This window comes from Lactuca serriola, chromosome 2 (genome assembly GCF_051521515.1).
Source record: "Lactuca serriola cultivar US96UC23 chromosome 2, Lser_US96UC23_V15, whole genome shotgun sequence".
NCBI lineage: Eukaryota > Viridiplantae > Streptophyta > Magnoliopsida > Asterales > Asteraceae > Lactuca > Lactuca serriola.
Genome location: NC_136409.1, coordinates 226264885 through 226336973, shown reverse-complemented (window position 1 = coordinate 226336973; position 72089 = coordinate 226264885).

Genomic DNA, 72089 nt, shown 5'->3' with positions numbered 1-72089 from the left:
GACGATAAGGGAGGCCATAATAAAATATTAAGGCCTTTAAATAGGGTGTAAAACCCTGAAAATTGGTGTTTCATTTCTGCCAACCTACTCGTCAAGTTGAGGCCTCTCAACTTGTCGAGTAGGTTTCTTAACCCGCGTCCCAAATTATTCCTACTCGACGAGTCTGGGGCTCCCAACTCGTCAAGTTCCTCAATGAAAGTGAATAAATTATGATTCTAAATACGTACCAGAAACCAGGCATTACAAACTCAGAATTCAAGAAGCAGACATTTCAAAGACGAGATTTAGGACTCGGTACGGTCACTACGAGTTTCTGGTTATGCCATGCGGACTGACCAACACACCAACCATATTCATGGACCTTATGAATCGGGTGTGTAAACCCTACTTGGATAATTTTGTGATTGGTTTCATCTACGGCATAATGATATATTCACGAACCAAGGAAGAAAATGGACAACACTTGCAATTAATTTTGGAACTGTTAAGAAAGGAGAAACTTTATGCAAAGTTCTATAAATGCAAGTTCTCGATTAACGAAGTGCATTTCCTCGTTCATGTGGTCAGTAGTAAAGGGATTCATGTTGATCCCGTAAAGATCAAAGCGGTTAAGGATTGAAAAGCACCAACGACGCCAACCGAAGTACGTCAATTCCTAGGGCTTGCATGCTATTATCGGAGATTCAATGATAATTTCTCCAAAAATGACAAGCCTCTCACCGCTCTAACCCATAAGGACAAGAAATTTGATTAGGGAGACAGACAGGAGTCCGCTTCCAAAAACTGAAACAATTGTTGTGCAGTAGGGATAAGCAGTTTATCCCAAATCCTGATCCCGTACCGGTACCGAACCATATCGAATTTAAAAATATGGGATGGTACTCGGTACTCCAAATACATGAAATTCGGGAATCAGTACTACCAGTACTGGTACCATTGTTGGTATCGGTACCGGTGATGTTAATTCGGTTTTTGTACTTAGGATTGACTTTCGATCAAATTCAGTTTTTGGGAAGTCAGGAACGGTACGGGTCGATACCGGTTCCGTCGCACGCTCATCCCTATTGTGCAGTTCACCAATTTTGTATCTGATAGGTTTTATGCAAAAAAAATAAAATAAACTTAAAGTCCATAAGTTCACATGCAACCTAAGGATCTATGTTTTCACTGTTGGATCTATAACTATGAACACCAAATAAGAAACCATAAGAACCCTAGGTAATTTTCAAAAAACACAAATCAGGCTTTAGGATTACATACTTTAATTGTTATTGTAGTAAAAAACAATGATTCCTTCTTGTACATCTCTTGGAAGCTAGCAGCAAAATGTCGTGCCTCTAATGGAATCACACCCAAGCTAGCAAGAATGTAACACTCATAAAATGTTGAAAATTTTAAAACTTTTACATAAATCCAAAAACCATCATTTATTACATATTGTTTTGAAAATGAGTTTCACATCATAGTTTTTCCTAGAAATCATAACACAAAAACATGAGGAGGTGCACGATCAAGCCTTCGCCTTCCCGTGATAATCTGAAGTACCTACAACATAACCAAAACCTGCATGACCAAATCTTAGTGAGTCTTCCCCAAAATACCACCACATAAACATAATGAATAACAACATGCATAATGAGCCTTCAGCCTGACTGGACCGCCTCACAGGGCCTTCAACCTATCTGGACCGCTTCCGAGCCTTTAGCATGAATGGACCGCCTCGCAGGGCCTACAACCTATCCGGACCACTCGCCCGACCTTCGGGCTGACTGGACCGACTCACATGCCTTTAGTCTATCCGTACCGCCCTGGGTCTGTTGGCCTACAACACAAAGTAGGATCGCCTCAACCCAACCACACACACACATCTCGACAAATATATATATATATATATATATATATATATATATATATATATATATATATATATATAAACACATAACCAGTCTACGGACAAATAGGTAGATCTTACAGATCACTAAGAATGGCATCATCCTACTATCTAGATATATATCGAACAAATCATAGCAGCATAGAAACATTCTACTAGGATAAACATCCAACAAGGGCCGGAATTGGTGCCTTTGACCCATAAGTATAGTGAGGAAAACTCACCTCACACTGATGAATCAAACAGAACCTCCGGCTACGAGCTCACGAAAACCTCGAACTATCATAATAAATAAACATCCAATTAATAATTGGATTATCACCTCAAATCTCTTAACTCATAATTATCCATTAGTTCTTCCTTAACTGGGCCAAAGCCTAATCCAATCTTGATCCAAAAAAGGTCCAAATATACAAGGCCCATAATTGGCCCAATTTTCCAAATTGGGTCCATCTCCCTAATAGACCTCATCCTAAGGTCCAATTCCCTCAACTCAGAAAGTCCAACAAGGGCCCAAGACATGCTAGCCCAAAGATGGCCCAAAATCGCAGCCTAACTCGCAAAATCCCATTAAAAGACATACATTGGGCATACTCCAAGGCTACGTGAGCCTCACATTGACTGGAAATGGGGGCGTTAACTGCGTAAGCGGGGCGTACCCTTGTAGAGTTCAAAACTCTAATAAGTTCTTAATGGCTTAAGCACTTGAGCCCTAATTCCAGATCCATCGACCAAATGTATCTCAGAACCATAAAGTCTTAAACTTTAAGACTTTGGATGTCCAAAAAGTCCTTAATTCATGGTATTAAACCATTAAGACTGATGGGTTTTGGTCCTAAGAACATCCTATGTGCTCATACAAACCCTAATGCTTGGATCTAGGTTTCTCTATTGTACATGCAAGTTATCCAAGACTATAAGCCCTAATTCTAGCATACAAGTAATCATATTAACATAAGAATAGGTTTAAGATATTACCTTGATTGTTATGTAGTAATAACAATCCCAAATCTCCTTGTATTGACTTTAGAAAGCCTAGAGTCACAAATGTCACTCCTCTAATGGTTCACAAACACCATAAGCAAGAGGATGAAGAGGAGAGAGGATGGAGGCTGCCCTAAAACGTGTGAAACCCTAGAATGAAGCTTCCCCACGTTTTTGGGTCATAAGGGTCTTATATATAGTGAGGCTATTAGGGCTATCTAACAAGGAAACCCTAATTTGGATGCTTAAGCCCTAAGCAACCCATGGATCCCTTTCCTTAAGGCCTTGGACGATTTCGTTATAGGTTTCCCCATAGAATTCGTCCACTCCTTAATATAAGGCAATCCATGGCCCAAATTGCAATTATCTTATAATTACAATTCCAGTCCCTTAAGTTTAATTAATCTCTTTTAGTCACAAAACTAATTACCAATTAATTATTGACTAATATTAATTAAACAATATGATTTCTCCTTTAATATATTATTCCCATAATATATTAATAAATCATATTTAATCCTTTCTCTCCATAATTCATCCTATCAAGTTGCTTTGGTGAAGGCAACCCAAAAGGACCATGCACCATCGGGTCAAGTTATGGACTTAGACACTAATCCAACAGTCTCCCACTTGGATAAGTCTAATAACTATTATGCGTATGACTTCAGATCCTGATCTACAATCGTAGCTTTCCAAAGCCGCTGTCAACTCTGATCCTATCAGATATGCGTGTCCTTTAGATAAGGGATCATATATTCCTCCATTCTAGATATCGTATGAGACATGATTTCAAATCATTCTCTTTGTACTATATCTCGATTCCCGATTTATGACGACTGACTAATTGAACAAATCAAATTAGCCCTAGCCTGCCCGAGCATTTACGTTTGTCATCACTAAATCATCGAGGGGCCCAAAGATATCGCTTTTATCCTACTTTGGATAAAAGGAACAAATAAACTTTGATACAATGCTTGCTTGCACTCACTCACTGAATCACACACAACAATATGTTTTATAACACCAAGTTACTAGTGAGTTTACATATTATCAATGTGTAAACGATTTGCAAGATACAACTCACACATCTCGGTTTCAAGAATATAAGATGTTATCGTCTCACCAATCACTCGTGATACAATTCATGGAGTGATCCAAGTGAGCGTGGGTTTAATCCAATGCTCAAATTCATATTCATAAGCACTCATGAACGTTGCAGCAAACATTTGCTTATGTCTAATGCTCTTTAGACAATCCACACACCAATTCACAAAAGTCTTCATTCATACCTACTTCCAACATATGAACGACTGTGGCCCGTTTGAATAATTTGACTGTTCCAAACCGATTAAATTATTCAGGAAGTCAAAACATGCAAAGTGAAACACAAGAATAATACTAATCCCATATGGCCTCAAACCTTTGAGCATAAATAAAACACCTTTTATTTATCACCATATCGATTACTCATTATTTGTCGTTTCGGGTAATCAACTTCTTACTTGAATTATTACACTTGTCCCATGCTCCTAGCATGCACACAATGTTTACCTATGGTTCTTACTTTGTGAAATAGATCACATTGAACACATTTCCAATCATTCTCATTTCACAACTCCAAATCCTTTTTCCATAAGTGAAATAATATTAAATTCTTGCTACTTATAGAATATGCTAGATTCTAACATTTTATGCAATGATCCTTTCGTAATATCACTGCACCAAAGTCACAAAGACTATTGCCAATGATATTACAAAGTTCTCTATCGGAAATTGTTACAATACAAATCCTATGATGTCTCTCACTCAAAGTACTTTCCTTTGGACATCCTTTTTCATAAAAGTTTCTAATCTAGTCATAGATTTTCAGTATTCAATTCCCAATATGGACATGTTTCCATATTTTCCATATGACAACTCATTCTTGATAGAATCTTATCTATTCATAATAATGTCGATATGGTCCATCCAATATGGAAACATTTCCATATTTTCCAATACTATACTTCCAACTACTCACAAGCGACCAATCCTCGGCGAACTTTGGATTGTCCTTTGATAGTTGTTTAATTATCTTAGTCAAAACCGATTCTTGTCCTTTTTCCCTCTAAATGCGCTAGACATTTGGAAAAATTTAGAATGGTCAAATATTATAGCCTATGCAATCGATCCTATACCCGAAGCGTACGGGACACAATTCATAAAGATTTGATACTTCATCAATCTTTTGCCATGATATTTTATTTGCTATGTTCTCAAAATTCGAATTGTGAAGAGGAATGCCGTAATCATAATCGAAATTTTAAGAACACACTATGTACATTTGACTAAATTTATTAACATTCCGCAACCTAAGCCTTTAGATTTGAAATGAAGCATAATATTCTCTCCCTTAATTATAGCAAAACAACTTTACAACACTTACGACTTTGCAAGGTATAACTCTTGTTTTTCTATAATTAATATTGCTAACTTGCAATACTTGTCATAATAATCATACAATCATAACATTTATGCTCCCATTATCATGATGATTATTATAAACATAACACTTATGCTCCCACTAGCTTTGACATGTATTCAGAAACAGCTTAACTTTCAAAGAAACAATGCTTATTGAATTTCTTAAGTTCATGTTTCTAATACTTAGTGCTTTGATAGTCTTTTATCAAGGCTTCTTGAACTTATACACCTTTGCCTTAGATATTTCATATGTGTGTGTAAACAAATGCCAAACCTCACAATTCAAATTATGGAAAGGGATACCGTAACCATAATCGAATTCGAGAATGCAATTTTACAATCACTATCTTCTTAAAATCTTTCTTAGTGAAAGCATTTCCTCACAATCATTTTCATGAAGGAGGAAATCTTATGACACTTAGATTTAAACGGTGTATTTGTTCCTATCCATGTGAATTTGTCAAAACCAAAGTTTACGACAAATTCAGACTCATATGGATTGAACTTTCTTGATCTCGATTTCTTGCCTTTTGGTAGCACAGCTGCCCACCATGTCTTCCAAGTAGTTAAGCAGCTCACATTTTCTTATCAATGTACTTTCCATTGATCAAGGTCCTTGCCTTTTATGCATTCAAATGAGAACTCATAGGACTCACATGCATAATTAACTCAATTGGAACGACACAGAAATAAAATAATGTCAACACGATAGGTTGTAAACCTCAACTCGTGTCCTAGTGATGATCGATAAGGTTTATTTGAATTGTTCTTGAAACCTTTCAAGACAATTAAGACTCCCACTTACTCCTTGACATATAGGATTCTCTTGTCAATAACCATTTCTTGACAAACAAATATTCAAGAGTTAGCGTAGTTTTTATCAAAACATTTCATAAATTGGTCTTAGTTGGTCTTTGTCTTATCCAAGACATCACAACTTTCCATATTTGATGAATGCTATAAACCTTCTTAATACTTATCACTCAATGTCGCAATCTTAACTCTAATACTTGTTTTGGAATGAAGTATGATTGACTTCTTGATTTAACCATTTCTTCAATTCTTGATTCCTCTTCTTAGACATACAATTGTACTAAGACTCACTTAGAGGATCAATTGAGATATGGTTCTTAATCACTAAGACCTATCATAAAACATAAAAGGTACTCTCCCATCTTCTTAGAATGGAGAAACTTTTATCTTTCTGCCTACTTGATTCTTCTTATTCGTTCTGCTATTGATTTAAACTTTTTCAATCAATTCAGAATCACACTTAATCTTATAAGTATAATCATATTTACTAAACCTTTACTAAATCATGACGAATATCTTTATTATTCTTGTGGTGGACTTGATCAGCACACAACTTTGTGTACCCGATCTCCTAGTCCTTCACTTGACACTTTGTCAATGAATTAGTCTAATTTCCAAAATATGAAATTTCTCATTCATCGTGCAACCAAGTTGCATGATTCCAAGTTTCTGTCCAATTGAAACTTGGGCGATGAGAAACTCTCCCTATTTGGTAAATTCTCGACTTTCCATAAATAACATAATAAGAACCAAATCCATTATTGCTAATATTCAAACATCAATTTTTTCATATACGCCATTGCAAGGATAAATAAATAATATAAAATCAAATTTTATTTATTGCGGAAAAATTTGTCCTTACAATGCAATTCATTGAAAAACTATGTTAATACATCTTTCTTAGCAATCTAATTCTAACTCTAAGTAGTAGCTCAAGAATCTAATCTTCGAGAAATGCGATCGAAATCCATTCCTTCACGGTTAGATTCTGCTCACTTCTTCCTTTAAGCTTCCTTTCTTTTCTTCGATCCTACAAAACATCAATTGTAATCTTATCACATTATGTATTAAGAATCTAGAATAGAAGCTTAAAAGAGTTAGTTAATGGATTTTACCTATATTAGAGCCATACGTTTCAACTCTCCCATCTCTTAGATCTCTTAGGTAAATGGGGCAGATTCGTCTCCAATGCCCTTTCTCTTGGCAATAAAAGCAAATTGACTCTTTTGGAACATGACATGGAACTACTTTAGACATTGCCTTTCTCTTATGATCAAACCTTTCGATCATAGCATGTCTTTCGTTTCCATTGTCTATATCCATAGAGGTCTTGAAGGCAGATTCACCAATCAACTTTTCTTTTCTATTGTGCCAAACCATTGCTGATTCAGCAGCAATAAGCATATAGGTGAGATCTATAAGGGTCACGTCGCGGTTCATCATATAGTACTCTCTTATGAACTCACTATATGAGTTAGGAAGTGAGCGAAGAACCTAATCAACAGCCATTTCCTCACAGACAACGGATCCCAACATTCTTAACCTATCAATGTGTGACTTCATCCCTAGGACGTGTGCACACACCGACTTTCCTTCTTTATGTTTACTTGCCAAAAGGGCTTGAGTGATCTTGAACTTTTCAAGCCTTCGAACTTGTGGGTTAGGGAGAACAATTGGAGGAGGTGGAGGATGTGAAGCATGATTTCTTGTTCCTCGATCAAATCGTGGAATATCATCTTCATGTGGAAAGCTTGTTCCACGGGATTTGGGAAGACCATAGTTGTCGAACTTCGACATCTACAAAACGGGAGAAAACAAATTCAAGTTAGTTGATTGATTGAGTCCTTAGTAAATCACCAAAATGAGATACTAAGGCTAGGACCCAACACAATATTCTACAACTCGGGAGAGGGATGCCGTAACCCAAATTGCAGAACATTTGAAGGTAAGTGAATGACGATTCACTGATTTCCACCATGAAAAACGAGAAAGAAATTTAAGTTTTAAATCTATGAAAACTCCTAGATCCTTTGAGATTCATTGAACATTTCAATGGCATGTTTAAATCTCGATATGCCCCTCTTGTTTGTGACTGGGATGCCGAGGATCACAAAGCGGGTGTGAATAACCATGCAAACTACATGGTGCCCCCACATGTTACAGTCACCTATTCGATGTGCCGGTAAACCACACACGCTCCATCGAACTATGACAAACATTGAGTCACCCTTTGCTACCTTTGCTTAGAACCATTTAGTGTGCCGGTAAACCACACACGCTCCACTAACGTCTTCGCAAGGGCACAAAGTGTAATTTCATGGAATTGCATCAATTCACTTTTGCCTAAGTAACTAAGATTGGGAATTTTATGAAAACATTTAGTTACTTTTGTAATTCATTATACTTATAATGGAAGGTTTTCGTCCTATCCTACCCGTTCGGCTAACGACCCTCCACTAGTCAAGAGTGCGGTGGGTAAGAGTGGATACCCATTCAATCGCCATTTTATAGGCAATTTCCTTAAACACCCCTTATAGACCAACTTCGTGAATGATGCCTACTAACGGTAAGACTGACTTTTACTCATACATATATATAATGTTAGACTTTTAATGTTATATATATAGTATAGGGTGTATTTTACACTTTTAAAATATTAGGTGGTCAAATTTAACAATTATACTTTTAATTCAATTAAATTTTGAACCAAAAACTTTATGGATTTACTAAATCTCTTTTAATTATACACCTTAATTAATTAATAAAACCATAAGGGTGTGATTTGAACTTTTTCAAAACAATACTAGGGTTTTAGAATTTAACATTCCTAATTAAACTTTTAATCAACTTTTAAATTCCAAAACTTGAGGGCAAGTTTTGAAACATTTCAAAACATTAGGGTTTAGAATTTAAATATACATCAAAATTAAACAATTAATCAAAATTTAAGTTCCAAAACTTGAGGGCAAGTTTTGAAACCTTTTTCAAAACATTAGGGTTTTAACTATTTAAATTTCAAAACAACAAAACTTTTGAGTTCAAATTTAAACTATAAAACCTAAAGGGGAAAATATGAAACTTTTCATAACACAAGGATCAAATAACAAATAATCTAAATTAACAAGTAATCACATAATTATCCATATTTGATTTATTTAATGATTTCTTGCAAAACAATTTATCAATTTAATCAAAATAATTAATCAATTATCACATAGGGAAACTAATATTTTATTAATTGATAAATATCTTCAATTAGATCAAGAATATAGTCAAATATATCATAAAATTGGATTTATATTGATCTAATATGATAAGGCAACTATCCTTAAGCAAAAACAGCAAGAAATCCCGGTTTTCCCTCCTTCTGACGAGCCGACTCGCCGAGTCTGGCGTGGACTCGTCGAGTCAGCATGGACTCGGCGAGTCCAGCCTCCAGAACCACAAAAATCGAATTTTTCAACCATATAATGCATCAATACAATAGAAACCAGTCTAGGCTCTGATACCACTGATGGGTTTTGGTCCTAAGAACATCCTATGTGCTCATACAAACCTTAATGCTTGGATCTAGGTTTCTCTATTGTACATGCAAGTTATCCAAGACTATAAACCCTAATTCTAGCATACAAGTAATCATATTAACATAAGAATAGGTTTAAGATATTACCTTGATTGTTATGTAGTAATAACAATCCCAAATCTCCTTGTATTGACTTTAGAAAGCCTAGAGTCACAAAAGTCACTCCTCTAATGGTTCACTGATGTGCACAAAAGTACCCATTAATTTTAATATTTATAACCTAACAAACTTAGACTATCTATGCACTTATAGGCAGTGTACCTAGTCAGATTACAGTATAGCTTAGGTAAGTCGGGTGTCGATCACAGGGAACGGTGGATTAATTTATTATATTTGATTATAGGTTACATGTTAAACGAAAATAATAAAATGGTTTAATAAATCAATTAACAACTCTCGATAAACTAACAGGAAAGCAAATCTCTTCAGGTACTTTGGTTTAGATAAATTACACCTTAAAACATAGACAATTGCATACACAAATTCATTTATTCAATGTTCACCGATTCCTAAAATGATTAGATTCGCGTTCACTATAACTAATCCTTTAGCAAACAAGTCAATTCAAACAGTGATCAGTTGATTAAACTAACATGCTTCCTAGTGTTTAGTTCGTATCAAGCAAGACTTGTAAATATAGTTAATCAATGTAGACATTTAATCAACCTCTTGTTGATGGTCATCAAACAATGCTCACACATTAACTTACTTATTCTCAAATTAATCCTAGTTTCACATTCGTTATTTCTAGTCTTATAATCTCGATGGTCATCAAAAATCATAAGAGACAAGCAAACCAAGCAGATGTTCAAGCAACTCAATTCACTTAACAACTAACAGAAAATAATCATTAACACATGAGGATCTTTTAACAAGCTTGGCAAGATAAATTAAACACAAATAAACTATTTAATATAGCAATTAGTCTAATAATCAAAGCTTCATTCAATCATAAACACAAAGTAAAAGGTTTTTACACCTAAATCAGAAACTAAATACAGAAAAGTACCACCATAGAATGCTAAACATGGTCACGTCAGCAAACCATATGATAATCAACATGTATCCGCTCTCCAATCCTTCCGATTTCCGCTTCCGTTAGCTTAACGGCCTTCCGGCCGCCTTCTAGACCCTCAAAACGGCTTAACAGAAGTTAATTATCGACTAAATTAGGTTAGAAGTCGAATCCCCCTCTCTGGTTAGCTATAAATCGACATTTATAATCTTTATGACCGACCTAAGTACGCTGGGCGTACTTAGAATTACGCAGCGCGTACTCAAGATAATCACGCGATCAAGTATATCTGTTGCAAGCAGGTACGCGGGGCGTAACCTTAAGGTACGCGGGGCGTAACCGCTACCTCAGCACCATTTTGTTTCTTTTAGCTTCTAAACCCGGTTTCCGCTTCAGTCTTTTCTTTTATGCTTTATCGGCAACGAATAGCTGCAAAACATAATTCAAAGCATTATGAGTACTTTTTAGTTCTAAAATAGAATAAATAAGGCCAAAATATTAAGATAAAGTGCATAAAAATATATATAAAAATACACATATCAAAATACCCCACACTTAGCCTTTGCTTGCCCCAAGCAAATTTACTTTTATTTTACCAATATCGCACTAAACAATCCATTTAAAACTCAGCCATTATGCCAAAACCTCAACGCGTACATTTGTGTCTACTATTTTCCTAAAGTACCCCCCCATATTTTAAATACTCACAATCTTCATAAACACTCGCCCACTTTTTCCGAACAATGCTCATTTTATGCAACCCTCCGAATCCATCCGCAGAAAACCTCCTAACCTCAAGGTATTTTTAGTTGAGCAACCTAAGCATACATATTCTAGAAAATTACAACTTTCCGATACCACTATGGAGCTTTATTTGAATTCTTCATTTCTTTGGCATTTTGATCTTTGATTTCTTTGAATTCAACACCTTATTTGAATTGATTTCTGGTATCTTCAACTTTTTGAATTTCTTCAGAATTTTGATCTTTTGATCTTTACTTTATTTGCTCCAAAATTCAACTTTTTTCGTAATTCTCTTTTCTTTCTTTTTTTTTTTTTTTCACATGTAACTCACTTTTTTCACTCAAACCCTACATGCTTAAGCAGAGGCGCTCAACCTCAACCTTTATTGGTTAATGATAATAATTTTCCTGGATACATTTCAGGTTTAGGCTGCTAAACCTATTGCATTCCTCAAACCAAGCGGGGTTGTGTTTTTGTTCCATGATTTCACTAAAATAAGGGAGGCCACAAATGCACTATAACGTATATTGGCTCAACTAAACATTTGAGTTCTTATCGGATCATTTCATACAATATTAGCAGAATTTAAATTATCACTAGATTTTTTAAACTATTATTTCAAGTTTTAAAATTTTTAAATTTCCTAAATTCTAGCAATTTCATTTTTTTTTTCTTAATTTTAATTTACTTTTACCGATCCCCTACCCCACACTTATTTCATACAATGCCCTCATTGTATGCTAAAACGAATTAAGAACATAAAAAGGGAGAAAAAGGAACAGACTCCCCTGGGTAGTTGTGGCGAGATCGAATGGGGCTGCTACAAGTTGCTTCAAATTTTGCCGAAAGACTGAAAACTGGAACTGCTGCCTCTGAATTTGCCGAAAAATAAAATCAAGACCGCCATCTTCAAAAATGTGGTGCAAAATATTGCAAATAAATGCAAAGTATAGTAACCATGACGTGGGAAAGTGTCGACCACGTCGTCTCGTCAAGAATGACATCCTCTACTCGCGATGAAAAATCCCCCATAACATAGGAAAGTGTCAACCATGTCGTGGCAGCCGGGACGATACTTCTTCCTCGCGTCGAAATAAAACTCTATAGTATGGGAACTGCTCATCCATATCATAAGAGTCAAAACATCGTAATAATGCCAATCTTCAAAACGATCGCTCATGAAATAAATATGCACCCCACACTTATGACAAATCGTGAGTCTCGACTATAATCTTCAACTCTCATACCGCTCTCTCTAGCAACAGTCGGACCTAGCTGCTGAACTTACTGCCAGCTTCCTAAGGGCGAAAATTCTGCAGAAATCTAAACAACCAAAGAGCATCAACATGGAAAACAAACTAAATCAAACTAAATCAAAGTTTAATTACATACCAAATACTAAAAACTAAACTAAATTAAAAATAACAAAAAACAAATAAAACAAAATAAAAAGGATCACTCGTCATCTCCATCATCATGTGGCTGTGTCCCAGAAGTACCGGCCCCATCAAATCGTGACTGGAATGGTGGTGGAAAGGGAACCGAATACTGAAACCCCTGATGGGCAAAGAATGCGTTCAACGCATTCCCATACCACCGCTGTTGCATGTCCACATGTGCAACATACTCGCTAAGACGATCAATGCCCTGAGCCAGATAGCGCATATCAATCTCCCGCTCAGGTCCCTGCTGCGCTCCTCGAGGAGCAGGTCGACGCCGCTGGACCCGTCTCGGTTGTGGCTCGGCAGCACCCTCCTCATCTGCCTCATCATCTGCTCGAACTCTCAAAGCACCATCACCACCCCGCTCTAATACGCGCATCGACTCCAATAGCTGAAGACTCATCGGCCTCATGTCGTGAAACACCATCGATCTCGTGATCTCACGTGTCATCAACTGGTATGATCGAGCTAACCGTGTGATAAAATGCCCTCCGCATATCGGGCTATCTCCCCGAAGTCCCCTGGCCCTCCGTCCCAAGTATGCAGCTAAAGCAACTGGAAGGTTCAGGTGCCTCCCTGGAGTAACTAGTGCCCATAGGAAATACAGGTCTGTCGAAGGCACTCTCTCACTATTCTTGTGATGCGTGAGAGACATAGAAATCAACCGGTGCAACATTCGGTATGTAGTGGACCGAATCATCCCCCCTCGAGCTGTAGATGGTGTATACACTCCTCCTGTAATCTCGGCCCAAAATGTGTTCTCATTATAGTCCGCTGGCCGTTCCGTGAGACAGTCAGCAAGGAATGTCGGGAAGTGGACACTCCTCGTCTCGTCGGCTGTGTAAATACCCACCCGAGTCGCGAGCTCTATCACGCTGCATTCCCGGCTCACTCCTCCCAGTCTGAAAGCAAAGGCTGTCCTGTCATCGAGTGGCTTCCTAGGATCATAGGAAACTGTAGCGTAGAACTCCAACAAAAACTCCCGATACACAGGCTCCTGGATCCTGAACAAACGTGCCCATCCCTGACACACAAACAATTCCACACCACTCGCGTCCGAGTGTGTAAATTGCAAAAACTCCTGGATCAATGCAGCAAGTCCAGTCCTGGTAGCCAACTCCCAATCAAATGAGGGTGCAATGTCAATCTCCTTTGTGAGAAGCAAGCTCAAGTTGGTGACATAACGCGCCCTGGTAGCATCGTTCAGCGTTTGCGGAAATTGTAAAAAGCGATGATCGGTCACATCCTCGGGAGGATTGGTTCTTTGCGCCCTTCGAGCCATAATCTGCACACATTAACACAAAACACAAAACCAAACCAAATATCACAGCATTAATAGATTTTTAAACCAAAAAAAATGGAGCTGGATAAGGGCAGTACGCTGGGCGTACGTCCAGCGTACGCTGGGCGTACGTCCAGATGCACGAATCTGTGTTGGTTCCTTTTTTGCTTGTTCCCTACTCATATTCAAACTTAAAAATCAACACAGCAGGGGCAACAGAATTTTAAAATGTCGTGGTCCACAGGCTGTAAGATAGAATCGGGACCATCTTTAGAATTCCATTCCCATAATCTCGTAACTATTTAAAATTAACAACCACTTAATCAGGGAAACTGCATAAAGTAGTCAAAGAACTCGAAATCAGCCAAGAACTCGAAGTCAGCAGGTTATGCATGGCGTCGTCCCTGAGGTCAAATCGATGGTTGTGGGACGGGATTAAGACGAAATTAAGCTCGAGGGTTTAATGTATTAAACGAAATCGGTCCATTCAAGCCCTATTCAACACATACATTTGCAAAATCGGCCCTAATTCGAAAAATATATAAACCCTAGATTTCAAGCAAAAGCTAAATGCAGCTTATTCCTTTGAATTAAACACAAATCCAAGCTATTGAGTATCCTAAATACTTACTTGTGTGGTGGATTTAACAAGAAACGAGAGAGAATCGAAAATGTTGAGGAGAGCTCGGCCGTCACAGTGTATGCGCGAGAGTAGAAGAGGGAAAAGAATAAAGAAGAAGTCAAAGGGTCAAAAGATATACCTGGTCGCCGTGTTACGCGGGGCGTAACTCAAGAGTACGCGGGGCGTACCTCAACCCCCTGAAATGTTCATTCGCGATTCGGGGCTCATTACGCATGGCGTAATATAACTTACGCGGGGCGTAGTTTTGAAAATTTCCTTTTTCTTTAATTTAACTTCCTTTTCTTTTTAATTATTTAATCTAGGGGACTTGAAACTTATTTATTTTTTTCCTTTTTAATTTCTTAAGCTAATGATGACTTCACGATGAGTGATAAAAAAAAAAAAAAAACGGAGATGTCATAATCACTTATCTTTGTCAAGATCAAACAACAATGGTTGATCAAAAACCTTTGCATGCAAGAATTGGTTTGCGAAAACACCCACTTTCGGGACCCGTTAGAATATTTTCTTTGTTTTCCTTGCACCTTTAACTAGAAGCGGAACAAGAAGTGACCTAACTAGTCAAGAACAGCAAGAGCTCGGTCTTCCACTTAACCACCACAATACGCCTTGCTATACTACGCCTCATGGATTGAGTTGGACAAATCAACAAAGTAGTAGGCTAAGAAGGTCAAGAATTCCCTAATCGCTTTCATTCTCGAAACCCATGCAGAAAGTAAAGTCAAGCAATGTGTACAATCCCAAATTCCTGCAAAATAAAAACAAGAACCTTCCCGACAAGTGAAATGATATCATCGAAAATCAAACTAAAAATAAAAACTAAAAATAAAAACTAACTAAAAACAAATAACGAATAATCAAATAAAATAAATTAATGACAAGCCGCTCCCCGGCAACGGCGCCAAAAACTTGATGTGCACAAAAGTACCCATTAATTTTAATATTTATAACCTAACAAACTTAGACTATCTATGCACTTATAGGCAGTGTACCTAGTCAGATTACAGTATAACTTAGGTAAGTCGGGTGTCGATCACAGGGAACGGTGGATTAATTTATTATATTTGATTATAGGTTACAGGTTACACGAAAATAATAAAATGGTTTAATAAATCAATTAACAACTCTCGATAAACTAACAGGAAAGCAAATCTCTTCAGGTACTTTGGTTTAGATAAATTACACCTTAAAACATAGACAATTGCATACACAAATTCATTTATTCAATGTTCACCGATTCCTAAAATGATTAGATTCGCGTTCACTATAACTAATCCTTTAGCAAACAAGTCAATTCAAACAGTGATCATTTGATTAAACTAACATGCTTCCTAGTGTTTAGTTCGTATCAAGCAAGACTTGTAAATATAGTTAATCAATGTAGACATTTAATCAACCTCTTGTTGATGGTCATCAAACAATGCTCACACATTAACTTACTTATTCTCAAATTAATCCTAGTTTCACATTCGTTATTTCTAGTCTTATAATCTCGATGGTCATCAAAAATCATAAGAGACAAGCAAACCAAGCAGATGTTCAAGCAACTCAATTCACTTAACAACTAACAGAAAATAATCATTAACACATGAGGATCTTTTAACAAGCTTGGCAAGATAAATTAAACACAAATAAACTATTTAATATAGCAATTAGTCTAATAATCAAAGCTTCATTCAATCATAAACACAAAGTAAAAGGTTTTTACACCTAAATCAGAAACTAAATACAGAAAAGTACCACCATAGAATGCTAAACATGGTCACGTCAGCAAACCATATGATAATCAACATGTATCCGCTCTCCAATCCTTCCGATTTCCGCTTCCGTTAGCTTAACGGCCTTCCGGCCGCCTTCTAGACCCTCAAAACGGCTTAACAGAAGTTAATTATCGACTAAATTAGGTTAGAAGTCGAATCCCCCTCTCTGGTTAGCTATAAATCGACATTTATAATCTTTATGACCGACCTAAGTACGCTGGGCGTACTTAGAATTACGCAGCGCGTACTCAAGATAATCACGCGATCAAGTATATCTGTTGCAAGCAGGTATGCGGGGCGTAACCTTAAGGTACGCGGGGCGTAACCGCTACCTCAGCACCATTTTGTTTCTTTTAGCTTCTAAACCCGGTTTCCGCTTCAGTCTTTTCTTTTATGCTTTATCGGCAACGAATAGCTGCAAAACATAATTCAAAGCATTATGAGTACTTTTTAGTTCTAAAATAGAATAAATAAGGCCAAAATATTAAGATAAAGTGCATAAAAATATATATAAAAATACACATATCATTCACAAACACCATAAGCAAGAGGATGAAGAGGAGAGAGGATGGAGGCTGCCATAAAACGTGTGAAACCCTAGAATGAAGCTTCCCCACGTTTTTGGGTCATAAGGGTCTTATATATAGTGAGGCTATTAGGGCTATCTAACAAGGAAACCCTAATTTGGATGCTTAAGCCCTAAGCAACCCATGGATCCCTTTCCTTAAGGCCTTGGACGATTTCGTTATAGGTTTCCCCATAGAATTCGTCCACTCCTTAATATAAGGCAATCCATGGCCCAAATTGCAATTATCTTATAATTACAATTCCAGTCCCTTAAGTTTAATTAATCTCTTTTAGTCACAAAACTAATTACCAATTAATTATTGACTAATATTAATTAAACAATATGATTTCTCCTTTAATATATTATTCCCATAATATATTAATAAACCATATTTAATCCTTTCTCTCCATAATTCATCCTATCAAGTTGCTTTGGTGAAGGCAACCCAAAAGGACCATGCACCATCGGGTCAAGTACATACCAAAATAGTTATGGACTTAGACACTAATCCAACAAAGACTTCCTATAAGCAACATGAAGCCAAACTAGACAAAGGGACCTCATTTTTATAATTTGAAGCCCTTCCTAGGGTCTGAAAGGACAACTCAAAACGTCCAAGACAACTCATGCACAATATTGGGACTTTTGGGTCAAGAAGAGTACCAAAAAGCTATCGAAACAAGATCTATACAATACAAGCACAAAGGCAGAAGCTTTTTACCTTCTGGAGCTTCTAAATGACAAGATGATCTCAAATCTACAAGCTTGCTCCACTCTCCAAACACCTTGATGCAACTTCTTCTCCTTCAACCACACAAGAAACACACTCTTAGCTCTCTCACACACACAAAATAGAAGCAAGGGTATCTAAGAAACGATCTCAGGACTTGGAGGCTGAAATTATGGGGGTAAACGGTCCATAATGGGGTTTAAATACCCAACAAACCCTAAATGTTAGGGTTGCACTCGGACATACATACGTCCTGCATACTCATATGTACGCCTAGCGTACTCCCCCTTCGACCAAAATTATCAATTTACCCCTCTGGCCTCTTAGGGCTAAATTCAACCAATTTCAATGACCAATCATGACATATTAATTTACTGAAGGAAGGATTTGAAAATACCTGTAAACATGGGATGTTACAACTCTCCCCCAATCAAACTAGACTTTGTCCTCGAAGTCTGCTGCAGCAAACAAATCCGAATAATGCTCCCGCATCTTGGCCTCCGGCTCCCAAGTCCACTCGGATCCCCTATGATGTTGCTATTGTACCTTCACTAAAGGTACCTCCTTTCTACGCAAAACCTTCACCTTCCTTTCTAGAATAGGTACCGGCCTCTCAACATAGTTCAGACGCTCATCAACCTGAACATCATCCAAAAATATCACTGCATCCTCGTTTAAAATGCACTTCCGCAACTACGATACGTGGAAAGTGCTTTGGATCTGACTGAGCTCCTCCGGAAGATCCAATCTATAAGCAACCTTTCCAACCCTAGCGATGATCCAGAATGGTCCATTAAATTGGGGCCCAACTTCCCCCTCTTCCTGAAGCGAATCACAACTTTCCAAGGTGAGACCTTCAGCAACACCATGTCACCGACCTGAAACTCCAACTCAGATCGACACCGGTCGACATAACTCTTTTGCCGACTCTGAGCAGTCTGCAACCGCTGCCTGATCTGCTGAATCATCTTCGTAGTCTACAGAACCACCTCGGTCTAACCCATGACCCTGTGACCAACCTCGCCCCAATAGACTATGGTACGACACCTCCGCCCGTACAACAACTCAAAAGGCAGAGCACCAATACAGGAGTAGAAACTGTTGTTGTTGGAGAACTCCGCAGGAGGTAGGTAGGAGTCCCAACTCTCACCAAAATCAATAACACAAGCGTGCAACATATCCTCGAGAGCCTGAATGGTCCGCTCACTCTGGTCTTCGGTCTATGGATGATATGTTGTGTTGAAATGCAGCCTCATGCCCAGTTCCTCATGGAACTTCTGCCAGAAACGGGAGGTGAACCGAACATCACGATCTAACACAATAGAGACCTGAACCCCATGGCAAGCAACGATCTCGCGGATATACACATCGGCTAACTTCTCGGCCGATGAACTCTACCGAATTTCCATAAAATGGCCACTCTTGGTCAATCGATCCACGATAACCCAAATAACGTCAGAACCCCTTGTCATCTTCGGCAACTTGGTGATAAAATCCATCGAAATATGTTCCCATTTCTACATGTGAACCTCCAGGGGCTGCAACTTTCCATGCGGCCTCTGGTGTTCGACCTTGATCATCCTGCAAGTCAAGCATCTCTCAACATACCAAGTGACCTCTCTCTTCATGCATGACTACTAATAACTCAATATTAGATCCCGATACATCTTGGTGGCCCCCGAATGGATAGAAAAACAAGACTTATGAGCCTCCTCCAACACGATCTGTCTGACCCCACCAGATAGAGGAACCCACACCCGAACACAACGGGTCAACAATGCACGAATATCCGACATAAAGCTAGTGATCTCACCCCTGATCCTCTCAATCTTCTAATTCTACTCTCAGAAACCCTCAGTTTAAGCCTCCCTAATCATGCCCACAAGTGGAGAATCCATGGATATCCTTATGCACGCCACCTCAATGGAAGATCCAGCCTACTTATGGCTCAAGGCATCCGCTACCATGTTCGCTTTACCCGGATGGTAAAGGATCTCACAATCATAATCCTTGGCTACATCTAACCACCTGTGTTGCCTCATGTTCAGGTTCGGCTGATCCATAATATGCATCAAACTCTTGTGATCCGTGTAGATGGTACAATGGGCCCTATAAAGGTAATGCCTCCAAATCTTGAGAGCAAAAACCACCGATCCCAACTCAAGATCATGCGTGGGATATCTGGCCTCATGCGACTTCAGCTGCCGCGAAGCATAAGCTATCACTCGCCCCCTCTGCATGAGAACTGCTCCCAAACTGGTGATGGATGCATCACAAAAACTACAAAATCCTCAATTCCCTCTGGGAGGGTCAAGACTGGGGCCTCGGAAAGTCTTTGCAGAAGGATCTCAAATGTTGACTGCTGCTCAAGGCCCCACCAAAAATCCACCCCCTTCCTCGTCAGACGATTGAGAGGGTACTATAATTTTGGAGAAATCCTAAATGAATCTTCGGCAATACCCTGCCAATCCCAGGAAACTCCTTATATCCGAGGGAGACCTCGGAACCTCCCACTACATCACCACCTTGATTTTGGCCGGATTGACCAAAATCCCATCTTGGTTAACGAGGTGTCCAAGGAACTGAACCTCTCGTAACCAGAACTCGCACTTCGAGAACTTAGCATAAAGTCGTTCTCGCCTCAAAACCCCTACGAGCTTGCGAAGGTACTCCTAATGATGCTCTCTGGTCTTGGAATATACCAAGATATCATCAATAAACACGATAACTGATTGATCGAGCAACGGCCTGCATACTCGATTCATCAAATCCATAAATACTGTAGGCACATTGGTGAGCCCGAATGGCATGACCACGAACTCATAATGCTCATAACGAGTCTAGAACGCGGTCTTCTCCACGTCCTCCTCCCTCACCCTGACCTGATGGTACCCAGACCTCAGATCTATCTTGGAGAACAAATATGCGCCCTACAACTGATCAAAAAGATCATCAATCCGTGGAAGGGGATAACAGTTCATCACCGTCAACTTGTTCAGCTCCCTATCATCGATGCACATCCGATGTGAACCATCCTTCTTTTTGACGAAAAGAATCGGTGCTCCCCACGGAGAGCTGCTTGGAAAGATGAACTTCTTGCCAAGCAGCTCCTGTAGCTGAGATGATCGCTCCTGCATCTCAAGTGGTGCCAATCGATATGACGCCTTGGCAATAGGGGCTGCACCTAGCACAAGATCGATCCTAAACTTGACCTGCCTCTCAGGAGGCACACCGGGTAACTCCTCCGGGAATACATCGGTGAACTCCCTGACAAGCAGAACATCAGCCACTGACACCTGACCCCCAACTCACGTATTCACCATATAAGCCAAATAACCAGCACACCCGTTCTGAATATACTGTCGACCCCTGGTTGCCGAACAAAACCCTGAACCCAATCTGGTGCCCTCTCCATAAATAACCTGTTCTCCCCCACTCGGGCTTCGAACTACCACACGCTGGCCCTTGCAGTCGATCATGGCACCGAAACGGATCAGCCAGTCCATACCCACGATCATACAGACATCCCCCATAGGAATCGGAATCAAATTTATCGGAAAGGACACCCCCAAGATCTCAAGAACACATCCCTAATAAACAGAAGAAGGAGAAACCCCGTGTTCATTGGCGATAGAAACTCGCAATGGACACTCCAACTCCCCCTTGGGCAAAGCAAACACTCTACTGAAGGACCGAGAAACAAAAGACTGACTCACACCTGAGTCAAACAACACTAAAGCATACAAGGAGTTCACTAGGAACATACTTAACATAGGTACCAACGTATGAGCATAAAATAAACATAATCAATAAGATAAGGGATAGAAACATACCAGTCACAACATCTGGTGCTATCCTGGCCTCCTCGGCAGTGAGCTGGAAAGTGTGACCTCAAACCCTTGGGGCTTCGCCCTGCCCTGACTCCCGCCAGTGATCCTCAATGTAGTTGGCGCGGGAGCCTCCGCCGGCTTGGCGGCGAGCAACTGACAGTTGACCTTCATGTAGCCAACCTGATTGCAATGGTAACAGATCCTCATACTCAAAACCGGGGAGGACTGGCAGCAGTCCCTCGCATAGTGCCCTTCCTTGCCACATTTGTGGCACCCACTACCACATCGACATGTGTAACACCCGTGTTTCTGGGCTAAAGCATTAATAATGGTGTAATAGTCTAGGTCAACCTTTGTAACTCATTTTGAAGTAATAAAGCGGAATTATGTGAATATTATGTGAAATATGTGCTTATTTGCTTAATTATTATGATTTATTTAATTAATAATAAAAATAAGCATTGAAAATAAATATTAGATAAAGCCGATATCCTTTAAGAAAGTTGTAGTGGCCGAAACAAGGACTCCGTAGATATAAAGAACGCTGAAATCCGAGTTATAACAAAGAAGTTATGAACCCTCGAAGTTTCACGACGGAACCGACACGGCACCGGGAAGCGTAAAAAGTGAATTTACGATAAAGTGCCTTTTAGCCTTAGCAATGTAGATGAAACTCGTAGTGTTCGTTAAACTAAGATCGTACATAAAAAGAACGCCCAAATCTGACTTCGTATGAGGAAGTTATGATTTTTCTAAGTTTTAGCTTAGCAGTAGACAACTAAAACCTCGAATTTAAGATCGAACGATATTTAGCCGACACAACCTAAACGAGAATCGAAGGTCTGATCAATAGTGGTACAACGGTAAAAAGACAGACAAAAACGAATGTCGGATGAAGAAGTTATGAATTTTTAACGGATTTTCCTGTCCCGGTCTGTTAAAAATAATAATAAAAAAATAAAGTCAAAATTAGCCGACGGAGTCTAAACGAAAGTTGTAGAGCATAACTTCACCTACGGGTGCATATAAAGAACGTCAAAAACGGAGCCCGTATGTGAAAGTTATGGATTTTAGAAGTTTGGGAAACAAAAACCGAGAAAAATCATCAAAACCGAGGAATTTCGCATGGCTGGGGTTCGGCTACATCACCCTCACCCGCAAAGCGCCCCGTGTCCAATGCTGATGATGAGTCCGAAGCATGGCCAAGTCCGGATCCAACGCGTGTTCGCCATCTGTCTCACTCTCGCCTAACTAGCCTCGTGGCCTCGCCTCGCATCGCCACCTGCCCTTCGCGTGTCCGAATCTCGCACGAGCCACGTCTCCCCTCCGATCCGAGCCTCGCAGCTGCTACGTGGAGTCTTCTCAGCCATTCAAACTTCAGTCTCGCACCCTATAAGTAGGGGGTTGCAAGATTTGCCGGCTAGAATGAGAAATTTGACATTTTCACCCCTTTATCAATATTTTTATCATTTTGACTTCCCCCGAAGCCCCGATATCATTTTCAACACCCGAAACACATCCCGAAGTGCCCAAAGACCTGAAAAATTTTATCTTTTCGGTTTTGAAGCTTCAACCTCGCAGAGCCTGGTTTTTCATTAAAGCCCCCGGTTTTATCAGAAACGATCATTTTAAGAAACAAAGTGCTGCCCGATTATCAATAAATCAAGTGAGTGTATAGTCACTTTCATCTTACACATAGATATGAAGTATATTATACAATTACGTGCTATGTGTATATATATTGATTATTTATTTGAGATGGTTGTTGAATGAATGTTTTATACAAGTTTTAAAATGATTTAAACTGTATATATATTTTATCTACAAATATGTTGGGTATAACATGGGTAGATGAAATAGTTGCTGTGGGATAAAATGATGAGAGATCTTGATGTTGTTGTTGTTCCAGTCATCTAGCGGAGTATGGATGACGACCACGGACTCTTCTAGACAGTCCAATGGAACGCTAGCAGGCTCGCAACCTATAGGTGTTTGTAGGCTTGATGTTCACTGATGTACTCCATCCCCCTCATGGTTGCCTTACAGACATATATGGCTGAGGAATCTCCTTAGCAGTAAAATCTATCCCGATGATAAAATCCTTAGACTAGGTCCCTTGTATAGGTGTTTAGGGATGTAAAGTGAGGATAACGGGAATGGGTAATCAGGGTTATGGTTGGTTTGATGAAATTAATAAATTTATTGTTGGCCGATGAAATTAATAAATTTATTATTATTTGTGGGTTGAAATATGCTCAGCAGGCTCCCAAGCCTGACCCACTCAGCTTTCTATTTTACAGGTAGTGGAACCAGAGCATAATTTGGATGAGGATGAGGGATTTTTGGATTATAGGCCAGTAGTTGTAAATAACTGTTGTAAGGCTTATAATGTACTGTTTATGCTTTTGATCTGTATCGAACACGACACCCCGAGTCTTTTTAATTAAACACATTTCTATGGAAATGCTTTGATAAATCTTTATCATATTTTTTCTTGGGAAAAAATTCCGCAACACTTTTAATCAAAGGATTACTCTGATTTTATTATAAAAGCATAAACTAAATCGGTCTTTTCTGGCCGTGAAATTGGGGATGTCACAACATGCTCCGACATGAACCTTCTCGCACTTCCCATAAGTGCGGATGTGCTGACCTCCAAAACTAGAATCGACAACCTTGAAAAGCTTAGGTGCCGGCTACGACTGTGTCAAGGCCTGCATCTGCTCTCTCAACTACATCTCAATCTCAAGCACATGCCACCTGGCGGCCTGTTGTTACTCCAACAAAGTTTCACACCGCTGAGTAGAAACAAACTGCATGATGTTCGTGTTGAGCATGCTTAGATAACGGGTCATCTAAGCCTGCTCAGAAGCAAACTCAGGGAAGAACATCGCCTTCTTAGTAAACATCCGGGTGATCTCCGTTACCGACTCCGATCCTTGCCTTAGGTCTAAAAACTCCTGAGCCAACCTCTCCCACTCGACTCGTGGAATGTGGCGAGTGTGAAACATATCCTTGAACTGATCCCAAGATACTGCATCCCTCTGCTCATCAGAGTATGATCCCCTAACAAGCCTTTATCAATCCTTCGCACCAAACCTCAGGAGGTTCAGAACGCCCCTAACAAGCCTTTATCCCTCCACATCAGATAGCCACCTCATGGACACGATCAGGTACTGAACTCCATCAAAAGTCGGGGGCTTCATATTATCAAAGTCCCGATACTGAAAGGCCCGACATGTCCCCACACCTGCAATCGCCACGGCTGCGGAAGCTGCTGCAGCAGCCGTCTCATCAATGGCTGCGTAGCGATCATCAAAGAACTCCATCACCGCGGCCTTGATAGACCTGAACATCTCCAGAATCTGACCCCAGACAATAGCAACCACCTCCTCATGGATGATCTCCTTGACATGGTCCTATGACAGGGCTGGCCCACCGTGATTGCCAGCTCCCGATCCCAACCCGGATCTGGTCTAGAATCGTCTCATAACCACCATACTAAAAATACATCAGGAAGATATCAGATAATACACAAAAATAACGGGGAACCAACTCCCAACGAAGCCCTAAGGGTTGTGACTTCCTTGATATGCATACGGGTCTTGTGCTTTCAGTAGTACGGGCCCATACTACCTTCCACACCTACCCGTGTTTTTTTCTCAAGGATCATCACAATACCCTAACAATACCCAAGCATAAATGAACACGCAGCCCTCACTCCTAGAGGAAAACTAACATCTCACTATTGGCCGACTGACCCCAACTCATCCATGAAACTTCTACCAACCCTGCAACACTCGTATATGCTAGCCATACATAACACTAGACCCTACATTCGAATATCTAATCCTTCCCCAAGCCCTTCATCAAACAAGAATAGGAAATAAGGCCAACCAAACATTCTCAGGCTATAGGATCTTAGTTATATATATATATATATATATATATATATATATATATATATATATATATATATATATATATATATATAGCCGTGATGCATAGACTAAGCAACTACAGTAATGAAGTCAATTCCATAACAGAAAAGATCCTAGGCTATTAGGCATCATATAATTAGGCAATTCTATCATGCAATTCATGAAGATCCCTAGCCTATCACTAGAATGTTGTTTTAGCTTATCACAATAACAAACAATAGTATGGTATTTTGGGGTCTACTTACTGGCTCCGGCTGATCGTACACATCACATCCTCCTTTAGTATTTTGAAAACCGTTTGAAAAACTATTTTGAAAATCTTTCCCTTAGTTTGAGACTGGATTCGCACGAGTGTTCCTCCAATTCACGCAAACCAAGGCTCCGATACCAACTTGTAACACTCATAAAAATTTTAAAATTTTAAAATTTTTACATAAAACCAAAAACCATCATTTATTACATATTGTTTTCAAAATGAGTTTCACATCACAGTTTTTCCCAAAAATCATAACACAAAACATGAGGAGGTGCATGATCAAACCTTCACCTTCCTGTGATCATCTGAAGTACCTGAAACATAACCAAAAACTATAAGCCCAAAGCTTAGTGAGTCTTCCCCAAAATACCACCACATAAACATAACAAATAACAACATGTATAATGAGGCTTCAGCTTGACTGGACCACCTCGCAGGGCCTTCAGCCTATCTGGAACGCTCCTGAGCCTTCGACATGACTAGACCGCCTTGCAGGGCCTACAACCTATCCAGACCACTCGTCGGGCCTTCGGCCTGACTGGACCGCCTCGTAGGCCTTCAGTCTATCCATACCGCCCTGGGTCTGTTAGCTTACAACACAAAGCAGGACCACCTCAACCCAACCGCACACATACATGTCGACACACACACACACACACATATATATATATTACATTTAAACACATAACCAGTCTACAGACAAACATGTAGATCTTACAGATTACTAAGCACGACATCATCCTATCTATCAGGATACAGATCTAACAGATCATAGCATCATAACAACAGTCTACTAGGATAAACATCCAACAATGGCCGACATTGGTGCCTTCGACCCATAAGTATAGTGAGGAAAACTCACCTCACACTGACGAATTAAACAGAACCTGCGGCTACGAGCTCATGAAAACCTCGAACTATCATAATAGATAAACCTCCAATTAATAATTGGATTTTCACCTTAAATCTCTTAACTCATAATTGTCCATTAGTTATTCCTTAACTGGGCTAAAGCCCAATCCAATCTTGATCCAAAAAGGTCCAAATATACAAGGCCCATAATTGGCCCAATTTTCCAAATTAGGCCCATCTCCCTAATAGACCATGTTAGGTGCATTTTATGCACCAATTTTGTAGTTTTATTCCATAAAAGTGCATTGTATTTAGGTTTAAACTCATGCATTTTGCGTCTTTTTCGGGATTTTTCATGAGGCAATTTCATTCACACATTTTTGTGATATTTTAGGGACTTTTGGAGGCAGGATCTTGTTTGAGGAGGTAAATAAGAGTTGCAGACAAAATTTCGGGACTTGTGGAACACCAAGGAGGAAGATATCAAAGAATTAAAGATTTTGGCTTTTCAGATATTTACACGGCCGTGTAAATGGAAGCCTTGTGTTTACACAAGCCGTGTAAACGAAGACTCTTGAGTGTTGTGCTTTTTTCGTTTATGCGAGCCGTGTAAACGACGATGTTAATTTACGCGGGCCGTATAAACGAAAATGTGGGTTTTAAAGCAGTTTTTCACCTTTCTTGAAAGGGGGAACCGGTTTTTTTACTTAGGGGGTCGATTTTTGGAGCAGAAAAGGAGATTTTCTTGAAGATTTTGAAGTTGATTAACACTTGGAAACATTTGATTTCATTTTGTAAGAACTTTAATTTCATTTTATGGATTTGTGATCTTGTTCTAGTCATGAGTGGCTAGAACCCTAGTTTCTCCAACTTCATGTCTTGACTTTTTAGTTGTGATTTCAATCATGTGATTTGATGTTTGCTTCCAATTCCTACCTAGTGAATTTGATTTTGTTTCAATTGAATGTTTGATTCTAATTGTGATTCTTATTGGCCATTTGAATTAGGGTTAGGTCATTCAAGTTATTTAATTGCAAAATCCGTAATTGTTTTGTGAATTGGACTAAGTAACAAACACTAAATTGATTTCCATTGAATGAATTTATTGTCAATCTTATTAACATACTCTTATGCTCCCGAGCTTGTGAGGAGTATTAAACATTCACATAAATCTTATTGCAACCTTTTGATTTCTATCTAAGAGCTTGTTTAGACTTAAATTAGAAGGCTAGGTTATTTTCAAAGAGCTTGTTTTGAATTTGACAACTTGGTGAATGGGAAGTGTTAAAGCTTGTTAACACTTTCAAGTAACAACTTATGTGGAATTGAGATATCATTTCATCCTTGGAATCGCATTGTTAAATTGTCTTGCATAGAGTTAGAGTTCTCATAAATCCTGAATTTGTTTCCTTTAATTCATCATTTACATATTGCTTTATCCTCTTGTTTAACCCCCCATTTATGTGACCATTATTGTACCTTCCGCAAAAAGGTATAAACATTTGTTCTGTGTCTTTGTGGGTTGACCCTGCTCATGGGTTTTAGCCATAAGAACTTTCCTATGTGTGCATGCAAAACCCTAATGCTTGGATCTAGGCTTTCTAATTAAACATGCTTTGAATCCAAGACTTCTAATGACTAATTAGGTATAAGAACAATACAAAATCAGATCTAGAAGTTTACCTTTGAATCTCTTGTTTGATCTTGTTGTCTTGGAGCTCTAGAGTCACAATTATCACTCCTCTAATGGCTTACAAACACCAAATAACAAAGAAGATGATTTGAGAGAGAGGAGAGGGATGAAATTCGGCCAGGGGTCTATTTATACTTGTAGACTCCTTAAGGGTTTCACCTTAAACCCTAGTTGGATAATCTTTCCTTAAAGCAATCCATATCCTTACCATAGATAGCCTTGGACGATTTTTTGAGCTATCCTTAGCTCTAGAATTCGTCTAACCTCTATCCAATAAGGATTTACAGTCTAAAGTGTAACTATCAAACAATTGACAGTTTATACCCTCTTATTTAATTAATCTCTTTAAGTCACCAAATTAATACCAATTAATTTATGACTTATATTAATCAAATAACAATATTATTATTCCATATATTATTCTCATAATATATTAATAATATTTATTCTTTCATAATAAATCATCCTATCAAGTTGCTATGGTGAAGGCAACCCAAAAGGACCATGCACAATCGGGTCAAATACTTGCCTAATATAGTTGCAGCCTTAGACACTATTCCAACAGTCTCCCACTTGGATAAGTCTAGTAACTATATGCACAAGTACAATTCGATTTGCAATCGTAGCTCTCAAAGACGCTGTCAAACTCTGATCTAATCAATCTTGTCCTTTAGATAAGGGATCGTACAGTCCTCTGTTAGATATCACGCTGACAATTCTATGGAATAATTAGTCAAGCATTTAGGTTTCTCGATCTCTGATTTATTTGACACAGAACTTAATCGAACACATCAATTCAGTTCTGACCGGGCCCGACACATAAGTCAAATCAAATCATCGAGCGGCCGAGATATCGCTTTTACTGACACACCCCGAAAACCGAAGGCGGAAACATTTCCGGGGTTGACTCCACGTTGAGTATCAAATCCAATGCACATAGTAAGTAAAGTAGAACAACCATTACATTACATATAGAAAAGTTTTACATTTGTTTCAAAAGTAAAGTTATATAGTTGTGATACATTGTATATATATATATATATATATATATATATATATATATATATATATATATATATATATATATATATATATATATATATATAACAAAATGAAACAGGTCTTCTGCGCACTCCATCTTTGGACAAAAGGATCTTCGGGTACCTGTTCTAACGCTGACCTGAGAAAACAAGCGATTTGAAAATCAGCATAACGCTGGTGAGTTCATAAGCGGTTTTTGTTTTATGAAAATGTTCGAGTTTCCTTTCTGTTTCTGAAAATGTTACACACACCAAGAAAATCCCATATTTTCTTAAAAATGTTAGTTTTTGTTCTCAACATGTAAAGTAAAGTTGTACACTGAAAACACGTTTACTCTTGTGGAAATGTACAGTTATGTTATCTGGTTTGTTATACTGTTCTGGTTACGTACTAATGTATTCCTAGGAAAGTCCCATACTTTCCTGATTGTGTTTTACCAATTGTAAAAGATGTAAAGTTATCCGGTTTATTACACTTTTCTAGTTATGTAAACGTTTCCCAGGATAGCCCTATGCTTTCCTGAATGTTGATTATCAATGTAAAGGATGTATTATGTAAAACTTGGTTATGTTCAATGTTTCCCCAGGAAAGTCCCATACTTTCCTGAATGTTGGTTACCAATGTGAATGATGTATACTGAAACTTGGTTATCTTGTGAAATATGTTAAGTTATTCATTATTACTATTAAGTAAATCTCTGTTATCCTAATTGCGAGTTCCATAACCATACGATAGACTAAATGTGGCAATAAGTAGTCCACATCACCTTATGACTTTCGTCACACTTGAACCATTTCGGTTTGGCTGTAGCTTGCAGCCAGGTGTGGGGTAGTCAGCCCCGTATAGATCTATACACTCAAGTCACGCTCTCTAATCCCAGAGATTCTGGTTACGGGTGTAGTCCTCCACTCGCGTATCTCTGTGGAGTGTTCGCCAAGGACGTGTCTCCAATCATACAGGACTAACAAATTTACTAGTAATAATATGATAATCCTCCACTCGCGTATCTTTGTGGAGTGTTACCGAGGATATACAGTGTACAAGTTTTATGTTTCAAAAATTCTAATGACATGCTTTTAACTGATAAAATGTAGAAACCATTTGTGAAATATATAAAACATAATAGTTTATAAACCCATTTCACAAATAATATGTTTACGTGATCTGCATGTTCAAACGGTTATCAGTTGTATCAATCAGTGTTAAAAGCATATAAAATGTGAAACAAACACACGGAAACAAGTTTTGAGTACAATTAATCCCTTGTACTTTGCTTGTGTTCCCCCCTGAAAATAGTGAAAAACAGTGAAAATGGTAGGGGTATGAACTCACCAGACGAGGAATTGCGACTGTTTCGGACACTTAAACGTTGGTTCGGGGTTTGATTACTCGCGATGTCCCTATGTAAAATGAAATAATGTCCATATATATCTAATTAGATTTAAAATCACTAATTAGATGGAACATTACACTCTAATGAGGTTAAACACCTCAAAACGAGTGTTTGGAGTGACCCGGGTGACATCTACGGACGTATAATGGTACGAGGGACTTGGGATTTGAGTTTACTCCCCGAGAGTAAACACTTTAGGGAGTTTACTGCCATAAAACCCATGCACACATGAGTTCACGACCGTGAACTCATGTTTGGGTGTTTTGAGTGTTTAATGGCTTGTTTGGACATGGGGATTGTTGGAATGAATTTCTCAAATGCCTTGGAATGGATTAAATGGACTTATACCATATTTAAGGGAGTTCATGGCGGTAAACTTGGATTTTACGGCCATAAACTCTCCCATGTTCATGTATATTTATTTCATGGCACTTAGAACAATCACATGTGATTCTAGATAATTTTCCAAGGCTTGGTATCACTTTAAGGCATCAATTAACACCCAATTAGGAGTTTACGGCCCAGGAGTATGTTCTATGGCCGTAAACTCTTATATGTTGTGTTTTGTTATGTTTAAGACCCCAAAACTATTTTTAGATGGTTCTAGGATTTACCACAAGGCTATTGGTTAAGTTTCAAGGCATTCTAACATGTCTAAAGGAGTTTACTCCCCATGTTTGAGGGGTTTACGGCCCAAGCACATGCCTTAGCCGTAAACTCATGTTTAACCCTCAAAATCTAAGTTTAATTTTTTTTCAAGTCCAGGTTTGCAAGCCTCAAGGTCGTATCTAAGTCCCAACAATGATTTGGAAGGGTTAAATTGCATAAAAACCCCATTTTTATGTGTTTTTGGCCCAAGCATGCTCCTTGGCCGTAAACACATGTTCCAGGTCCTAATTCATAGTTTAAACATAGATTTGAAGGTTAAAGAGGTTGAATAACAAGTTAGGAATGTTACCTCTTTGATTTTGGAGCCTTAAATCTTTGTTTTGGACCTTGATTTTTTGGATGAGGAGAGAGGTTAGAGAGAGTAATGAAAGAGGGCCAAAAGCTTCAAATGGAAGCTTTGAACACTTTGAATAGTGTTCGGGAATTGGACACGGCGGAATTCTACCCGATACCAGCGTTAGACGGGGCTTTTGGTCGCACCCGACCAAGTTGCCGTAACCCGATATGGTCGATTTTAGAAATGTTTCGATCACTAGAATGGGGTGTTAGAATGATTTCTAATTGCACTAAAACACCGATTAAGTCATTTTAGATCAATATAAGTTAATGACTTAATTAAATGACGAAATCGGAATCGGATTTGAAAACGACGGTTGGTTGATTGAATTGGATTACAAATTGAGTTACAAGAAGTGATACAGAATTTCGGGTTGTTACATTATCCCCCCCGTTAGAGGGAATTTCGTCCCGAAATTCAAATTTAAGATACAAGACAAGATACAAATCATGGATCTGGAAAAAGTTGCGGATACTTCTGTTTCATTGAGTCTTCCCGCTCCCAAGTGAACTCCGGTCCCCGCTTGGCATTCCAGCGAACCTTCACTAACGGGATACGACTTTGTTTCGTACGTTTGACTTCTCGATCCATGATTTTGATCGGTTCCTCCACGAAGTTGAGGTTTTCATCGATCTCGATCTCGTCTAAAGGAATCACTAGGGTATCATCGGATAGGCACTTCTTGAGATTTGAAAAATGGAAGACGAGATGGATGTTACTGAGCTTGTGAGGTAAACGAAGTTTATAGGCTACCGGACCGACCCTGGCGAGGATCTCGAAGGGTCCAATGTACCTAGGATTAAGTTTCCCACGCTTACCAAAGCGTACAGTGCCCTTCCAGGGTGAGACCTTCAACAGGACACGGTCTCCAACCTGGAATTCTAATGGTTTCCGACGGTTATCATCATAACTCTTTTGGCGATCACATGAAGCTTTCAGTCATTCTCGGATTTGAATGATCTTCTGTGACAACCCGAAAAACTTCTCGCATGCACTCTTCAATTCTTTCCAATATTAGACTTATTTTACTATATAGTAGTACCCTTTAGAGTCTAATGAAGCGTTCTAAATGTGATATAATCAAGGTAGGAGTGTTAAAAAGGGTTAACTCGAAGTGTAGGAATCAAAACCGGGCCAAACACTCCAACACATGGAGTGTGCGGCTACACACTTGAGTGTGCGGCCACACACTCTTGTTTGCGGCCTCACACCCTTCCCAACCGCACACTCCACCTATATATACCACACTTAAATCATTTTTGAACACTTCCTTCACTTCTTCAAGCATAGAACACGAAATCCTCTCAAGTATCATCCATTCTCTTTGAAGATCTTCATAAAAGGTACCAAGAATACCGAGAACACCAAGAACACCATCTGGCTACACACATGGCAGCACACACCATCTGGCAGCACACATGGCCGCACACATGTGCTGGCAGCACACTAGGCGGCACACCTGGCCGCACACACATATATAGTGTGTATTTTGGCCATACACCCTCTTGTATAGCCTTATAAACCCTCATACAATCATATATGATTATAACACTTCATTATAAGTGTTTACTAGTCCCTAAGGTGGTCCCAAAATCATTATTTAGTCGTCCATAACACTAATTATATTCATACATGTTCAATATATGCTAAATAGGATTCGAGTGTGTACTCAAGTCACTACTTGACACCTAGCATCAAATCCAACTTTGTCATCAGAACCACTCACTACAGGTGAGTTCATACCCCTTTAATTAACCTTTGAAATACTTTTAAATGTTTTAAATGCTTTTACGGGGGGGGGGGGGGGGAATACAAGTTGAATACTTATAGTTATTACATCAATCACATGTGATTAATAACTATAAAACCAATGATTTTATCACTGTTTCAAACTGTTTTACTTCAAAATGTTTTAAAAACTCTTTTACTTATCAAATACTTTTATTTTATTATACTTCTTATAAATTGCATGTCCATATATGCATAGATATATAAGAAATGTTTAAAAGGTTTAGGAAGGCCATCCGCCCTATTTCCTTTTCCTCGATTTGGATGTGGTCTGGTGGGATGTCGGGTAGCCGTCCGAGGGTCGTTTCAATATTAATTATATATCATATGTGCATATATAGACATAAAAGTACTTCCATATTCATGCGTATCAGTTACATCATTAGTAAGTTACCATCGGGGTAACACAGGATTACACTTATACTATTGCTAGATCAATGAGTCAATTCATTCATGAGTCAATACTTATTACTATGAGAACATATACATTACATTACTATGAGTACATATACAACTATACTAGAAAGAGAACATATACAACTATACTAGAAAGGGAACATATACGACTATACTAGAAAGAGAACATATACAACTATACCAGGAAGAGAACATATACAACGATACTAGAACAGGAACAATACATTACATATACATACATACTCTTACATAAATGTGATCCACTGTATCGGAGCACGCCTTAAATGTCATGGCCCGAGTTGTAACCAGAGTCTCTTGGAGGGAGAGCGTGAGTTTGCGTATAGATCTATACTGGATTGACTATCCTACACCTTGCTGCTAGCTACAGCCGGATCTGCAGGTCTGCGGGTGCCAAACGTCATACCTTTTTACGACCTACATTTGTCGTTGTTACTCAGTCGATAGTATGGTACAATTAATCACATGATACCTTAATATAAATCCGGTTTAAGGTAGTTAGTACAACAGTAGTTCCTATAATACAACACTACAGTACTACATTAATTTACCCATTACATACATTTAGTGATTATTTCACTTAAACATTAATGTACAAACTATATTTTGTTAATGATAGTTACACTTGGGAAATTACACACTTTTACAACAAACGAACATACAAAACAGTTAAGCCTTGGTAGAAGGCTACTTTAATAGAAAATATAGGTTTTTCTGAGAGATTCAAACTTTTACAAACATCTATATACATTTTACAAACTTACACTTGAGACATGTTCAAACGTTTTGATAACAAACACCGACACTAAAATACTTATGAACTTACCAGCTTAATGCTGATACTCGCTTTCAAAATAATTTGTATTCTTAGGTCATCAGTAGACAGGTACCGAGACCAGCTTTTGAGAAGATGGAGCGCATTCAGGACTCATCTCTTTATTTTGATTTACATTATTTTTGGTGTCTATAACTGTACAGAACACACTTGTATTAAAATTATATATTTAATGCAATGGATGATGTTGTTTTCTTGTTTACTACTACTGTGTTGTGATACTTTACATGATGTCCTCCGCCCCAGAACGTTTCCGCCGTTCTCGGTTTTGGGGTGTGACAGATTGGTATCAGAGCATTGTTTATAGTGAATTGAGTATATCAACCCATAAAAGATATACTAACTATAAACCCATTTGGGATTAAAACACTCTGACCGAGAGTCTATACGTTAAATACCAAAATATTTAATTAAGTATGCTAGGCTGCATTCATACTAAAATCAGTGTCACAATGACAAGAACAAAAGTATTACGATTGTTAAATATCACAGGTAAGCTCGGGGATGTATGGTCAGTCTTGGGAATGGCATAGCCTGATCAACTATGCTGGTCCGAGGAGTGATAGCATATGCCCTAGAATGGTTGTGATATGTTAACAAGTCTAAAAACCTACCAACACTACTACAATAGGAACACTAGAATAGAGCATAGGTTTAAATACTATAGGAGTATTGTGTGTTATAATAATCACTTATCTAAGGATTAAAGATCTGTATTTGTATGTCAATTGTTGCTTAGTGGATACATTACAGGTATATTTGCCTAGGATGTCATAGCCTAAGAATCTGTAAATCTTTGCTTTATTTCCTGTTCTTGTTTGATTGTGGGCTTAAAGTTAGGATGCACTTATTCGAAGGGCTATCATGTCATGAGTATATATATCTGGTATGCACTAAACAAGTGTTGGTGTAACTAATAAAGATCATCTAATAATTATCGAGTTAGTTTGTCTATTACTTATTTCCTTATCCCTATTCTCGCATAGATTCAATGGCTGGATTCCATATCCCCGGAGACCCGTACTTCCCCAACCACAGCAATGTGGGATGGCTGGAAGAGGAACTGGAAGATGATCACCCGATTCCTTTGGATGATCATGAAGCTGAAGGCTTTTCTGATGGTTCTGACTCGGAACCCGAAGTCAACAATCTACCTCCCGTAGGTCAAGCCCCAAACAACAATCTCCGACCAGCATTTCCAGGTCCCACTCCCTTGTGGGTAAACAACTTGAATCGCTGGAGCGACGAATAGGGTCAACCCTTACCTTACTTTGGGGACCGAAGCTTTTACAACGTTAGCTAAGGTGGTTCTGCGGATAGAACTCTGCCAGTCATGGTCCGTAGAATTGCTCGAAACGTCGAACAAGGTCGAGCAGCCATCGACTGAGTCATGGAAATTGATGCCAACTCAGGCGTTAATACCGTCCGTATTCGACATCTAGAAGAAGCACTCGAATGGACGAGGAGAACCAATGACGCACTGCGACAACAATTGACCACCGAAGTCGCAGAACTTCGAGTTCGCCAAAGAGCTCACGATCGACACCTTCAAGAAGTAGTTCGCCAACTGGCAGATATGAGGATTCGCCCTAGAAATTCTCGTCGTCGTTAGAAGATGTCTAGTACATTTTTGCCTTTGCATTAAGGAATAGCCTTTAGTATCTGGGCTTTTAGTAACGCTTGTCTGTAAAATATTCCTAACTTTCAGTACGCTAACTAGGAATCTAGTAACTGTCAAACTTTTCCGTATGGTATGATGTAAGACCTACTGTTAGGTCAATTTTTCCCTGAACACACTACATCAATAATACCAGTAATATTGACAGCTATCTAATCTGTGAGAAAATCTTTACACTTGTGTTTTCCTACTATTCTTCCCTATTGTGACCTCAATTCGTACACTCATTCAACTGTTGGACTATGGCTATTTAGTCCATGTGTCACTCTCACCTTGCTTACAATTGATTCTTACCATTGTATCTGTCTTTATAAACTTATAGCTAAAGGATGCCTCCTCGTAAGTCAACAAGACGTAACACTGCACCTCCTCCACCTCCACCTCCTCCGGTCATCGATACTGCGGCTCTGAATGCTGCAGTAGCTGCGGTAGTGGCAACTGCCATGGCTCAATATCACTCAACTAACAACAGCCAAGGTGGAACCCCTATTGAATCTACTCATGCTGAAATCCATGTGCGCACAAGAGAATGCTCCTACAAGGATTTCACCAACTGTAAGCCGAAGTCCTTTTATGGAACCGGCGGAGTCATTGCCCTCTCGCAATGGTTCGAGAAGACTGAATCGGTCTTTGAAATTTGTTCATGCCCTGCGGCGAGCAAGGTTAAATATGCCACCTTCACCTTTGAAGGAAAAGCCCTGACGTGGTGGAACGGCCACGTTAAAGCTCTAACTCTCGTCGGAGCCAACGACATGGGCTGGGAAACAATGAAAGACCTCATGATTGAGGAGTACTGCCCGAGGGGCGAAATCCAGAAACTAGAGCAAGAACTATGGGGCCTAACCATGAAGGGCTCCAACATAGTCACTTATACCGCCAGATTCAGTGAACTGGTGGCTCTCTTCCCCAATATGGTTCCCACTGAAGGGAAAAAGATCGAAAGGTACATCTGGGGGCTAGTGCCTCCGTACCAAGGAAATGTGCTATCATCAAACCCCACTACTTTCGACAATGCCAAGCGGCTGGCACAACGACTCATCGACCATGGAGTCCAATCCCCAAACTGGGCTTCTCGGATTTGCATGGGTAAGTTGGAATGGATGGTCATCATCTGGTTCTTCACTTTGCGGACCGAACTTTCCTTTCGGCTAAGGGCATCTACTACCACATTGGCTTTGCCGGGATGGTAACGGATTTCACACTCATAATCACTGAGTAGTTCTACCCATCGCCGTTGTCTCATGTTCAAGTCTTTCTGATCAAAGATGTGTTGCAGGCTCTTGTGATCAGTGAAGATCGTGCACTTGGTTCCGTAGAGGTAATGTCTCCAAATCTTCAATGCAAAGACTACAACTCCTAATTCCAAGTCATGCGTGGTATAGTTGACCTCGTGTGCTTTCAGCTGTCTAGAGGCATAAGCAATCACCTTTCCTCTTTACATAAGCACACAGCCTAAGCCTTGATTGGACGCATCGCAGTAGACAACGAAGTCCTCTGTCCCTTCGGGTAGGGACAGAACAGGCGCGTAGCACAAGGCTTTCTTCAACGTCTGGAATGCGGTTTGTTGCTTATCACTCCAACAAAAGGGTACAACTTTTTGTGTTAGAGTGGTTAGAGGTTTGGCGATTCTGGAAAAGTTCTGGATAAATCTCCGATAATAACCGGCGAGACCCAAGAATTGCCGGATTTCTGTGGGTGTCTTCAGTGCTGACCAATTCTCTATTGCCTTTATCTTGGAAGGATCTACATGAATACCTTCCTCGCTTATCACGTGACCGAGGAAAGTTACCTTCCGAATCCAGAACTCACACTTGGAAAATTTCGCATACAACTTCTCGGATCTAAGGGTTTCCAACAGTAACCTCAAGTGTTGTTTGTGATCTTCTTCGCTTATGGAGTAGACAAGTATGTCATCAATGAATACAATGACGAACTTGTCCAGATAGGGACGACACACCCGGTTCATTAGGTCCATGAACATTTCCGGTGCGTTGGTTAGACCGAAGGGCATCACTACGAACTCGTAGTGTCCATACCGAGTTCTGAAAGCTGTTTTGGACACATCACTCTCATGAACTCGTAGCTGATGGTACCCTGATCGAAGGTCTATCTTGGAGAAGTAACTGGCTCCCTGGAGTTGATCGAAGAGGTCATCTATTCGTGGAAGAGGATATCGGTTTTTGACGGTCAACTTGTTCAGCTCGCGATAATCGATACACATCCGAAAGGATCCATCCTTCTTCTTGACAAACAATACCGGAGCTCCCCAGGGTGAGGAACTCGGTCTAATGAATCCTTTACTGAGCAACTCATTGAGTTGGCTGGATAACTCCTGCATTTCTGCTGGAGCTAAGCGATACGGAGACTTCGCTACGGGAGTAGCTCCAGGAATTAGGTCAATACGGAATTCAACCTGATGCTCGGGAGGAATTCCTGGAAGCTCTTCGGGAAACACATCAGGAAAGTTACAAACTTCGGGGATGCTTGCGAGGTCTTTAACTTCCTGTTTCTCGTTGATTACATGGGCCAAGAATGCAATGCACTCCTTTCGCAGGAACTTTTGAGCTTTGATGCAGGAAAGGATACGAAGATTGGAACTGAGTTTATCACCATAGATTACGAGAGTTTGATCCGAAGGAAGGTTGAGACGGATGGCTTTTTCGAAACAAAGGATATCAACATGATTGGGACTCAACCAATCCATTCCAATGATGACATCAAAGCTCTTTATGGAAACCGGCATGAGATCGACAGGAAATGAATGGTCATTCAGGGTAAGGGTACAACCTACGAATATCTCGTTAGCGCTTTCTTTCTCACCGTTAGCCATCTCGACGGTAAACGTTTCAGTTAATGGTTGGGGATTATGTTTTAGGTTATGTTTGAACGAATGACTAACAAAGCTTCTTTCAGCACCCGAATCGAAAAGAATACTAGCATATGAGTTGTCGAGAAGGAACGTACTCGAGACAACAGTGGGATCGGTGACCGCTTCCTCCCGTCCTATGGCTAGGACTCTCCCGGTGTTATCGGTTGTAGACTTCTTGGGGCAGTTCCTTTTAAAGTGCCCAACTTCACCACAGTTGTAGCAGGCTTGACCAACACCTGCTCCCGAAGACTGATTGGCCGATTGGGCCAGAGCTTTGCAGAATCGAACCGTGTGCCCCTTCTTACCATAATTGGTACATGATAATTCTCGGCAGGGGCCAGGGTTGTGATGGTATTTGCACTTGTTACACAGTGGGAGATTACCAACATACCTGCTGGTAGGAGTTGGAGCTGTGGATCCCACAACAGAAGCAACAGCAACGGGGGTAGTAGCAGCATGGACTGCTACAGTTTGTTGTCTCTTGGAGGATCCTTGGGAAGATTGACCCTTCTTCTTCTTCCAGAACTTTCTCTTCTCACCACTGCTTTTAGTCGGCTTAGAAGCGGTGGTGGTTTCCTCGACATCATCACTATGATCAATTAGGGTTTGGGCTAAAGTCTTGGCACTATCATGGTATCCGGACGAGCAGCTAAGACATGACCCTTTGTTGGTTGAGTTAACCCCCAAATGAACCTCTCGATCTTTTTACTTTCAGGAGTGACTAGTCCCGGGCAGAGAAGTGCGAGATCATCGAATCGGGAAGTGTATGCAGCAATGTCGGAACCTTTCATCTTCAGGTTCCAGAGCTCGTGCTCTAGTTTCTGCATTTCACCACGGGGACAGTATTCGGCTATTAAGAGTTGTTTCATGGCTTCCCAGCCTATGGCGTTGGCTACGGGTAGGGTCAGGGATTTGACTCGGCCATTCCACCAAGTCAAGGATTTATCAATGAAGGTACAGGCTGCGAACTTGACCTTATCAGATTCCGCACAGGCACAAATTTCAAAGATGGATTCAATTTTCTCGAACCATCGGGATAAGGAAATGCCACCTCCAGTGCCATCGAAGGATGTTGGTTTCGCATTCATAAAGTCCTTATAGGAACCCTCCTTTCGGTGTCCCTGATTACTTTCTTGATCCTGAGTTTGAGTACCACCTCATGAACCACCGATGTTTAATTGGGACATAGCAGCTGCCACTGCGGCGGTAACAGCTGCCTGAAATACCACGGGGACAATTTCAGGAGGAGGTGGTGGCGGAGGGTTGTTGGTCTTGGAGCTGGGTCTCTTTCTGGGAGGCATCTTGATCTAATAAGATCAAGAAAGAGAGGATGATAAGTCCTCTGAATTGAATCGAGAGATATGACAGATATATATTCCGAATAAGCGATAAAGCAGGAAAGAGTTATCAAAGCAGGTAAACTATCACTAACGGAATGATCGAGGATCTATACGTGAACGAGGATTTCTATAAAGGATTGGCTCGAGAAATACTCCCATAGTATTTCATGATTCGCTACGACACTAGCTCGATGTTTGTGGTATTAGGGTAAGTTTTAGGCACGCCGTATACCACAGTCACTCCCGAGCACATGTTGGCCGTGTCTCGAATGAATATAGTCGGCCAGGCTATATTGATCCTAGACACGACTACATAACTGCCCAGGTTTAACCACAGTATACAACACCCATTTACTTATGTTTTGTTCTACTTGTATTTGTTGGATAAGGTGTCTAAGTCCATAACTTATTTCTGGTATGTACTTGACCCGACCCGGCATGGTCCATTTGGGTTGCATGGCACCATGCAATTGGATAGACTAAATGAGAGAAATAACATTTGGAGATTATTAATATATTATAAGTTCTAATATATTAATAATATTATTTGATTAGTTTGATCAATAATTAATTAAGTGGTCAAAAGAGAACTAATTAAATATATGGGTTGATTATGTAAATCATCCATATCTTGTATAGTGGACTAAGAGGCTCCATGGATTATCAAGTTGGGTTCTACCCATAGGATGCTCCATGGATGCTCCATGGGAGTTACAAACCCATGGGTCATGGAAATGAAGAGTCATGACACATTAGGGTTTACATGGTGTAACCCTAGATGTGTCAACACTATATAAGAATCATATTCTCCACCAAAATCTGCTACACTAAGAAAACAAGAGGGCTTGGCCGATTTCAAGAAGTGTGTGTTCTCTCATAAGTTTTTCCAAGAGCATTTGGTGTTGTGTGAAGCATTTGAGGCATCACACTTGGGGTGCTAGGCTCACAAGGTTTCAAGGAACACAAGCAACAACAAGGTAAGTTATTCTATCTATTCTTCAAGTTAAAATTGTTCCCCATGTATGCTAGATAGGAATATAGCCTTGGAATTCAACTTAGCATGATAATTAGACAAACATAGATCCAAGGTTATTAGGGTTGCATGTACACTTAGGAAGTGTTAGAATGCTCAAAACCCATCAGTATTTACGGATCTTGAAGGCTCGGTATACTTGTATACTTTTCAAAATACTTATAGATTGAAGATACTTTTAATTCAAAGCACTTAGGCCCTTTAGTGTTTATAGTTTTATACCATGTAAGGTTTGGTATACTTTATTCACTATAAACAAGGGCTCTGATACCAATCTGTCACACCCCGAAAACCGAAGGCGGAAACATTTCCGGGGTTGACTCCAAGTTGAGTATCAAATCCAATGCACATAGTAAGTAAAGTAGAACAACCATTACATTACATATAGAAAAGTTTTACATTTGTTTCAAAAGTAAAGTTATACAGTTGTGATACATAGTATATATATATATATATATATATATATATATATATATATATATATATATATATATATATATATATATATAAACAAAATGAAACAGGTCTTCTGCGCACTCCATCTTTGGACAAAAGGATATTCGGGTACCTGTTCTAACGCTGACTTGAGAACACAAGCGATTTGAAAATCAGCATAACGCTGGTGAGTTCATAAGCGGTTTTTGTTTTGTGAAAATGTTCGAGTTTCCTTTCTGTTTCTGAAAATGTTACACACACCAAGAAAATCCCATATTTTCTTAAAAAGGTTGGTTTTTGTTCTCAACATGTAAAGTAAAGTTGTACACTGAAAACACGTTTACTCTTGTGAAAATGTACAGTTATGTTATCTGGTTTGTTATATTGTTCTGGTTACGTACTAATGTATTCCCAGGAAAGTCCCCTACTTTCTTGATTGTGTTTTACCAATTGTAAAAGATGTAAAGTTATCCGGTTTATTGAGAAAGTCACCCTTCACAGGCTCGTGTAAAAGGGGTGAAGGTTTGTTGGACCTTATACACACGGATGTGTGTGGACCATTCAAACATGCCACAAGGGATGCTAATCGTTATTATTTGACTTTTACTGATATTACAATAGATATGGATATGTCTACTTGATCAAGCATAAGTCAGAGACTTTCGAAAGGTTTAAGGAATTTAAACAGGAGGTCGAGAATCAATTGGGCAGGAACATTAAGATGCTTCGATCCGATCGTGGTGGTGAGTATCTTAGTTCAGAGTTCCTTGACTATCTAAGGGAATGTGGGATAGTCTCACAATTGACACCTCCCAGGACACCACAGTTGAATGGTGTGGCTGAGAGGCGTAATCGAACCTTGTTAGATATGGTTCGTTCCATGATGAGTTGAGCTTCGCTACCAATCTCATTCTGGGGGTATGCCTTAGAGACTGCCGCCCATATTCTTAATCTAGTCCCTACAAAGAAAGTTGCCAAAACTCCTCACGAGATGTGGACTGGTAAAGTACCCAAACTAGACCACATCAAGATTTGGGGTTGCGAGGCTTTCGTGAGACGCGAGACTCATGATAAGCTCGAACCTCGAAGCGAGAGGTGTATTTTCATCGGTTACCCACAGCGATCCTTCGGTTACCTCTTCTACAGACCCAGTGACAATGTGGTCTTTGTAGCAAGAAGAGGAGTCTTTCGAGAAAGAGAGTTTATAAGCCAAGGAGACAGTGGGAGGCAAATTGATCTTGAAGAAATTCAAGAATCAAGTGGTGAAGGAACTTCAAACTCTAGCCCTCAACTTGAGGAGGAAACTCCTGTTGAGCCAATTGACAAACCTGTACCTCTGAGGCGTTCCACGAGAGTTAGGAGTGCACCTGAGCATTACTATGGATTCCATATTACTGCAGAAGGTGAGACACTTATTAGTGATGGGACACTAGTAAGTCAAGATGACCCTAACAGCTACGAGGAAGCCATGGCAGGCCCCGAGTCTGCTAAATGGAAAGAGGCTATGGATAGCGAGATACAATCCATGTATGATAATCAATTTTGGAACTTGGTTGAAAATGTACCAGGTCGTAAGACAGTAGGGTGCAAATGGGTCTTCAAGAAGAAGACCGACATGGATGGTAAAGTACACACTTATAAGGCTAGACTGGTTGCAAAGGGCTTCTCTCAAATTCCTGGAGTGGATTATGATGAGACCTTTTCTCCGGTAGCCAAGATTAAGTCTATTCGGGTTCTGTTAGCCATAGCTGCATTTCATGACTATGAAATATGGCAGATGGATGTCAAAACCGCTTTCCTTAATGGAAAGTTGGCCGAAGATGTTTACATGAGTCAGCCAGAAGGTTTTGTCAGCAGCAAGTACCCTAATAGAGTGTGTAAGCTTGAGAAATCCATCTATGGATTAAAGCAAGCACCTCGCAGATGGAATCTTTGCTTTGATGAGAAGGTCAAGGAATTTGGCTTTACTAGGAGTGAAGATGAATCTTGTGTGTATGTCAAGGCTAGTGGGAGTATAGTTAGCTTTTTGGTATTGTATGTGGATGACATACTACTCATAGGAAACGACATTCTAACCCTGTAGGAAGTAAAGTCCTGGCTTGGGAAGTGTTTTGCTATGAAGGACCTTGGTGAAGCTGCCTATATTTTAGGGATAAGGATCTTGAGAGATCGGAGTAAAAGACTAATTGGACTTAGTCAGAGTACCTACTTGGATAAGGTGCTGAAGAGATTCAGCATGCAGGATTCCAAGAAAGGAAAATTACCCATCCAAAGTAACACCAGATTGAGTAAGACACAAAGCCCTAGCACTGAGGCTGAGATAGCAGAAATGAGTCGAACACCTTATGCTTCGGCTGTAGGATCGATCATGTATGCTATGACGTGTACTCCACCCGATGTAGCCTTTGCCCTGAGCATGGTTAGCAAGTATCAGGCGAACCCTGGCAAGGCACACTGGACTGCGGTAAAGAATATCCTCAAGTACCTACGGAGGACTAAGGACTGGGTCCTTACCTTCGGTGGGAGTGATGACTTGAGAGTAGTAGGGTATAGTGATGCTAGCTTCCAGTCTGATAGGGATAATTTCCGCTCTCAGTCGGGCTGGGTCTTTACCCTAAACGGAGGAGCAATTTCTTGGAAGAGTTCCAAGCAAGAAACAGTGGCTGATTCAACTTGTGAATAAGAGTATATTGCAGCTAGCGAGGTGGCAAAGGAGGCAATGTGGCTGAAGAACTTCATTGGAGACCTTGGAGTTGTACCAGCTATTAAAGAGCCAATGGAAATTTTCTGTGATAGTGAAAGTGCTGTTGCCTTAGCCAAGGAACCAAGGGATCACGGGAGATCCAGACACATCGACAGAAAATACCATTTCATCAGACATCGGATCGAAGAAGGACTCCTCGTGGCAAAGAGGGTATCATCAGATGAGAATCCGGCAGATCCCCTCACAAAGGGACTGACTCGGGTTAAGCATCTTCAGCATGCTCGGAGCATAGGGCTGAAGGATGATATTAGATTTAGTAGTTAGATAACCTCGAAATTTGTAAAGTGTAATTGACATTTGATGATGAATAAAAAATGTTTTATTTATGAGTAAGGTGTTGCTATCTCTTGTCAATCGTTTACTATATTTCTTTTGCATGTTTTGACTTCCAGAATAATTTTGTTTGGTATAACATATTATTCAAACCTCCACTGTTAGTCATATGTCGGAAGTAGGTATGAATTAAGACTGTCATGTTTGGTTGTAGAGGTCTTGGACAAGGCTACAGCAATCATGAGTGCTCATAAGTTCTGAGCATTGGACTCAACCCACGCTCACTGGAATCACTTCATGGAATTCTATCTCGAGTGATCGTGAGACGGTAATATCGTATAAGTCTTCAAACCTAGAGATATGATTTGTTACTTACAAGTTGGTTATGCATTGATTGTACGAGAAAACGCATTGGTAACTCGATGTTATAAATCGTGCTCTTGTGTGTAATTCAATGAGTGGTAGAACAAACATATGAGTCGAAGTTTATCTGTTCCTTCTTGGATTAGAAGCTGATATCTGGGCCCCTCGATGATTTTGTTTTGACCCATGTACCGGGCCCAGTCAGAACTAAGTTGATGTGTTCAATTAAGTTCTTTGTCAAACAAATCGGAAATCGGGAAACAAACTGCTGGACAATAAGAAAGACATTGTTCCATGTATTTGTCCGACTGATATCTAGAACGGAGGATTATATGATCATTTATCTTAAATGGCGTACCATCATCTTCTCAGTTCCGAGAAACCTTGAAAAGAGCTACGATTGCCGATCGGTTCCTGAAGTTATACTTGCAGTAATAGTTATTAGACTTATCCAAGTGGGAGACTGTTGGATAAGGTGTCTAAGTCCATAACTTATTTCTGGTATGTACTTGACCCAACCCGACATGGTCCATTTGGGTTGCATGGCACCATGCAATTGGATAGACTAAATGAGAGAAATAACATTTGGAGATTATTAATATATTATAAGTTCTAATATATTAATAATATTATTTGATTAGTTTGATCAATAATTAATTAAGTGGTCAAAAGAGAACTAATTAAATATATGGGTTGATTATGTAAATCATCCATATCTTGTATAGTGGACTAAGAGGCTCCATGGATTATCAAGTTGGGTTCTACCCATAGGATGCTCCATGGATGCTCCATGGGAGTTACAAACCCATGGGTCATGGAAATGAAGAGTCATGACACATTAGGGTTTACATGGTGTAACCCTAGATGTGTCAACACTATATAAGAATCATATTCTCCACCAAAATCTGCTACACTAAGAAAACAAGAGGGCTTGGCCGATTTCAAGAAGTGTGTGTTCTCTCATAAGTTTTTCCAAGAGCATTTGGTGTTGTGTGAAGCATTTGAGGCATCACACTTGGGGTGCTAGGCTCACAAGGTTTCAAGGAACACAAGCAACAACAAGGTAAGTTATTCTATCTATTCTTCAAGTTAAAATTGTTCCCCATGTATGCTAGATAGGAATATAGCCTTGGAATTCAACTTAGCATGATAATTAGACAAACATAGATCCAAGGTTATTAGGGTTGCATGTACACTTAGGAAGTGTTAGAATGCTCAAAACCCATCAGTATTTACGGATCTTGAAGGCTCGGTATACTTGTATACTTTTCAAAATACTTATAGATTGAAGATACTTTTAATTCAAAGCACTTAGGCCCTTTAGTGTTTATAGTTTTATACCATGTAAGGTTTGGTATACTTTATTCACTATAAACAAGGGCTCTGATACCAATCTGTCACACCCCGAAAACCGAAGGCGGAAACATTTCCGGGGTTGACTCCACGTTGAGTATCAAATCCAATGCACATAGTAAGTAAAGTAGAACAACCATTACATTACATATAGAAAAGTTTTACATTTGTTTCAAAAGTAAAGTTATACAGTTGTGATACATAGTATATATATATATATATATATATATATATATATATATATATATATATATATATATATATATAAACAAAATGAAACAGGTCTTCTGCGCACTCCATCTTTGGACAAAAGGATATTCGGGTACCTGTTCTAACGCTGACTTGAGAACACAAGCGATTTGAAAATCAGCATAACACTGGTGAGTTCATAAGCGGTTTTTGTTTTGTGAAAATGTTCGAGTTTCCTTTCTGTTTTTGAAAATGTTACACACACCAAGAAAATCCCATATTTTCTTAAAAAGGTTGGTTTTTGTTCTCAACATGTAAAGTAAAGTTGTACACTGAAAACACGTTTACTCTTGTGAAAATGTACAGTTATGTTATCTGGTTTGTTATATTGTTCTGGTTACGTACTAATGTATTCCAAGGAAAGTCCCCTACTTTCTTGATTGTGTTTTACCAATTGTAAAAGATGTAAAGTTATCCAGTTTATTACACTTTTCTAGTTATGTAAACGTTTCCCAGGAAAGCCCTATGCTTTCCTGAATGTTGATTATCAATGTAAAGGATGTATTCTATAAAACGTGGTTATGTTCAATGTTTCCCCAGGAAAGTCCCATACTTTACTGAATGTTGGTTACCAATGTGAATGATGTATACTGAAACTTGGTTATCTTGTGAAATATGTTAAGTTATTCATTATTACTATTAAGTAAATCTCTGTTATCCTAATTGCGAGTTCCATAACCATACGATAGACTAAATGTGGTAATAAGTAGTCCACATCACCTTATGACTTTCGTCACCCTTGAACCATTTCGGTTCGGCTGTAGCTAGCAGCCAGGTGTGGGGTAGTCAGCCCCGTATAGATCTATACACTCAAGTCACGCTCTCTAATCCCAGAGATTCTGGTTACGGGTGTAGTCCTCCACTCGCGTATCTCTGTGGAGTGTTCGCCGAGGACGTGTCTCCAATCATACAGGACTAACAAATTTACTAGTAATAATATGATAATCCTCCACTGGCATATCTTTGTGGAGTGTTACCGAGGATATACAGTGTACAAGTTTTATGTTTCAAAAGTTCTAATGACATGCTTTTAACTGATAAAATGTAGAAACCATTGGTGAAATATATAAAACATAATAGTTTATAAACCCATTTCACAAATAATATGTTTACGTGATCTGCATGTTCAAACGGTTATCAGTTGTGTCAATCAGTGTTAAAAGCATATAAAATGTGAAACACACACACAAAAACAAGTTTTGAGTACAATTAATCCCTTGTACTTTGCTTGTGTTCCCCCTGAAAACAGTGAAAAACAGTGAAAATGGTAGGGGTATGAACTCACCAGACGAGGAATTGCGACTGTTTCGGACACTTAAACGTTGGTTCGGGGCTTGATTACTCGCGATGTCCCTATGTAAAATGAAATAATTTCCATATATATCTAATTAGATTTAAAATCACTAATAAGATGGAACATTACACTCCAATGAGGTTAAACACCTCAAAACGAGTGTTTGGAGTGACCCGGGTGACATCTACGGATGTATAATGGTACGAGGGACTTGGGATTTGAGTTTACTCCCCGAGAGTAAACACTTTAGGGAGTTTACTGCCATAAAACCCATGCACACATGAGTTCACGGCCGTGAACTCATGTTTGGGTGGTTTTGAGTGTTTAATGGCTTGTTTGGACATGGGGATTGTTGGAATGAATTTCTCAAATGCCTTGGAATGGATTAAATGGACTTATACCATATTTAAGGGAGTTCATGGCGGTAAACTTGGATTTTACGGCCATAAACTCTCCCATGTTCATGTATATTTATTTTATGGCACTTAGAACAATCACATGTGATTCTAGATAATTTTCCAAGGCTTGGTATCACTTTAAGGCATCAATAACACCCAATTAGGAGTTTACGGCCCAGGAGTATGTTCTATGGCCGTAAACTCTTATATGTTGTGTTTTGTTATGTTTAAGACCCCAAAACTATTTTTAGATGGTTCTAGGATTTACCACAAGGCTATTGGTTAAGTTTCAAGGCATTCTAACATGTCTAAAGGAGTTTACTCCCCATGGTTGAGGGGTTTACGGCCCAAGCACATGCCTTGGCCGTAAACTCATGTTTACCCCTCAAAATCTAAGTTTAAGGTGTTTCAAGTCCAGGTTTGCAAGCCTCAAGGTCGTATCTAAGTCCCAACAATGATTTGGAAGGGTTAAATTGCATAAAAACCCCATTTTTATGTGTTTACGGCCCAAGCATGCTCCTTGGCCGTAAACACATGTTCCAGGTCCTAATTCATAGTTTAAACATAGATTTGAAGGTTAAAGAGGTTGAATAACAAGTTAGGAATGTTACCTCTTTGATTTTGGAGCCTTAAATCTTTGTTTTGGACCTTGATTTGTTGGATGAGGAGAGAGGTTAGAGAGAGTAATGAAAGAGGGCCAAAAGCTTCAAATGGAAGCTTTGAACACTTTAAATAGTGTTAAGGAATTGGACACGGCGGAATTCTACCCGATACCAGCGTTAGACGGGGCTTTTGGTCGCACCCGACCAAGTTGCCGTAACCCGATATGGTCGATTTTAGAAATGTTTCAATCACTAGAATGGGGTGTTAGAATGATTTCTAATTGCACTAAAACACCCATTAAGTCATTTTAGATCAATATAAATTAATGACTTAATTAAACGACGAAATCAGAATCGGATTTGAAAACGACGGTTGGTTGATTGAATTGGATTACAAATTGAGTTACAAGAAGTGATACAGAATTTCGGGTTGTTACATTTACCCTCTTAGGATAAAAGTTACAGATAAACTTCGACTTATATGCATTTACTTATTCATCAACCAACTATACACAACAATGCGTTTTATAACACCGAGTTACTGATGCGTTTTCGCATTATCAATGTACAACCAATTAACAAATAACAAACCATATATCTAGGTTTTAAGACTATATGATATTATCGTCTTGCGATCACCCTTTTATATCATATTCCATAAGGTGATTCCAGCAAGCGCGGGTTTGTTCCAATGCTCAAAACTAGTTCATAAGCACTCATGAACGTTGCAGCAACCCTTTGCTATGTCTAATACCATTTAGACAATCTACACACCAGTTCACGACAATCTTCATTCATATCTACTTCCAACATATGAACGATTGTGGACAATTTGAATAATTCGATTATTCTTAATAAACTCAATTATTCTGGAAGTCAAAACATGCAAAGTGAAATAATAGTTAAACAATTAACATAAGATAGTAACATTACTCATAAATAAAACTCCTTTATTTAATCATCAAATGTTAATTACATTTATCTATTACACGTTTCTAATACTATCTAATCTATGCTAATATCATCCTTCAGCCCAATACTCCTAGCATGCTGCAAGTGCTTAACCCTACTCAGTCCCTTCGTAAGCGGATCTGCTGGGTTATCTTCTGATGATATCCTCTTCACTATGACTTAACTTCCTGCAGAGTCGGGATGTCGTTTCCTATGAGTAATATGTCATCGACATATAGAACGAGGAAGCTAATTATACTCCCACTGGCTTTGACATATACACATGATTCATCTTCGCTTCGTACAAATCCAAACTCTTTGACTTTCTCATCAAAGCAAAGATTCCATCTGCGAGACGCTTGCTTAAGTCCATAAATGGACTTCTCAAGCTTACAAACTCTATTCGGATGCTTCGGATCCACAAACCCCTCTGGCTGAGCCATGTAAACATCCTCAGCCAACTTTCTGTTAAGGAAAGCGGTCTTGACATCCATTTTCCAAATCTCATAATCATGAAATGCGGCAATCGCTAGAATCACTCTAATAGATTCTATCTTTGCAACTGGTGAGAAGGTCTCATCATAGTAAACTCCGGGAGTTTGAGTAAAGCCCTTCGCAACCAATCGTGCTTTATATGTGTGTACGTTTCCATCCACGTCGGTCTTCTTCTTGAAGATCCATTTGCACCCAACGGTGTTACGTCCGAGCACATTATCAACCAAATTCCAAACTTGGTTATCACACATGAATTGGATCTTGCTATCCATTGCCTCTTTCCATTTCTCAGACTCTGGGCCTGCCATGGCTTCCTTATAGCTATTAGGTTCATCAAGATTTATTAGTGTACCATCACTAATATACATGTCCCCTTCGGTAGTAATATGAAAACCATAAAACTGGGGTTGAACTCTAACTCTTTCAGAACGCCTAAGAGGTAAGGACTCGTCAATCGGCTCAACCGGAGTTTCCTCCTCGGGTCGAGTGCCAGCGGTAGAGGTTCTTTCATCTATCGACTCTTGAATCTCTTCAAGCTCGATTTGCCTCCCACTGTCTCTTTGGCCTATGAGTTCTTGCTCTCGGAAAACTCCTCTCCTCGCAACAAAGACAACATTGTCCTTCGGTCTATAGAAGAGATATCCAAAGGATTTCTGCGGGTAGCCGATGAAAATACATCGCTCACTACGAGGTTCGAGCTTGTCGTGAGTATCTCGTCTTACGAAAGCCTCACAACCCCAAACCTTGATATGTGCTAACGAGGGAGCTTTCCCTATCCACATCTCGTGAGGTGTTTTGGCAACCTTCTTAGTAGGGACTCGGTTAAGGATATGGGCGGAAGTCTCTAAGGCATACCCCCAAAAAGAGATAGGTAGTGAAGCACGACTCATCATAGAGCGAACCATATCCAATAAGGTTCGGTTACGCCTTTCTGCCACACCATTCAACTGTGGTGTCCTAGGAGGCGTCAATTGTGAAACTATTCCACACTCCTTGAGATAATCGTGGAATTCAAGACTTAGGTACTCTCCTCCTCGATCGGATCGAAGCATCTTGATTTTCCTGCCCAATTGATTCTCCACTTCATTCTTGAACTCTTTGAACTTTTCAAAGGTTTCTGACTTTTGTTTGATTAAATAGATATACCCATATCTACTATAGTCATCGGTAAAAGTCACGTAGAAACGGTTCCCATCCTTCGTGGTTGATCTAAATGGTCCACATACATCGGTATGTATTAGGTCCAATAAACCCTCACCCCTTTCACACGTACTTGTGAATGGTGACTTAGTCATCTTTCCAAGTAAACAAGACTCGCACATGTCATCTTCCCTAAGGTCGAATGACTCCAACACTCCATCCTTTTGGAGTTGGGCTATGCGTTTCTTGTTGACATGTCCAAGACGACAATGCCACAAGGATGCTCTATCCATACTATTGGAAGAATCTATGTTCAAAACATCATTTCCTAAGTTATCAACAATCATAACAGTTTCATATATTCCATTACATGGTATAGCTTCAAAATAAAAGACACCATTTAGATAAGCCAAAATAGAACCATTCTCATTATTAAAAGAAAATCTAAAACCTTGTCTAAACAAACCATGAAATGAAATGATGTTTCTAGCCATTTCTGGCGAATAGCAACAATTGTTCAAATCTAAACTCAAACCATTCCTAAGCACTAAAGAATACACTCCAATCTTGGTCACAGGCGACGATCTTCTGTTCCCCATGATTAGATTTATTCTTCCAGCCTCCACATCCCTATTTCTTCTTAGTCCCTGCACATTAGAACAAATGTGGTAACCACAACCGTTATCAAGAACCCAAGAAATAGCATGAGATGAATCGTTAGATTTAATTGTGTATATACCTGCGAAAGATGTCTTGATCTTTCCTTCCTTGATGGCTTGCTGGTACTCTGGGCAGCTTCTCTTCCAATGTCCTATCTTGTGGCAGTGGTGGCACTCTGCCTCCTTTGGGTTAGGGCAGGGTTTAGCAAGATCAACTTTTGTCCCACTAGAAGAGGCACCATCTCGGGCTTTAACCTTGCGATAGTTCTTAGACGAAGCCTTCCTCTTCTTTCCCTTTCCTTGTCCAATAGCCAAGACAGGAGCAGCGGTTGGATTGGGAGTTGGTGCAACAGACTTGTCCTTGAAGTTGCTCTCAGCGACCCTCAAGAGACCTTGGAGTTTGCTTAGGGTGACCTCTTCTTTGTTCATGTGGTAGGTCATCCTAAATTGATTGTAGCTCGGAGGCAAAGATGGAAGCACCATGTCGATCGCCAAGTCTTCCCCAAAGTCAACATTTAACTTGCGAAGGCGGTTGACATACCTTTGCATCTTTTGTAGGTGCACGGTAAGAGACTCTCCATGACCCATCTTAGCGGAAATCATGTTAGTGAAAATCTCATAACGCTCTTGTCTCACGTTCTGGTGGTATCTCTCCAATAAGTCTTGATGCATCTCGTACGGGTACATGTCCTCATAGGACTTTTGGAATTCAGAGTTCATGGTGGCTATCATGATGCAATGTACCTTCGTTGCATCGCGCTCATGAGTTTCAAAAGCGGTCATTTCAGCCGGAGTAGCGATTTCAGGGTTGATTTTCTCGAGCTTCTCATCGAGGACATACTCCTTATCTTCATAACGAGCAATAGTGCGAATGTATCTTATCCATTCGCTAAAGTTCGTCCCATCGAAAGTGACCTTTTGACAAAGGCTCATCAATGTGAAAGAACTAGCAGCAACGTTGTTCGCGTTCGACATTTACAAATAGAAAGGACAAAGATAGATTAGAATATGAATCCCTAATTATCACCCAATAAGAAAAATTAGGGCTAGGATCCAACAAAAATATTTACATATTAGAAAAGGGATGCCGTAATCTAACATGCAAACAATTTGAAGGTAAGTGAATGACGATTCACTAATTCTCCACCATAATTAAAACATAACTTTAAGTCCTAAATGTATTGAGAATTCCTAGGTTCGGATGAGATTCATTGAAACTATTCAATGACATGTTTAAATCTCGATATGCCCCTCTTGTTTGTGACTGGGATACCGAAGATCACAAAGCGGGTGTGAATTACCATGCAAATTCACATGGTGCCTTCATTGTAACGATCACCTACTCGATGTGCCGGTAAACCACACACGCTCCATCGAACTATGATAAACAATGAATCACCCTTTGCCATCTTTGCTTAGAACCAATTAGTGTGCCGGTAAACCACACACGCTCCACTAACTTCTTAGCAAGGGTGCAAAGTGTAATTTCATGGGATTGCATCAATTCACTTTTCCTAAAGTAACTAAGATTGGGAAATTTTAAAAAATGTGTAGTTACTTTGTATTTCATATTATACTTTTAATGAGAGGATGAGGTTGCCCTATCCTACCCGTTCGGCTAACGACCCTCCACCGATCAAGCAAGCGGTGGGTGTGAGTGTACACCCATTAAGCGTCATTTTATAGGCCTCAACCTTATACCCACCTTATAGATCGGCTTCGTGAATGAGGCCTACTAACGGTAAGACTAGCATTTTAGTTATACAAATATATATTAATCTTGTAATATTATATTAGTATAGGGTTGTATTTTAAACTTTAAAAAAATCTAGGGTTTGAAATTTAAATTGTCTAAATTAAAACTTTTAATCACAAAACATAAATTTCAAAACTTGAGGACAAGTTTTAAACATTTAAAACATGGAGGATCAAATAACAAATAATTTTAATTAACAATTAATTCCCTAATTATCTATATTTGATTTATTCAAGATTTTTTGCAAGATAATTACCAATTTAATAAAAATAATTAATTAATTATGATATAAGAAAATTAAATATTTTATTAGTTGATAAATATCTTTATTCGATCAAGATTATAGTCATATATATCAAAAAATCGGATTAGGGTTGATCTAATATGATTAAGGTAAGTTTCCATAAGATAATCATCAAAAAATCCCGAATCTAGCCTTTCCTGACGCTTGGACTCGTCGAGTTCCCAACTGGACTCGTCGAGTCAGGCCAACTCGTCGAGTCCACCATGGGACTCGTCGATTTCAAGACACAGAACCACAAAATTCAAATTTTGCAAACAAGATTCAAATAAACAAGCAACAATTTAATAGAAACCAATCTAGGCTCTGATACCACTCATGGGTTTTAGTCATATGAACTTTCCTATGTGCGCATGCAAAACTCTAATGCTTGGATCTAGGCTTTCTAATTAAACATGCTTTGAATCCAAGACTTCTAATGACTAATTAGGTGTAAGAAAAATACAAAATCAGATCTAGAAGTTTACCTTTGAATCTCTTGTTTGATCTTGTTGTCTTGGAGCTCTAGAGTTACAATTGTCACTCCTCTAATGGCTTACAAACACCAAATAGCAAAGAAGATGATTTGAGAGAGAGGAGAGGGATGAAATTCGGCCAGGGTTTCTTCTTCTTAGAAGAGATGCCGACCCCCTTAGCTCTAGGGATCTATTTATACTTGTAGACTCCTTAAGGGTTTCACCTTAAACCCTAGTTGGATAATCTTTCCTTAAAGCAATCCATATCCTTACCATAGATAGCCTTGGACGATTTTTTGAGCTATCCTTAGCTCTATAATTCGTCCAACCTCTATCCAATAAGGATTTACAGTCTAAAGTGTAACTATCAAACAATTGACAGTTTATACCCTCTTATTTAATTAATCTCTTTAAGTCACCAAATTAATACCAATTAATTTATGACTTATATTAATCAAATAACAATATTATTATTCCATATATTATTCTCATAATATATTAATAATATTTATTGTCTCATAATAAATCATCCTATCAAGTTGCTATGGTGAAGGCAACCCAAAAGGACCATGCACAATCGGGTCAAATACTTGCCTAATATAGTTGCAGCCTTAGACACTATTCCAACACCTGCTTACCTTGTATTACATTTTTAGTGCAAAGTAGTAGTGTTTTTGGAGTCATTTGTACCCATTTTATTTGTTGGGTTTGACACGCCTAACAGACCTCATCCTAACTCCAATTCCCTCAACTCAGAAAATCCAACAAGGGCCCAAGACGTGCTGGCCCAAAGATGGCCCAAAATCGCAGCCCAAATCGCAAAAGCCCATCAAAAGACATACGTTGGACATACTCTGAGGCTATGCGAGCCTCGTATTGACTGGAAACGGGGGCGTTAACTGCGTACACGGGGCGTACTGCATTTAAGTAGGGTGTACCCTCGCAGCGTTCAAAACACTAATAAGTGCTTAATGGCTTAAGAACTTAAGCCCAAATTCCAAATCCATTGACCAAATGTATCTCAGAACCATAAAGTCTCAAACTTTAAGACTTTGGACGTCCAAAAAGTCCTTAATGCATGGTATTAATCCATTATGACTTCTTATAAGAAACATGAAGCCAAACTAGCCGAAGGGACCTCATTTTTATAACTTGGAACCCTTCTTAGGGTCTGAAAGGACAAATCAAAATGTCCAAGACAACTCATGCACAATATTGGGACTTTTGGGACAAGAAGAGTACCAAAAATCTATCAAAACAAGCTTTACACAATATAAGCACAAATGTAGAAGCTTTTTACCTTTTGAAGCTTCTAAATGACAATATGATCTTAGATCTACAAGCTTGCTCCACTCTCCAAACACCTTGATGCAAATTCTTCTTTAGCCACACAAGAAACACACTCTTAGCTCACACACACACAAAATAGAAGCTAGGGTTTCCAATAAACAATCTCAGGACTTGGAGGATGAAAGGATGGGGGTAAAGGGTCTATAATGGGGTTTAAATACCCAACAAACCCTAAAATTTAGGGTTGCACTCGGACATACGTATGCCCTGCGTACATATGCGTATGCCCTGCATACTCATGTGTATGCCTAGCGTACTCCCCCTCTGACCAAGATTACCAATTTGCCCCTTGGGCCTCTTAGGGCCAAATTCAACCAATTTCAAGGACCAATCATGACATATTAATTTACTGAAGGAAGGATTTGAAAATACCTGGAAACATGGGATGTTACAAAGAAGATGACTTGAAGGAGGAGAGGGAGGTAGGATTTTCGATTATCACTCTATGGAATGGAGTGGCAGAAAATCTAAGACATAAGGGTCTTTTTTTAGTGAGAATAGGAAACTCTAGATAACCCTGATTTGAATATTTAATTAATAATTCAAATTTGGTATTTATCTACTTCCATATTATCCACATGAGATATTCTAGAAACCCTATAATATACCCTAAAAACCGTCCACCACCTATGTGGAAGGTTCTAGAGCCTTTTATTTAACTATTGAACATTTATACTTTAGTCCCTTTACTTTTAATTATTTTTTTAATCTCGAAATTAATTCCAATAATTTATGATTAGTTATTAATTAAATAATATTTGTTCTAATTAATATATTATTCTTGTAATATATTAGTAAAATTTGTATTTCAATGTATTAATCAAATAATAAATTAACTTCTCTCTCTCTAAAAGTCATCCTGTCCAATTGCTAGGTTTAAGGGCAACCCAAAAGTACTGTGACATTATCAATTCAAGTATATACCAATTATAGTTATGGTCTTAGACACCTAATCCAACAGTCTCTTCCAGAGGGAACATAAGACTTTGTAGTATTTTGTGACGCCTCACACCAAGGGTTAGGATGCGTATTAATGCAAAGGAATAAAGTCATTGCGTACGCATCCAAACAACTTAAGCCAAATGAGGCCAACTACACTACCCATGACCTAGAGTTGGGAGATGTAGTGTTTAGCTTAAAAATTTAGAAACACTACCTATACAGAACAAAGTGTGTCATGTTCACCAACCACAAAAGCCTCCAACACATCTTCCACCAGAAGGAGATCAACATGGGACAACGAAGGTGGGTCGAATTGCTAAATGATTACGAATGCGAAATTCTTTATCATCCGGGTAAAGCAAGTGTCGTAGCGGACACTTTAAGCAGGAAAGAACAAGAAAAACCTATGACATCCCCAAATTTCTCGGCCAGAAAAGACCGATTTAGTTTATGCTTTTAAAATAAAATCAGAGTTATCTTCCAAAAGATGTTGCGGAATTTGTCCCCAAAACTATGATAAAAATTTATCAAAGCATTTCTTAGAGAAATATGTTTTCATTATATATCAAAACATTGGGATGTCATGTTCCGATACATACCAGAAGCATAAACAATATATTATAAGCCTTACAACATTTATTTACAATTACTTGCCTATAATCCAAAAATCCTTCGTCATCATCCAACTATGCTCGGGGTCCACTACCTGTAATACAGAAAGCTGAGTGGGTCAGGCTTGCCAGCCTGGTGAGCATATAGGGTTTTCAACCCACACATAATAATTTTATTAATTTCATCAACGAACAATAACCGTGATTACCCGTTCCCGTTATCCTCACTTTATGTCCCTAAACACCTATCACAAGGGACCTAGTCTAAGGATCTTCATCGGGGTGACAACACTGCTTTGGGGATTCCTTAACAATTTATGTCAAATAAGGCAACCATGAGGGGGATGGAGTACACCAACGAACATATAGTTCACCAACACCTACAAGTTGCGAGCCTGCTAGCGTTCCATTGGACTGTCTAGAAAGGTTTGTGGTTGTCATCTATACTCCGCTAGATAAAAACAACAACAACGAGGCCTCTCATCGTTTTAACAAACATCAACTATTTCATCTACCCATGTTTTAACCAACATATTTGTAGATAAAAATACATATACAGTTTAAAACTTGTATAAAACATCTATTCAACACCCATCTCAAATAAACAAACAATATAATTACACATAGCACGTATTTTATTGAAAATACTTCATATCTATGTGTAAGATGAAAGTGACTATACACTCACATGATTTAATGATAACCGAGCAGCACTTTGTTTCTTAAAACGATCGTTTCCAATGAAACCGAGATGTTTTCTCAAAAACCGGGCTTCACGCGGATAGAGTTTCGGTTCGAAAACTCTTTTTCTCGAGATCTTCGGGCTCTCCGGGACTTGCTTTTGATGCTAGGATGATATAATAGGCTTTGGGATATTTAGTGTAGCAAAAAGGAAAGTAGATGGTGAGAGGAGTGAATTTTGTAAACAAAAATACGGTTGGCTTCGTTCACTATTTATAGGGACTGAAAACTCGAGTTACGTTGGGCGTAAATTTATGGTACGCGGGGTGTACTCCTTCTTCAACCAGTACGCTAGGCATACGAAGGGATCATATCGGACATATCAAGGCTATGACACGTGTGTTTCATGCAAAGGAGTATGGCTACGTGGCCAATCTCGGACCATGAACACGAGTACGCTGGGCGTACTCCAAATTTTCAAACTTCAAAAATTCGTAACTTTTGCATTTGAGCTCCTTTTTTGACATTATTTATATCCATGTGTAGGTTAGACTGTGCTCTACAACTTTCGTTTAGACTTCGTCGGCTAATTTTGACTATATTTTTAAATTTATATTTTTAACAGGCTAGACCAAGAAAAGTCCGTTAAAAAATCATAACTTCTTCGCCCGACATTCATTTTCGTCTGTCCTTTTACCGTTAAACTACTATCAACAAGATCTTAGATTCTCGTTTAGGTTGTTTCGGATAAAAATCACTCAATCTAAAATTTGAGTTTCGGACTGCATACTGCTATACTGGAACTTTGAAAAATCATAACTTCCTCATACGAAGTCAGATTTGGGCGTTCTTTTTATGCACACTCTCGGTTTAACGAACACTACGGATTTCGTTTGGATTGCTAAGGCTAAAAAGCACTTTATCATAAATTCACTTTTTACGTCGTACAATGTCGTGCCGGTTCTGTCGTGAAACTTCGACAGGTCATAACTTCTTCGTTATAACTCGGATTTTGGTATTCTTTATATCTCCGGAATCCTTTTTTCAACCACTACAACTTTCTTCATAGATATCGTGTTCATCTAATATTTATTTTCGATGCTTATTTTTATCCTTGACTTATTAAATTATAATAATTAAGCATAAAACACATAATAATCAAATAATACATCTTATTATTTCAAAACAAGTTACAAAGGTTGGCCTAGACTATTACATGATCATTAATGCCTAGCCTAGAAACACGGGCGTTACAAAACCCCTTCGTGTAATGGCACTAATCCGAACCATCTACTCCAATCTCACCACGCAAATTTGAGATGCTCAGCTGGAAGCACTCAAACCCGAAAATATTGTAGAAGTCAAAAGTATAGTCTTAAATGAAGCTCATAAATCGATATATTTGATACATCCAGGATCAAATAAGATGTATCTCGATCTTAAGAAGCTTTACTGGTGGCCCAACATGAAGGTAGAGATTGCCACATATGTTAGTAAATGCTTGACTTACTCCAAAGTTGTGACATCCCCATTTTCACGGCCAGAAAAGACGAATTTTGTTTATGCTTTGTTTAAAAATCAGAGTAACATTTTAAATAAATGTGCTGTGGAATTTGTCCCAAAACAAAATATGATAAAGATGTATCAAAAGCAGTTCCATAGAAATGTATTTGATTAAAAAGACTCGGGATGTCATGTTCGATACAGATCATAAGCATAAACAATACAACATAGGCCTTACTAAGTTATTATGTATTTACAGGCCTAAAGTCCTTTAATCTCTCATCCTAAGACATCACATCTATGCTCATGCGCAACTACCTGTAATACAAGAAACTGAGTGGGTCAGGCTTGGGAGCCTGGTGAGCACATATGGTTTTCAACCCACAATAAATAAGTTTATTAACTTTATCAAACCAAACACACTTGATTACACGTTCCCGTTATCCTCACTTTACGTCCCTAAAACATCTAACACAAGGGACCTAGTTTAGGACTATCATGGGGATGGACACTACTGCTAAGGGGACTCCTCAGCAAAAATGTCCTTAAGGCAACCATATGGGGGATGGAGTACACCTGGTGAGTACACAGTTCAAATAAACACACAGTTCAAATAAACACCTACAGGTTGCGAGCCTACTAGTGTTCCACTGGACTGTCTAGAATAGTCCGTGGTCGTCATATATAGTCCGCTAGGTGACTGGATCATCAATAACATCTATAACGAGGCCTCTCATTATTTCATTTTATTACACAACAACTATTACATCTACCCATGTTCTACCCAACACATTTTGTAGATATAAAATACATATACAGTTTAAATCATTTAAAACATGTATAAAATCGTTCGTCCAGCATAGATAGCAAGTATACATATAATATGCACACACAACACGTAATTTATATAAATACTTCATATCTATGTGTAAGCTGAAAGTAACTATGCACTCACCCGAAAGGTGGTGACTCGGCACTCGGACAACGCTTCAATACTCTCAAAACAATTTTTCCTTCGATAAAACCTAGTATCAATACCACTAGGGTTTAGTCTAACGATAACCGCGACAAATCAATCGTCTGACTATTATTACTATTATATAAGCGTTAAATAACACTCATAATAATAGCCCAAATAATTATTTTAAGGTCCTAATAACATTACTATAATTATTTGAAAGTTATATTAAAAATTGCGTAAGCGTACCTCACTTACAGCGGATTTTAAAGAAAATCGGGCCTTGCTCGGAGCAGCGTTTCCGAAACCGAAAGACCCTTTTAGAGAGAGAAAGAGAATGGTGTGAAAAATCCGAGAGCCTCGTGGCTTCCTTAGGGTGCTAAGGGATCACCTAGGCTTACGGGAGGGTTAAAAGCCTTAGAGAGAGAAAGTAATTTAGTGAGAGAAAGAGAATGGTGTGAAAAATCCGGAGACCCTCGCATGTATTTATAGGGGGAGAAGCCTCTCGGAACGTTGGGCGTACGCCTAGGATAAGAATGCCAGCCGAAGCCAGCTGTCTCGCACCATCGGATGGATCAGACCGGAGCTACGTAGGGCGTAACTTCTTCGGACGCGGGGCGTACTACGAGGGCGACGTGTCAAGATCCGAAGTGAAGCCTTGGTCAACAAGCAACGGCTTAGACGCGGCCACGTCATCCACCTCCTTGCAGATTTCACAATTTTCCTTCCCGACTTCTAAAAATCATAACTTTCGCATACGAGCTCCTTTTTTGACGTTCTTTATATCCATGCGAAGGTGGGAATGTACTCTACAACTTTTGTTTAGACTTCGTCGGCTAATTTTGACTTTATTTTAAAAGTTACATTATTAACAGGCCGGGATAGGATTGGTCCGTTAAATTCTCATAACCTCTTCATCCGACGTCCGTTTTCGCCCATCTTTTTATCGTTACGCTACTATCAATGAGATCTTTGATTCTCGTTTACGTTGTGTCGGCTAAAAACCGATCGATCTATTATTCGAATTTCGGGTTGTATGTCACACCCCAAAACCAAGAACGGCGGAAACGTTCCGGGGTGGAGGACGTCATGTACAGTATCACAAACAATGTAAAGTAGTAAACAAGCAACAACATCATCCATTGCATTAAAAGTAAAGTTTTAATACATGTGTGTTCTTTCAATGTAATAAGACACCAAAAATACAATCAAAGTAAAAGACGAGTCTTGTCTGTGCTCCGTCTTCTCAAAACCTGGCCATCGTACCTGTCTACTGGTGACCTGAGAATACAAGTTATTTTGAAAGCGAGTATCAGCCTAAAGCTGGTGAATTCATAAGTAATTAAGTGTCATTGTCTTGTTTTGGGAAAACTGTTATGAATGCCCTGTAAATCTTTAAATGAAACAGTTGATGTAAGTAATGAAAAACCCTAGAAAATCCCTTATTTCCTACTAGTATGAAATGTAGTCTTCTACCAAGACCCGAATGTTTTTGTAAGTAAAATGATAGTTTTTCCTTGTAATTGACTAATACTTAAAGTACTTAGTCTAACTCCTCGTTTATGTGAATGTATCACCAAATAAAGTAATAGGAAAAATGTACTAATGTAATTGTTATCCTTTTGTACGAGGATTAACACGACATCGCGATTAGTGAAATGTATAACCTTTGAACATTCGTAGATTGTTCAATTGTCCTTTGTAGCAGCAGCAGGGCGGAGGAAGGGTTAGTCCCGTAAAGGTACTCCTAATATAAGTATTAACCGTAGGCATCCGTAGATGTTCATCGACCTCAGTAGCGAACAGTAGGCCCGAGGAATGGTTAGTCCCGTAGAGGTACTCCTAGTATAAGTAATAACCGTAGGCATCCGTAGATGTTCATCAACCACTGGTGCTAACAGCTAGGATTCAGAATGGTTAGTCCCGTCTAGATATCCCGTTGAACTGGGATAGGCAGGACAATTTACACAGAAGGTACTAATAAATCATCCTAATGAATCGAGGTACAAGTATCCATGTAAATGTATACAGGAAAATGTATCTATGTAAAGGTACTCATGTAATGTATTCATGTAAGGTACTCATGTAATGTATTCATGTAAGGTACTCATGTAATGTATTCATGTAAGGTACTCATGTAATGTATTCAGGTAAGGTACTCATGTAATGTATTCATGTAAGGTACTCATGTAATGTATTTAGGTAAGGTACTCATGTAATGTATTCATGTAAGGTACTCATGTAATGTATTCATGTAAGGTACTCATGTAATGTATTCTTGTAAGGTACTCATGTAATGTATAGCATAGACTCATGAATGAACTGACTCTGATGTAATTCCTTGTAATATGAATAATGTTTTGTATCTTCTAACTATCCCTATAATAGTTAACTGGAAGGTAATTGTTTGTTCAAGTAGGTTAAAAATGGTTTTGTAAAACATCTAATAGTTTTGAACAATAAGTAACAATGACTTGATGTCATTTTAATAAACATTTCAAAAGTAATACATTTGATAACATGTTGTTTTCTACTTGTATCCCCCCCCCCTATTAAAGCATTTAAAATCATTTAAAAATTGATTATGGGGTATGAACTCACCTGTAGATGGTGGTTTGGATGTACTGAACGGTGTCGGATTGTTAGGTGTCAAGTGAGTACTTGTACACACACTATGATCCTAATGAACATATAATCACACATATATGCACCCAATTAGTTTTAAACTACTAATTGTAAATGTTAAGACATCCTAGAACATGATAAACACTTTACATAAGTGTTATTAGCCTTAAGGACTTCATCTAATTTGTTGTAGGACCCGACTAATGAATTTAGAGTTCCAAAGGATCCCATATTTGAGTTTACTCTCCATTAAACTCCACACAAGGAGTTTACGGTCGTAAACCCTTGAGTTTACAGCCGTGAACTCCTAGGCTTAATGTCCTTTGGTGTTTTGAGGTTCTTAATGATCCCTAGAAGCATTCCAACTTGGTGGATTAATTCTTGGAAGGGTTTTGGGCACTAATACACTCCTTTGAGGAGTTTACGGCCCCAAGGCCAATTCCTTTTGAGTTTACTGTTGTAAACTCTTATGGAAGGGGTGTTTTTATGCTTTCAATTCCCAAGATCATGTAGGATAGGTTCTAGACAATTATCTAAGGCTAATGAAGGCCTTAGGCACACATTGGTACCCTTCAATGATGTTCACGGCCCAAGAACTATATTAGGGCCGTAATCTCACTTTGGGAGGGGTTTTTGATGTTTTAAAGTGCTTAAATTAACTAGGAGTAAATCTAGGTAATTGTCCAAGGCTGTAGGAGTGGTTATTGCACTCTTTGGCCTTGAGTTTGGAGTTCACGGTCCAAAAACTTCTTGGGCCGTGAACACCTAAACCTTGGTGTTATTGGGGTGATTTCTAGTCATAAACACACTAGCATACAAGCCTAAGGTAGTTACATATCACGGGCAAAGGAGTATGCAACATTTTAAGAGTTTACTCCCCAAGGTGTTCTTGGGCGGTAAACTCTCGAATCTAGTTGTTTTGTTATGAAATCGATGTTATCAAGCACATTACTAGCTATATAATACAACTAGAGAGAGGTACTCACGATTTGGGATGAAAACCCGAAGATCCGTGAGAGAGAAAATGGCTTTTCTCTAGTTGGAAATGTAAATAATGAATGAATATGGTTCAGAATTCTATATATAGTCCTGAGATTTTTGGCAGAAAATATTTTATTCCCGAAATGAACTCTAATGCAATAGAGTTTTGGAATAATAGAGTTGCACAAAACCCTAGTGCATCCTCTCTCCTGATATCTCCTTAAGTGTAAACCCTGAATTACTCAAACTTATACGGAAAAGTCTGAAAATTTATTGTGACTGTTATAACTTCTATTGACTTAATAATGTTCGTACAGAATGGAAATTTCGGGTTGTCACACTGTACACTGCTAATCCAAAACTTCGAAAAATCATAACTTCCTCATACTAAGTGAGATTTGGGCGCTCTTTTTATGGATGCTCTTGGTTTAACATATTCTACAACTTTCGTTTAGATCTCTAAGGCTAAATCTCGCTCTATCGTAAATTCACTATTTACGCTTCCCGGTATCGTGCCGGTTCCGTCGCGAAATTTCGACGGGTCATAACTTCTTCGTTATAACTCGGATTTCGGCATTCTTTATATCCCCGAAATCCTTGTTTCGACCACTACAACTTTATGTAAAGATATCCGACTTATCACATACTTTAATTTTGACGCTTATTTTTATCCTTTATTAATTATATCTTTATACTTAAGTAATAAGCACACAAATACACATAATTCACATAGAATTCAAATATTTCATCTTTATTACTTCAAAAAGAGTTACAATAGTTGACATAGACTATTACATTGTCTAAAAATGTTTAGCCCCGAAACCCGGGCGTTATAATTCTCTCCCCCTTAGGATGATTCCGTCCCGGAATCATGCATCAGCAAACAGATGTGGATAGCGACTCATCATGTCATCCTCTGTTTTCCAGGTGAGATTTGGCCCATTCGAATGTTTCCATCGGATTAGCACTAAGTCGACCATCTTGCGTCGTAACTTCTTAGTCTTACGGTCAACAATTGCCTCAGGCTCTTCGATCAGCCTTTTATTCTCATCCATTCTTAACTTTGAGATCGGGATTATGTCGGGAACTTATCCCGTGAATTTCCTCAGATAACACACATGGAAGGTGTTATGAATACCATCTAGTTCTTCGGGTAATTCGAGCTTGTAAGCTTGGTTCCTAATCTTCTGAAGAACTTTAAACGGTCCAATAAACCTTGGACTCAGCTTTCCTCGTGTCCCGAATCGTATAAGTCCCTTCCACGGTGAGACTTTAAGAAAAATGGAATCCCCAACTTCAAAATTCATTGGTCGTCTTTTCTTGTCAGCATAGCTCTTCTGATGATCCTGAGCTGCTAACATCCTTTCCCTAATCACTTTCAAATTCTCAGCAGTCTTATGGACTATCTCGGCGCCCATAAACTGCTTCTCTCCGGCTTCAAGCCAACAAGACGGCGTATGACACTTCTGTCCATACAAAGCTTGATAAGGTCCCATCTTGATGCTCGAGTGAAAACTATTGTTGTAGGAAAATTCTACCAGAGGTAAGTGCTCGTCCCAATTCCCTTGGAACTCAAGGGTATATGCTCTCAGCATATCTTTCAGTGTCTGAATCGTTCTTTTGCTCTGACCATTAGTCCGTGGATGGTAAGCAGTACTCAAACATAACTTTGTACCGAACTCCTCTTGTAGACTGCTCCAAAACCTTGACGTGAAACGACTATCACGATCTGATACAATTGTTAGAGGAACACCATGAAGTCTTACTATCTCTATCACGTAAGCATTCACAAGCTTATCCATAGACCACCTCTCGTTGGCTGCTATGAAGTGTGCACTCTTAGTGAAACGATCCACGACCACCCAAATCATGTCATGTCCGTTCTTTGCCCTAGGCATTTTAGTCACAAAATCCATGGTGATGTCTTCCCATTTACCCATGGGTACAGGTAAGGGTTCTAAACTCCCATACGGTTTCTGATGTTGTGCCTTAACCTTCACACATGTCACACACTCGGCCACATACTTCGCTAGATCGAGCTTCATCGTCGGCCACCAATAGTAGGGTTTTAGGTCCCTATACATTTTAGTGCTATCGGGATGAATTGAGTACATGGTCTTGTGTGCTTCTTCCATCAGAAGTTCCCTTATTCCTCCCGTCTTAGGTACCCAAATCCGATCTTTGAATACCTTCAGTCCTCGACTGTTTGTACTGAACACTAATGTTTTGCCGAAACATTCTTCCTTTCGATCATTCTTCTCTAAAGCTTCTTCCTGAGCTTTCTTGATACTCTCCACAATCGTCGAGACGACTTCGATTCTCAATGCTCTTGTCCTTTTCCTTTCAAGGTTGACTTTCCGACTGAGATCATCGATAACAATATTTGCTTTACTGGGGTGGTAGAGAATCTCACAGTCGTAGCCCTTGAGTAACTCTAGCTAGCGTCGTTGCCTCATGTTCAATTCTTTCTGATTAAAGAGATACTAGAGACTCTTATGATCAGTGAAAAGCTTGCACTTCGTGCCGTAGAGGTAATGCCTTCATATCTTTAGAGTGAAAACTACTGCTGCCAACTCCAAATCGTGAGTGGGGTAGTTCTTTTTGTGCTCTTTCAATTGTCGAGATGCGTATGCTATCACCTTTTCTATTTGGGTCAGAACACAACCCAACCCGACTCCAGATGCGTCACTGTAAACCACGAAGTCTTCAACTCCATCGGGTAGAAAAAGTATCGGTGCTTCACATAACTTCTTCTTTAGCTTCTTGAATGCCTCATCGTGTTTCTCACTCCACATATATGTAGCTCCTTTGTGAGTCAAAGCTCTCAATGGAGCAGCTATCGAAAAAAAGCCTTGGATAAATCATCGGTAATATTCGGCTAATCCTATAAAGCTTCGAATCTCCATGGGACTCTGTGGATGTTCCCACTTCATTACAACTTCGATTTTTGCTGGGTCAACCATTATTCCCTCCTGGTTAACCACATGACCCAAGAATTGGACTTCTCGGATCCAAAAATCACACTTGGAGAACTTTGCATAAAGCTTCTCCTTCTTCGGCACTTCTAATACTTCCCGTAGATGCTTGCCATGCTCCTCTTGACTTTTCGAGTAGATCAGAATATTGTCGATGAACACTATCACGGATTTATCAAGGAATGGTTTACAAACCATATTCATCAAATCCATGAATGATGCTGGAGCATTGGTTAGTCCAAACGACATAACCAAGAACTCGTAGTGTCCATATCTCGTTTTGAATGCAGTCTTCTCAATATCATGATCTCTCACTTTCAGCTGATGATATCCTGACCTAAGATCGATCTTTGAGAAGTAGCTCGAACCTTGCATCTGATCGAACAGGTCGTCAATCCTCGGCAATGGATACTTGTTCTTCACCGTTGCCTTGTTCAGCTCTCGGTAGTTTATACACATTCTGATGCTTCCGTCCTTATTCTTCACGACTAATACCAGAGCTCCCCAGGGTGATGAAATAGGTCAACTGAAACCATTGTCCAATAGCTCCTGAAGTTGCGTCATAAGCTCCTTCATCTCCGTCGGTGCTAATTGGTAAGTTGCCTTTGCTATCGGTGTAGTACCTGGTAACAAGTCTATCCGAAACTCCACTTGCCTATCAGGTGGTAACCCGGGAAGATCTTCGGGAAAGACTTCCAGATAATCACACACGACCGGTATATTCTGCACCTCCTTCTTTTCCTTCTTAGCATCAATCACAAATGCTAAATATGATTCACATCCTTTGGATAAACTTTTTTTTGGCTTTCATCAGGGAGATGATTCCAGAATTCACTCTACGGTTGTCCCCGTACACCATAAATGACTCCTTTCCAGGGGGATTTACTCTAACTATCTTCTTTCGGCATAATATCTCGGCATCGTTGGCGCTAAGCCAATCCATACCCAAAACGATGTCGAAACCGTTTAACTCTATGGGTAATAGATCTTCATGGAATTCGTTTCCATTTAGGTCGATGACTACATTCTTAATACGATTGCTAACAAGTACGAACTTGCCACTGGTAACTTCTACAATCAAGGCATTATCAAGTTTTTCTACAGCTAATGCTAGTTTCCCACCAAATTTACACGACATAAAGGAGCAGTTGGCTCCTGAATCAAATAGTATATTGGCAAGCAAACCATTTACAAGAAAAGTACCTGAAGCGACGTCTGCTGCCTCCTTTGCAGCCTCGAGCGTCATCTGGAAGGCTCTCACCTTCGGCTTCGGTGGAATGTTTGGCCTTCCCGCATCTTTCTTCTTTGGGAAACCCTTAGCAATATTCCATTCTTCATGGAACTCGTAGCACACCCTCTTGTTGATGGTGCACTCATTGGCATAGTGCCCCGTTTTCCCATACTTGTAGCAGGTTACTTCATCGCTACATTTTCCTGAGTGCTTCTTCTTGCACTTCTCCCACCATTTCAATTCATTTCCTCCTCCCCCGAGCTTCTTAGAACCGAACTTGCTTTTCTTTTTATTGGGTTTAGCAGACCCTTCAAATTTCCTCTTCTCGCCAAACTCAACCTTGCTGGCAGTTCTTCCCTTAATCATATCCTCCACAGACTTGGCAGCCCAGATAGCTGCCTCCAGAGTATGTGCCTGACGCACTGGCACCGCGTACTCCCATAGAAATCCCTTTGCGTACTTATCGATTTTCTTCAGCTCATCCGGAACAAGACGCAAGGCAAACTCCATCTTTTCTGTGAGGTTGTTCGTGTATTCATCGATTGACATGCTTCCCTTCTTCAGGGTTAGGAACTGGTTCTCTAGCTCGAGCAGGTTTTGAGTTGAGCAGTACTTTCGTTTGAATTGCACCAGAAATTCTGCCCATGTCAGTTGTAGGGGCTCATTGGGGCTCAGAGTCTTGCCTAAGGTATTCCACCAACGTACAACGTCTCCTCGAAACTGACGCACTGCAAACGTGGTCTGTAGTTTTCCTCTGCAATCGCACGTCATGAAAGCTAACTCCATCTCCGAGATCCAATCCATGACCCTGATCGGATCTTCCTTTCCAGTGAAAGTCGAAGGCTTGCAAGTCAGAAAATCCTTGTACTTGCATCCATTCCTCTCGACTCCGTCATCTTAGTTGTTTTGTCGAACTCTTGGTGGGTTGACTTGACCAACGGTTCCACTGTAGTTCCCCTCCTCAGTCTGCCCTTCGTTCAACTCGGGCTGTTCGATCTGTATGGTTGCTTCCTCTCGATTTTGTTAGAGAAAACGTCTGGTTTCCTCCATTTGATGATCCAACATCGCCTGAATCATCTCTTGCACTCCGGCCATCGTTATTGGCTCAGCAGCGGCTACCACAACTGATATTTGCTCAATCACTGGGGGTTGGTTTCTGTTCCCATTTGCATTCACGTTTCCGCTATGGGTCCTTGCCATCTTTATCTATACACCGAATAAGGTGAATTTAGATCTTTATTTAGGATTGATGTTCAAATCATCCTTATCTCTCCGAAACGCTTACATGCTAGTTCTAATATCGTAGTCATACGTTTAGAATCCTAAACACATAAGGTTTCCAGATCCGGTCGGCAACAGACCATAGATACGAATAAATAATAGCATATAAGGCACAAAGCATTTAGCACATAAAAGCATTTTAGGCATAATTCCTAAAATAAACTAGTGCCCACATCTCACAATCATCGCTTAACATTCTAAGTTTAAGTCTAGAAATCCTACAAATTCCTAGTTCGCTTAAACTAATGCTCTGATACCAACTGTGACATCCCCATTATCACGGCCAGAAAAGACCAATTTTGTTTATGCTTTGTTTAAAAATCAGAGTAACATTTTAAATAAATGTGCTGTGGAATTTGTCCCAAAACAAAATATGATAAAGATTTATCAAAAACATTTCCATAGAAATGTATTTCATTAAAAAGACTCGGGATGTCATGTTCGATACAGATCATAAGCATAAACATCACAACATAGGCCTTACTACATTATTCCGTATTTACAGGCCTAAAATCCTTTAATCTCTCATCCCAAGACATCACATCTATGATCATGCACCACTACCTATAATACAAGAAACTGAGTGGGTCAGGCTTGGGAGCCTGGTGAGCACATAAGGTTTTCAACCCACAATAGATAAGTTTATTAACTTTATCAAACCAAACACACCCGATTACCCGTTCCCGTTATCCTCACTTTACGTCCCTAAAACATCTAACTCAAGGGACCTAGTCTAAGGACTATCATCGGGATGGACACTACTGCTAAGGGGATTCCTCAACAAAAATGTCCTTAAGGCAACCATGTAGGGGATGGAGTACACCTGGTGAGCACACAGTTCAAATAAACACACAGTTCAAATAAACACCTACAGGTTGCGAGCCTGCTAGTGTTCCACTGGACTCTCTAGAATAGTCTGTGGTCGTCATCTATACTCCGCTAGACGACTGGATCATCAATAACATCTATAACGAGGCATCTCATTATTTCATTTTATTACATAACAACTATTACATCTACCCATGTTCTACCCAACAAATTTTGTAGATATAAAATACATATACAGTTTAAATCAATTAAAACGTGTATAAAATCGTTCATCCAGCATAGATAGCAAGTATACAGATAATATGCACACACAACATGTAATTTATGTAAATACTTCATATCTATGTGTAAGCTGAAAGTAACTATGCACTCACCTGAAAAGTGGTGACTCAGCACTCGGACAGCACTTCGATACTCTCAAAACAATTTTCCTTCGATAAAACCTAGTATCAATACCACTAGGGTTCAGTCTAACGATAACCGCTACAAATCAATCGTCTGACTATTATTACTATTATATAAGCGTTAAATAACACTCATAATAATAGCCCAAATAATTATTTTAAGGACCTAATAACATTACTATAATTATTTGAAAGCTATATTAAAAATTGCGTAAGCGTAGCTCACTTACAACGGATTTTAAAGAAAAATCCGAGCAAAGCAGCATTTCGGAAACCGAAAGACCCTTTTTCTCGGGACTTCGGGAGCCTCTGGGCTTCCTTAG